General features: G+C 34.3%; 1 protein-coding gene across 1 annotated transcript; it reads left to right on the top strand.

Moving 5' to 3' along the window:
• The first annotated feature begins 46,921 nt into the window (after positions 1 to 46,921).
• Positions 46,922 to 50,896, top strand: LOC133332382 (dynactin subunit 1-like). The gene has a single exon (XM_061540782.1). It carries the CDS (start codon positions 46,922 to 46,924, stop codon positions 50,894 to 50,896), a length of 3,975 nt encoding a protein of 1,324 aa, XP_061396766.1.
• The last annotated feature ends 14,575 nt before the right edge of the window (positions 50,897 to 65,471 follow it).

Genomic DNA, 65,471 nt, shown 5'->3' with positions numbered 1-65,471 from the left:
ACGAACGTGTGATGTGATAACAATACCACAACAGTACAATATGTACGCACCAACAACACAAACAACTCAGCACTGAGCACAGCACAGTTCAACCATGCAGTGCTACTGCTGCAAGAGGCCAAAGCAAACAAGTTTAAGCTAAGCCAATAACAACAACAACAATGCTGTTAGTCACAGTAATATTTGTGTGTGAGATGGCCTGAGATTGTGAAGACTGAGAGGGAGAGAGAGAGAGTGTGTGTGTCAAACTGCATGTGCTACAGTGTGAATCTCACTGTTAGTCATATGTTAAGTAAACATAATGCATGAAATGGTGCATTAGGGTTGCCAACTCGTTCATGATTTAGATGAAAATAAACCTTAAGGTTATTATGGCCTCCAATATAAGGTGGGGTGAGCTACTACTCCTAGGATTTTTAAAAATGAAATAATGGTCCACAATCGTATACCCCATTCTAATATTCGGTATTTTGAGGTTTTTGGACATTTTTTGTCAACCAAATTGGCCGTAATTTCATATTTTGGGTCCATAGTGGACAGAAAATCTTCATACCAAAAATCATTAATATGGGTCCAAATTTCAGGGTAGATATCATATAACGATACCTCATAAAAGTCTGTATTTTTGGGGGAACTTCGGTACATTTTTTAACCGAATTGGCTGTAATATAATAATTTGGGGTTTACTATGGCTTGTAAATCTTTCTGCCAAAAAATGATCCACATTGGTCCACTTTTCAGGGTGACATCCACGTGGCGGAACCTCCCAAATGTCGGTATTTTGAGGTTCCTAGGCATGGTTTACAACCAAATTGACTGTAGTTTGACAGTTCGAGGTATCTATGGGTAGAAAATCTTACCAACAAAAATTATCAATATTGGTCCAAGATTCGGGGTAGCTTCCATATACTGTATTTCCGAAATATTCCATATACTGTATATCCGAAATATCAAATGTCGATTTGATATTTCGGGTTTTCTATGGTTAGAAAATCTTCCTACCAAAAAATGATCAATATTTGTCCATGTTACAGGATATGCCCCCATATAACGGTACCCACTAACATTCGGCATTTTGATGTTCTTGGGCTCGATTTTCAACCAAATTGTGTTAGATTTGATATTTTGGGTTCTCATTGGGCGAACAATCTTCCTACCAAAAATGATCAACATTGGCCCATGATTCGAGGTAGCCTCCATATAATGGTACCCTCCACTATTCGGAATTTTGATGATTGTGGGTAAATTTTTCAACCAAATTAATTGTAATTCGATATTTGGGGTTCTCAGTGGGTATAAAATAACCTTATCAAAAATAATCAATATTGGCCCATGTTTCGGTACTTCAATTTTTTCAGTATCTTGAGGTTTTTGGACAGTTTTTGCAATCAAATTGGCTGTAGTTTGATATTTCAGGTTCTCTTCGGTTAGGGAATTTTCCTACCAGAAACTATCAACATTGGTTAACGTTTCCGGGTAGTCCCCATATATCGATACTTCCCGAATTTCAGTATTTTGAGGTTCTTGAACACATTTTGCAACCTAATTGGCTGCAGTTGTGTAGTTTGAGTTCCCATTGGGTAGCAAAACTTTGTACCAAGAATTACAAATATTGGTCTATGTTTCGGGATAGCTTCCATACCGGGATATTTTGAGGAGTTCTGTACATTTTCCAACCAAATCGGCTGCAATTTGATATTTCGGGTTCTCCTCGGTTAGCAAATATTCCTATCAAAAATTATCAATATCCATCCATGTTTCGGGATAGTCCCCATATAACGGTACTCGATTTTTTTCGGTATTTTGAGGTTTTTGAGCTGGTTTTGCAACCGAATTGGCTGTAATTTGATATTTTGGGTTCTCATTGGATATCCAATCGTTCTACCAAAAATTATGAAAATTGTCCGAAGTTTCTGGATAGACCCCATATAAGGGTACCCCACTTTTTCGGTATTTTGAGGTTCTTGGGCACACTTTTCAGCCGAATTGGCTGTAATATTATATTTCGGGTTTTCTATAGGTAGCAAATCTTTCATCCAAAAATTATCAATATTGGTCCATGTTTCGGGGTAGCTTCCATATAACGGTACCTCCGAAATTTCGGTATTTTGAGGAGTTTCTGCACCTTTTCCAATCAAATCGGCTGTAATTTGATATTTTGGGTTCTCAATGGTGAGAAAATCTTCCCACCAAAAATTATTAATATCGGTCCAGTTTTCGCGGTAGCCGGCACATCCTGATTTTCAGTATCTTTGAGATTTTTGGCACATTTTTCAACAGAATTGACTGTAATTTGATATTTTGGGTTCTCATTGGATATCAAATCTTCCTACCAAAAATTATGAAAATTGTCCGAAGTCTCAGGGTAGACCCCATATAAGAGTAATCCAATTTTTCGGCATTTTTAGGATCTTAGGCAGGTTTTCTAACCAAATCGGCTGTAATTTGATATTTTGGGTTCTCAATGATTAGAAAATCTTCCTACCAAAAAATATTCAATATTAAGTTTCGGGGTAGTACCCATATATCGGTACTTCCGAATTTCAGTATTTTGAGGGTTTTGGGCACATTTTTCACCCGAATTGGCTGTAATTTGCTATTTTGGGAATTCATTAGATAGCTAATCTCCTTACCAAAAATTATCAATATTGACCCAAGGTTCAGAAAAGTCCCCGTATAACGGTACCCCAATTTTTTCGATATTTTGAGGTTTTTGGACCCGTTCTGCAACCAAATTGGCTGCAATTGGATAGTTTGGATTCTCATCAAGTAGCAAATCTTCAAACCAAAAATTATCAATATCGGTCCACTATTTGATATAGCCTCGATTTAAAGGTACACCCCATTTTTCGATATTTTGAGGTTTTTGGGGACATTTTTCAATCGAATTGGTTGTTATTTGATATTTCGAGTTCTCTTCAGATAGGGAATATCTCTACCAATAATTAAGAATATTGGTGCAAGCTTTGGGGTAGATCCCATATGACGCTACCTTCAATTGTTCGGAATCGTGGATTGTAGGCACGTTTTTCAACCAACTTGTCTGATATTCGGTTCGCATTGGGTGTTAAATATTCATGCCAAAAATTATTATTATCGGTCCTCGATTTGGTGTAGTTTTCATTAACCTTACCGGATAGTAAGGATAGTGAAGCCTGAGTCTTAAGGCTAAGAAAATTCAGTTAACAAACAATTCGAGCCGGAAGATTCAAAACAACGTTATGTATTTGCTGATTGAGTCCATAAAGGATATGAAAATGATTCAAACTTAAAAAACCACATTACAGCCACTTCGGACATTATTGGCGCCCAACGTTACAAAATATTAAATATACGTTTTCAATCGACTGTACTTGGTTATTTGGGTTCTTCGATGATAAAAGACCTCCTGGCAGCAACTATTCAATATAGATCCAAGTTTTAATATTGCTCCCATATAAAGGCTCCGCCCTATTTTAAGTTTTTTTTTAATTTCCTAGACAAAGTCTAGTCTAAGAACTTTTAGATACAAAAAAATACAGTCGATTGAAAAAATACATTTATAATTTATATATTTAATAATATTTTGTACCGTTGGGCGCCAAAATGTTATTAACATCCAGTAACGTTGGATTTCATTCAACTGTTAAATATTTTTTTTGCTCCTCTGTACCTCAAGCAGATGATTCGTTACTTTTTCTCTACCACATACACTCTCGAAATTTCACTCTCTCTCTCTCTCCCTCCCTTCCTCTCTTCAAACATGTACATCATCATGTGTTGGCTTTGCCATTAAAATGTCATTACTATGGTAACAACATTAACATTTTCTAAATTTATTCGAATTTTTTTTTATTGGCAATTTATGAATGAAAACGATAAAAATCGAAATTGATTATAAATCTACAGACATACACACATATGTAGATCTGTACAATGAATATTAAACTAATTAATATTAATGACACATGTTGAATACGAATAATTATTGAGATCAAATACAGATTTGGTATTTATTCATACAAATTCATCGAATGATCATCGATCAGATGTTTTTGAACGCATTTTAAGAGGCTATCATTTGTTAAACCAACACATTTTGGGTGGTGAATGAGGATTGCGCCTTCAAAAAAAGTTCAATTACATTTAATACTTAAAACGTTGGGCGCCAATATGACTATAAAATATTTGAACTATTTTTAGGAGGATCTCATTTACATGAGAACACTAGTTGAATGTTGAGTGCGTCTTATATCCTTAAAAGTCAAATTAATAATATTTTAAGTTTGAAACGTTGGGCGCCAATATGATTAAAAATTAAATGCTGGGTTAATTTAAAGATAACGATCTCCATATTGTACTAGGAGAAGAATAATCTCCATGTTCCATTTTTAAAGAAGGTACCATTGTAAAGAGGGCACAGATAATTAAATTTAAATTAATATTTAAAACGTTGGGCGCCAATTTAGAACCAAATAGAAAAATTGGTTTTACTATAGAATAGAAAGACCTTCATAATCTGCCAGAGGAAGATTTCTGTACCAGTTTTCGAAGATTTTTTTCTATACAAAAATTAAATTTATTATTTGAAATGTTGGGTTGGAACGATATGGTTTCAAATGGAAATAGTAGGTCAATTGCAGAACTTAACATGGACAGTTGTTTGGATGTTGTATACCGATCTATACATTTTAAAGTCCTATTAATTAAATTTAATATTTAAAACGTTGGGCGCCAATATGGTTCCAAATGAATAAATGGGTTCAATTTCAGAGCAGAATGTCCTTGATATCGTACTAGGAGAAGAATGTCCCATTTTTTTAAGAAGTCTTTTCAGAAATAAAGAATTAGATTTAATATTTGAAACGTTGGGCGCCAATTTAGATCCAAATGGAAAAACGGGCTTCATTACGGAATGAAATCTTTTATATGGTGCTAGAAAAAGAATAATCTCTCGTAACATTTTTTAACAAGGCTTTTTTTAGAAAAAATAAGGACATTGAATATTTGAAACGTTGGGCGCCAATATGGTTTCAAAATGAAACACTGCGTTAATTACGGAACTTCTCATCGTGCTATGGATTTATGGATGTTGTATGCGGTTTGTACCTTTAAAAGTCCAATTATATACATTTACTATTGAAAACGTTGGGCGCCAATGTGATTCCAAAGGAAAACATTTGAGTCATTTAAGGAAAATGAACTCCATATCGTGCAAGAGTAAGAATAATCACTCTGACACATTTTTTTAAAAAATGTTTTTTCTCAGATAATAGAATTACAACTAATAGTTAAAACGTTGGGCGCCAATATGGTCTCAAGATGAAATACTGATTTCATTACAGAACATTAAATCGCGATTTGGATATCTTGATGCGGTTTATACCTTCCAAAGGTCAAATTAATTTAATACTTGAAACGTTGGGACCAATGTTGCTCCAAAGAGAAATACTTGAGTAATTACAGGATTACGAACTCCTAGAAGAAGAAAGACCACTTTTTGGCACTTTTTATGACAGAAAACTTTATGAGATAAAATAATTACATTTGGGCGCCAATATGATTCCAAATAGAAATATTGGCTTCATTACAGAATAATGATCTTAATATCAATCTCGGAGAAAAAGGATCACTCGTCACCTTAAAAAACCTAATAAAAGAATTAAATTTAATATTCGAAACGTTGGGCGCCAATTTGGTTTCAGATGGAAATAGTGGCTTAATTACCGAACTTCAAATGGTGCTATGGATTTATGAATGTTGTATGAGGTTTATTTCTTTTGACATTCAACAAATTGCATTTACTATTTCAAACGTTGGGCGCCAATATCGTTTCAAATGGAAAAAATTGGCTTCCTTACAGAATTATTGCCTTTATATGGTGCTAGAAATAGAATAATCCCTCGTCACATTTTTTAAGAAGACTTTTTCAGAAAATGGAATTACATTTAATAATTGAAACGTTGGGCGCCAATATGGTTTCAAAATGAAACACTGCGTTAATTATGGAACTTCTCATCGTGCTATGGATTTATGGAAGTTGTGCGGTTTATTTCTTTAAAAATCCAATTAAATACATTTAATATTGAAAACGTTGGGCGCCAGTGTAGTTCCAACAGGAAATACTTCATTCATTACTGGATAAAGAGTTCCACATCATGCTAGATGAAGAAGGATCTCTCTGCCACTTTTTATGAAAATAAGTTTATGAAATAAATTAAGTACATTTGGGCGCCAATAGGGTTACAAATGGAAATATTGGGTTCATTACAGAATAATGATCTTAATATCTTCCTAGGAGAAGAAAGATTTCAAGTCACCTTAATAAAATTCTAATAAAATAATTACATTTAGTATTTGAAACGTTGGGCGCCAATAGGATTTCAGATGTAAATAGTGGGTTAATTAATGAACTTCACATCGTGCTATGGATCTATGAAAGTTGTATAAGATTTATTTCTTTTAACGTCTAAGCAATTGCATTTACTATTTAAAGGGTTCTCAGATAAAATAATTACATTAAATATTTAAAAACGTTGGGCGCCAATATGTTTCTTAATGGAAATATTGGCTTCTTTATAGAATGCAGACCATCATATCTTGCTAGGAGAATAGGAGAATATCTGTGACATTTTTTAAAGTAGACTTCTTAAGAAAAAAAAAAGAATGTTATTAATTAATAGAAACGTTGGGCGCCAATACGGTTCTAAATGAGAATATTGGGTTCATTATAGAATACAGAATAAGAGACTATCTGTGGCATTTTTTAAGATAGACTTTTAAAAAAAATTTATTTGATAATTGAAACGTTGGGCGCCAATATGCTTCTAGATCGGAATATTGGGTTCGTTAAAGAATACAGACCATCACATCTTGCTAGGAGAATAAGAGACTATCTGTCACATGTTTTTAAAGAAGACTTTTTAATATAAAATAATGGAATGGTAAGAATTTAAACGTTGGGCGCCAATATGCTTCGAAATCGGAATATTGAGTTCGTTATAGAAAAACAGCCTTCATATAGTGCTAGAAGAATAAGAGACTACTGTCACCTGTTTATAACGGAGTTTTTTTTTCAAATAAAATTATGACATTTAATAACAGAAACGGTGGGCGCCAATCGGAATATTGGGTTCGATATAGAACCAGCCTGTATATATTGTTAGGAGAATATGAGACTATTTGTCAAATTGTTTAAAAAGGCTTTTTTTCATGAAAAATGGCATTAAATATTTAAAACGTTGGGCGCCATTTACAGAATAATAAACTCCTTGTCGTGTTAGGAGAAGTAGAATCTCTCAATAATTTTTGCACACGTTTCGTATGAAGTTTACAGTAAATTTTCACGAAGGAAAAAAATCAGCTGATCCTTATGTATGATCTAATAAGTGAACCTTAAAACTTACACATTAAAAACCCTTCCAGCCAAAAAACTGTCTACCCTACCCAAAAATAATCATTTTGATATTCAATATCCATAAAAATTGGTGTCTGTACTTGAACTTGTGGCGAACGAGTGAATGTCCCGACGAAACAAAAAAAAAAAAAAAAATGGGTCACGTGTTTTATCTCAATAACAAAACTGGCTGGCTGGGTGCCTGACTGCCTGCCTCACCGCTTGCCTGTAGTCACAGTCCCATTGTTATTTTTTTATCTGGCAAGCGACAGGTAGTTCTTTTTTTTGGTTCTGGTCATACGATACCCTTAAGTCAGGTTTTCCTTCGATGTTTTTTGTTGTTGTGATATGGATTAAAAAAATAAAACCCAGAATGAAACAAAAGTGAACAGCTACTAAATCAATTGAGCTGAACATTTTTGTGTGTGTGGGAACACTTGCCTGTTCGAAATAACATATTTTTCGGGAGAGAGCGTATTTTTGACATAATGAAAAGAAATTCTCAATGCAAACATGACACTTCTTTTCTTTTTGAAAACTCGTTTCGTTATGTTTGTCGAAGAAAAAGGAACAACAACACCTAAATGAATTGCATTGATTATTTTGTTGTTGGTGTTGTTGTTCTTTCTCCGCTCAATGGTATTTATTTAGTTAATGGCTGTATGTCATAATGAGGGGTTTTGTTTTTCTGGTGATAACCTTAATGGGTTTTGGGTTTTCTTCGTTCTTTTAATTTATTTGGTGAGAAAATTTGGGAGAGTTGGGAGAGAGATAGATGAAAGGTTATAGTTCTGATGAGATTTTATTTGAGAAAAGCAAATTTATATTATGTTTACATGGATCGAGATTAAAAAAGCATGTAATTTATGTCAATAAATTGAATATAGGTTCCAAAAAAAAAAAAAAAAAAAAATAATAAAATAACCTTTATATTGGAAAACTTTAGAAATCAATCACAGAATATATGGTCTGTTCCTGTACTCAAAAAGTCGTAGCAAGACCTTAGTGTATATTTTAGTATGAGATAACAAAAAGTTCGATGTAGGTGTCTGGCAAAAAATATTTTTGGTATATAATCGCGTGTGACTTTCAAGGGCATTGCTTTCTTTTGATAATATTTCAGTAAAAGAAAAAAATAAAAATTCGAAATTAGACAGGGGAGATAGGCAGCTAGTTCAATAAGTTCACAAGTATACTCATAAAAATAATATGACATTTAATGGGACAATTTAAATAAATTTTCCGCTTGACAGAAGTAGTTTCTAATTTGTGAGATGCAGCTTTGAAATCGGATATTTCGGAAGCAAAAAATAAAAACTGAGAGACATCTACGTGCCACCTTGGGATTGAAAAGTGGAGAAATATTCTCTAATAAAAAAATCAGCTTTGGAACATAATCTACAAATTCTGCAAGAATGAGTCCACACACATTTCAACCTACAGGTGATTTTCAGAGTATGCCTTTTAAACCGACTAAAGATTTGCAAAAATAAAAACTAAATCCCACCAGTTTAGACAGGTTTTAACTAGATATCAAATTGTTGGTCTCCTCTTATATTTCTTTATACACATTTCATTTCACAGTTTTTGCATACACTTGGAGATTATTTATAATTCCAGGAAACTGATCAATATATTCATACTTTTAAAAGTTGTTTTTTTTCAAATTTGCTGCTGTCATTTTTTTATAGACAACATTTTTTTTTTTGATAAACAAACGAGATACATAAACTGTTGCCCTGTGGGTATTTTTGGGATAAGTGTGGTATATTTCGGGTACCATAACAGTGTTGCATTTAAAATTATTCCGATGTTACACAGGGTGTACTAATATCTTGATAATTAGAACAACATTCAGGAATTGGAAAATAAATATGATGATGATCGTAAATGCCTGAGTAGTTTTCAGTATGGTTTTCGGCATGGCTGCAGTACAATGTTACACTTATTATCCCTTACTGATGTTATTCGCGATGTTTTTGATGGTTCTGATGTTGGTCTACTTGTTGGTCTTGATTTGTCTAAGTCCTCTGATTCTATTGACCACGCGCAGCTTATACGCAAGCTTAGAGACAAATTTGGGGTTTCCGTTTCGGCCTGTAGACTAATTTCGTCGTATCTGGAGTGTAGATCCCAGTTTGTTGTGCACAAGGCTGTCCAATCTGATGTTGGTCTAATCCGGTGTGGAGGGCCGCAGGGTTCTGTGCTGGGCCCATTACTTTTAAATATGTTCATTAATGGCATCATGGATTCTGTTACTGCTAGTAATTGTAGTCTCTTCTTGTATGCGGATGACATACATGTTTTCTTTAGGAGTGTTGATCTCGCCAGATTGGAAAAGCTGGCTAACACAACGTTGCAATCTCTCTCTATGTGGATCTCCTCCAATGGTCTTGATACAAATTGGAATAAGACTGAAGCTGTTTTGTTTAATCGCTGCTATGACGGTTCTATGCCAAATATTTGCGTTAGTTCCTTTACTATTAATATTGTTGATGAAATGAAGTGCTTGGGTGTAATCATTGAGGCCAAACTTAGTTTTTCGACTCACATTGATTTTCTGTTGTCCCGGGTGCGATTCCAACTTAGGAGGCTTTATAGTGTCTGAAAATGGGAATCTTCACGGGGAAACTGGGCTGGTCGGTTTGTTGCTGTGAACCTCGAAAATATTTCAATTGTGGAAATATTTTCCTCACAATTATCATCAAGTGAAAATGGGAAGGAATGAAAGGAAAAATGCAATGTATTAGTTGGTGGAAAAGAACAATAATGGTTCTTTATTTAGTTTTTCGTATTGGAACGACCGCTTACCAAGAACAACAGTAATGGTTGATGCTCAGTTAACAAGTAATTTATTGAAAGGAAAATCGATCATTAACATGCAGTGAGAGCACATAAAGATCACTTTTTAGTACAAAGAGAATATCTGTCAACGAAAAGAAAAACTTAATTTGAAAGCTACCAGGGGTGGGAAATCTGGCGTGAACAGTGTCCAAGCATATTTGCCTCTTGGCGTTAGGGTGAAGGTGGCTATGTCGTTGTTGATGTCCCATGTAAACTATTGTTTGGAGGTAACTTCGGGCTCTAATTCTGGTCATTTGCATCGGCTTCAAAAGATTGTTAACTCCATTGTTCGTTATGTATATGGTTTGGGTCGTAGTCATCATGTTTCCCAATTTGTTGTTAAATTTCTTGGTCTATCCTTTGATAAGTATGTTGAATATCGTATCCTTTTGTGTTATTATAGAATTATGAGAAATGTTGATTTAGCACTGTGTAGTAGGTTTGTGATGTGTAGATCCTCTCGGAACGCTCAGTTGTTGTATCCGAGGTTTTCGTCTGTAATTTGTGAAAGATCATTTGTAGTTAGAGTCATAAGATTGTGGAATCAGCTCCCTTTGAGCCTTCCTTTACCTTTTCCACTTTTGCGTATAGGAGGTAATTGTTTGTGAATTTGTCTCGAATTTGATTAAGTTGGCTTTGAAGGAATCACTGATTACAGATTGCATAGTGTTTCTTTGCCTTTTTTAATTCTTGGCTGGGGAGCCATCTTTATTTAAGTTCTATAGCATTTATATTATAGATTTAAACATACGCGCTGATACAAATGAAATTTAATGTGTGTGGTCTAGTATTGCTCTTGGGCTCGAGAGGGATATAAAGTTTATTTTTATTTAGGATTCCTTATGCTTTCTTTCCCCTCCACTTTTCTTAGCGGAAGTCTGGAATCTGTTATTTTAGTCGTTTGCATTAAATTTCATGTTGTAGAGTTTTTTTACTGTTATGTATTTCTAATTTATTTAGTTTATTCTTTGTTTGGATATTTTTTTTATTATATAAGTTAATATAAGTTATTGGCCATGCTGGCCTTTTTATATTACATTGGATGAAATAAATGAAATGAATAGAACAAATGACTAAAATTTGAGCATTCCACTAAGATTATTTTTATTATTTGATATAAAGTAAATACTGTATATAAATAAATATGACATAAAAATGTTATGTTATTATTGCATCGTCATATCATAAAACCCTTATTTCTTTAATATTCATCAACATGTTTTAATAATACCTTTCATACCTTCGAAACTTTCACCTTAAGTTTCAGTTAAAATATCCAGTCTCTTTACTTCCCACCCATGACGAAGAAAACCCGATCATCTTCTTACAAGAATTATGATAACTATTTCGTTTAACTTCGTTTTTCTTCTTCTCCTTGTTGTTCGGATGACATTCTTGTTTTTGTTTTCCAAAAAAGAAAAACCATCAGCATGCAACCAACAAGTTTCCAATCGGCGTTGCTACAACATTTAGAGCGCATTTACTGGTTTGACAAGTGGCATACGTGACAGCTACACACCAACAAATGGCGTTATGATGCACTCGATCAACATCGATGACTACAAATTGTGGATAACTAATAGTTGTTGCTGGTGTGGCTTGCAACGGTGTATGATTGGATTGTGGGACAGTGGCGTGGAGTAGAGCTTGGCACAATAAATAGGTAGTCCATTTAGCGCAGTTGATGTTTCGATTAACGGTCAAAGTGCGTAATTTCTACTTGCATTCGATGTGGAATGTTGCCAACCATGTTAAATATTATTGAAAAATTTGACAGAAGGTGGAGACAAAAATAAAGGTTTTTATTGTGATACATCTCCTTATTATTGCATCATGGAGTAGAGATAGTGGACATTTGCTGCGAAAAGGGAGAGAAGAAATGAGAACATGATGCAATAATAAGGTGATGTATCAAAACAAAAACATGTGTTTTTTATTCGCCCACTTGTCAAATTTTATCCTGTAAAAGTTTTCATGGTTGGCAACATTGCACTCGAACTCGAGTAGAATTTATGCACTTTGACAGTCAATCGAATAGTCAGCTGCGCTAATTGAAGTACCCATGGCACAATAAAAAGCGCAGCTGACTATTCGATTAACTGTCAAAGAGCATAATGTACGTTTACATTGTACAGGATTTGGTTAACCCAGTGGGTTTAAATTGTCAATTCCTTTGAATATATGCCTAATAAATCCTCATAAAATAGGTTAACCCGGTAAAAAGTTCTAATGTAAAATGGCATATACATTAGAACTTTTTACCGGGTTAACCTACGTTATGAGGATTTATTTGACATATATGCAAAGGAATTGACAATTGGAACCCACTGGGTTAACGAAATCCGGTTAAATATAAACGTGCTATAATGCCGTAATAGATTCTACTCGAGTTCGACGTGCAATGTTTGCCAGGTAATTACGATGAAAATAAAACGGGTTTTATTTCCTAATCTAGTAAGTTTTTATGAGGAGGAATTTTCATATCTCACATAAACTATCAGATTAATCATTAGAAAAAAATCTGATTCAAAAAACGATAACTATCCGCAATAGACGTCATCACCATCGCTTGTATGATAAGAACAGAAAGTAAGATTTTTTTGTCTTATCTTCTATCTCAGTATATTCCGTCACATTTGATTTGATTACGTTACGTCGTCCTAGTCGTCATACTTAACGTTAGGTTGGCAGACACATACTCATCATTTATGGCCATTTTTTGTAGATATCTCACTGGAAAATGCGATTTCATGGGGTGTGATAAATTATTTTTATATGCCAAAAAGAAAAAAAAAATAACAAAGATTAACAAAATTCAGTCATCATACAAATGGAAATAATTTTTTTTTTCATTGCAGACGTTCGATTGAAAATCATTGCTTAATTGGATAATAACAAGTGAAAAAGCGTAAAATTCGGCCGGGCCGAACTTTGGATACCCTCCACCATAGATATACTGACAAGTACTTGAAATGAAAATATAGGGAAAAAAACAAAAAGTGGACTTATACCGACATTTCTACAAACCGATTATATAAACCAATCACACAAATTTCAGAAATTTTTAGTGGAAAATTATAACATCAGCTTTATGGCTAATTAGGGTGTATACACTTTGACACGGCTAAAATGTGCCTCATCGAAGTATTGGTTCTAGACCCCATTTTTCTTTGGACCAAATTTGTTTCAGAATATTTTGATTTCATACAAACTTTGCCCATCTTATTATTTCTTCCAAATTTATTTCAAGTTCGAAGATGCGGTGCATCGGTCCACTTCTTCTGGTATCTCCCACACAGGAGTTAGGCCTAAATGCGGGTTATAGTTCATATATAGTTCATTATCGAACCTTACGTTCTAGTTTTTTTATCTCGATATCCTCCGCAGGAGAAATGATTACAACAGAGTCTTAGAACCAAACCCATAACGCGGAACAAATCAGATAACTATTTTAATGTAAATGGACCTATATTTATAATTTTTAGTGGAGAGATTTGCTACCCAATAAGAACTTAAAGTACAAAATGACAGCCAATTCGATGAAAGAATGCGATTAAAACCCCCAAAATACTGAAAATTGGTGGGTACCGTTATATGGGGGCTACCAGAAAAAGTCGACCGATATTTATAATTTTCAATAAATTCGGTTGAAAAACGCGCTTAAGAACCCCAAAATACCGAAAATTGTGGAGTACCCTTATATGGGGGCTATCCGAAAAAATGGACCTATATTCATAATTTTTTGGTGGAGAGATTAAGGACCTATTAAGAACTAAAAATACTAAATCACAGCCAATTGGGTGGAAAAATATGATCAAAAGCCCCAAAATACTGCAAATTAGAGGGTACCGTTATATGGGGGCTAGCAGAAAAAGTGGTCTATATATGTATTATTTTTTGTGGTTTCGGCTGAAAAACGCGCTCAAGAACGCCAAAATACCGAAAATAGGGGGGGGGGGGTACTGTTATATGGGAGCTATGCCTAAACGTGAACCGATATATCCCATCTTCGAACTGACCTGCCTGCAGACAAAAGACAACTTTATGCAAAATTTCAGCATCCTATCTCAATTCCTTCAGAAGATAGCGTGATTACAACAGACGGACGGACATGGCTAGATCGTCTTAGAATTTTACCCTGATCAAGAATATATATACTTTATAGGGTCGGAAATGAATATTTCGATGAGTTGCAAACGGAATGACAAAATTAATATACCCTCCATACTATGGAGGGTATAAAAATAATGGGAGAAATAATAATGAAATTATTGTAGGTCTCTAATTTTTTTTTTAAATATTGAAGGAAGCTCGTTGGGTTTCAATGAGGCTTGCCCCACGTTGGGCGCCAGTGAAGAAAATCGAAATAACAAGATTTACAGTAATGTTGGCTACTCCTTGTTTAGGAACTACTTCCAGCTTATGATCTAGTCCATCAACTTGGGCAAGCGTGAGTAATGATCTTAAGCCTTCAGTGTTCGCTAAACTAGAGCCGGGTGGTCCAGGACTCGGAGTGAAGCTGATTTTATTGAAATTAAATTGAGCTTAGATACTACTTATGAGAAGCAAGATCATCTAGTCTAGTATTGGTTGTATGATAAGGTATTAATATCAGTGATGTAGTTTTTGGTACTATTTACAAAATATTTACTATTTACATATTTACAATTTTTAAAACAGAGTTGCATTTTAGTATTTAAATGATCAATAAAACGTATGTGTTTATACTATAGTAATTAAAATATGAATAAAAATTGAGTTGATCCGCTTCAATATTTTTTTAAAAAATCCACGCCTACGGTAGGTCTCTTCGACCATCTGTCAAATTGTATCTAGTAATATTTCAAATGGTTGGCAACATTGCACGTCAAATTCAAGTGGGAACTATGCTCTTTGACCTATTTATTGTGATCGCATCGGATGTAAACCTTGTTTTATTACATATCAAATTTTAAGGGGCTGGTATTTTAGGTTTAAATAAATATCTCAATATTGATTTTCAAATTGATTTACTTATATACATTTTTTTTCTAATTATCACCTCACATATTATTTCGGATATTTAATGCCATGCCAGAATGTTGCTAATTCGTTAAATAAATTCGATTGTTGTTGTTGTTGCCGGAAAATTTGCAGTAGTATAAAATATAAAATAAAAAACAACAACAATAAAATAAAAAATACCGTGACCATGTGAATACTGCTGTTATCATCAAACGGCATCACATTTAATATTATTTGGAATTTCGTGATTTCTTGTTGACATTACGTCGTTTTTTTTTTGTTGCTGTCTTCGTCATCGTCGCTGTCGTCTTCCACTTCTTCTCTAATTTGGCAAAATAAATCGTGCAAACCATATGATCGTTATATTTGCCCCCGTTATCGTATAAGGTGGACCATGCGTCTATATTAGTGGGAGTGGTATTCGCGTGGTATGCTGTGTGGTCAAGGTTGTATTTCAATTTTCTTTTTGGCGATTCACAAAAACATCAAACAAATAAAATACAATTCTGTTTCAAATTATCAACTTATTTTAAAGAATAAACTAAATTTTAAGAATATTGCCCGAGTAATTAGCGTAGATGTTCAAAATGAAAAAAAGGGGAATTTTAAAGTAATAATCGTGGACATTTCCGCCGGGAATAATCGAATAAAAACGTGAGTATTTTTCTCTGGAATTTCAGAATAATTAAAGGCAACACTTCCTCTATTTTCCTCAGGAATTTTTGGAGTAATAAGAGTTGACTTTTAACCAATTCTTTTCGGAGGGAGTTTTAAAGTCAAAAGCGTGAGAGTTTTTCTTGGGATTACTCGAAAATTTCAAAGTAATAAACAGCGATATATTTCCGGGTCGAATAAATTCGGAAATTTTCATAGAGAATTTTAGAATAAACAGCGTATTTTTCTGGGGATTTATAGAATAATAAACGAGAATACTTCCCCGGGGAATTTCGGTGGAAAAATTTGAATATTTTCCTTGGGAATATTAATAAAATAAGCGTGAAAATGTTCCCCAAGAATTCCAAAAACCATGATTATTTTCCCGTGAAATGTTGGAATAATAAGTGAAAATTTTAAAGCAATTTGCGAGGATTTTTTAAAAAATATGGTCACAATTTTAGATTAAGACGTTCTGGGCTTTATTTGACGTTTATAAATCCATTGTTGTGTTCACAAATCTAAAGTCATTATTTTGTTTACATTTCAATATGGCCGTTATTACATTATCACAAATATTTTAGAGTTGCATTTGGGAAGTACTAAACCAATAAATGTGGAGACTTTTAGAGTAATCCGCGTGGGAATTTTTTTCAGGAATTTCAGAATAATTAAAGGCAACACTTTCTGAAGCATTTCAAAGTAATAAGCGGGGATATTTTCCGGGGAATAGGAATATTAAACGAATAAATTTGGACATTTTCCTAGAGATTGGAGTAATCAGCGTGGGTTGTTTTTCCAGCAATTTATAGAATAAAAATGTGGACATTTTCCTGTAGAATTACAAAATAATAAGCGTGAATATTTTTCCTGAGGAATATTTAAAGAATATGCGTGAATATTTTTCCCAAGAAATTCAGAGTAAAACGCGTGGATATTTTCTCATGAAATATTGGGGTAAATTTGTCCATGAGAATTTTAGAGTAATAAGCGGGGATTTTTGAAAAATATTTTCTCGGGAAATATTAGAGTAATGCTCACAATATTAGATTAAGACGTTTTGAGTTTGGCTTTTGAAATTGACTATTGTTTTCACAATTCTAAAGCCTTTATTATGATTTGTTTACATTTTAAATGGCCGTGATTAAATTATCACACTTATTTTAGAGTTGCATTTGGGGAATATTAAACGAAGAAGGCAAAAATAATAAATGTGGGGAATTTTTGAGTAATCATCGCGAGTGTTTTTCTGGGGATCTATAGAATATTAAATGTGGATATTTTCCCGGAGAATTTCGGAGTAAAAAATGTGGAAAATTTTCCTTGAGAATTACTGAGTATTAAGCGGGAATATTTTTCCAGAGGAACATTAAAAAAATAAACGTGAATATTTTCCCCCGAGAATTACAGAGTAAAAAGTGTGACAATTTTTCTGTGAAATATTGTAGTAATAGGTGTAAATTTTTCATGAGAATTTTTCAGGAATTTATAGAATAATAAACTAGAATATTTTCTCGGGAATTTCAAAGTAAAATGCGTGGAAAATTTCCCGTGAAATACTAGAGTAATAATTATACATTTTAATATAACAGTAATGGTCACAATATTAGATTAAGACGTTTTGGGCTTGACTTTATAAATCGATTAGTGTGTTCAGGATTTTAGAGTTGCATTTGGGGGAATTGTGGAGTGATATGTGTCGTTATTTTAGAGTAATAAATGTTGGATATTTTCCTAGGGAAATTTTGAGTAATAAACGGGAATATTTTTCAGGGAGTAATAAGTGTGATAATTTTCCGGGGAAATTAAGTGAATATTATTCTGGAGAATTTGTCAGTAAAAATAGTGAATATGAGAGTGATAAGCGTAAATATTTCCCGGGGAAATTTAGTGATGAAGAAACTCGAAACAACAAGATTTACAATAATGTTGGCTACTCCTTGTTTAGGAATTACTTCCAGCTTATGATCTGAGTCCATCAACTTGGGCAAGCGTGGGTAATGATCTTAAGCCTTCTGTGTTCGCTTAAAAGAATTAGATTCGGGGGGTCCGGACTCGGAGTGTGGCGATTTTATTCAAGATTTCTTTATTGATTCAAAATCACTAATACATTAATTCAATATCTTATATTTAACATTGTTTCTTAAAAAATACTTAGCATATTACTATTTTTCTAAGTTTAACAAAATTATACATACATATGTTGCAACATGTTTGCAAGCATAACATTAATACTAGGTGGATTAAAACTCTAAAAACAAAAAATTCTCCCAAAAAATGAATCATTTAAAAAAAGGAGTTCATAGACATTTTTTGTGTTATTACTTAAAACTATCTTACATACTAAAAACTTACAGACTATTTATTTACAAATACCACTTGGGCGCTTCATCGTTTACTGGGCAAGTTGATAAACGGTGTTATTTATATCAAACGATCTGAACCTTCGGTGATAGAAGTGCAGCCTTTCGTTTCTATACAGGAAACCCTCTCTGTCCAGCGTTATCAGGCTACAAGGAGCTTGATAGTTGGATTCGATAAGTTCATTTATATTGACATTTTGTGCTATACTATCAGCAACGAGGCTATTTTCTATATATGATGCTCTATCGAGAAATTTAAGCGCATTCCTAACCAAAAACCTGTCTATTCTGTCAAAGGGCGTATTTTGATAGAGCTCACAAGAATGAGCTTGTCTCCAAATGCCATCCTCGTCCAGACGGGGTCCCATACCAAGGCAAGATCTTAGGATACCTCTTTCCCATTGTCGAATTCTTTCCATCTGATGTGAAGAGATGCTGTACCATACAGGAAACGCATATGCGATTATGGGCCTAATGATTTGCTTGCGATTTTATTGAAAATTGATTGAGCTTAGGTACTACTTATGAGAAGCAAGGTTCTTATCTAGTATTGGTTGTATAAAAAAAGTAGTAAGGTCAGTGATGTAGGTTTTGGTACTATTTACAAAATATTTACATGGTTAACCGTTAATTTCAAATAGTTAAATAAGAGTTGAATTCAAATCATGAATAATAATAAAACTAGAGTTGATCCGCTTCAGTGGAGTGAGAATTTTAGAGTAATAATCTTATATATTTTTAGGGGAATAATAAAAAAAACGAGTAGATATTTTCCCGGAGAATATGAGAGTAATAAGCGTGAATAGTTCCTTGGAAATGTAGTGACTATTTTGTAGGCGGATTTTTGAGTATTTTTCTGGGGAATGTTAAACTAAGGGGAGTTTTAGAATAATGCGTTGATATCTTATCAAAGAATATTGGAGTATATTTTCCCCAGAAATGTGGAGACTATTTTCTAGGGTAATTTGTTTTTTTTTCTATAAAATTTTAAAGAAATAATTGTGGACATTTTCCCGGGAAATCTTAGAGTAATATGCATATATACATTAAACAACATTTTTCCTGGGAATATTGTGGTAACAAGAGATGTTTTTATTTCTAAAAAGCGTTCTGTTTTAAATAATAGATATGTCACGTGAATTATTTGAAACACATTCCATTTTTATATTCATTAACGAATACCCGGAAAACGGACTTTGATACCAATTGCTTTATTTCCCCTTTCTCCGTATTCGTTTCCTAAAAAACACTCTGTTTTCTCTTGTTGTTGTTATTTATTTCTTTGAATCTCTTTTTTTGCAAAACCGCATAATTTCCAGCAAACAGCAGCAGCAGGTATCTATCTAGCTATCACGGTATCTGTTTTAGCACAAGAAACTACGTAAATATTTGTTTTCTTTTTAAGTATAAATAGAGATTATTGTATGACTGAAAGGTATTTTCTGTCCCCAGAGACCCCTCCCATGTTTTCACACAAAAAAAAAAAGATATATACGTATGTATGTAGGTGGAAGAAAAAAAAAACATACATACATAACATATGACGCTGACAATTCATAGAAATATTTACGTAAAAAAATTTGAAGCAAGACGTAACAATTGTTTTCTTTTTTGCAAAATGAAGATGAGAACTTGTGATATAAATTATTTGGAAATACTCAACATGATGAAATTCATTTCTAGTTAAGAAATCTGTGGCAAATGCAACTCTAAAATGTGAATGGTAATGTAATAACGGCCATGCTGTAATGTAAACAAATAAAGAAGAAAAATGTGAATATTTTCTGGGAAATAGTGGAGTAAAAGGCGTGAATATTTTAACGGGGAATTTTAGAAAAATCAGAGACAATATTTTCCTGAAGAAAATGCGATATTTTTCTGAACACTATTAAAATAAAAGCGTTGATAATTTATGCGGGGAAATAGAGCACTAAATGTGAGATGTAAACACATGAAGAAGAAATATTGTGATATAAATTATTTTAAAAATGCCAGAGTTTTTGAAATTCAGTTGTGGTTAAGAAGGCAATGTAAAATGCAACTCTAAAATATGGGTTATGGTGTAATAACGGCCATGTTATAATTTAAACAAAACACTGTAAAGAATTCATAAAGTCAATTTTTTTTGTGAAAATGCAACTCTAAAATATGAGTGATAATGTAATAACGGTCATGCTGCAATGTAAACAAATTAAGAAGAAGCACGTGGATATTATCCTGGGGAATAGTAGTGGAATAAAAGGCGTGAATATTTTCCCGGAGAATTTTAGAGGAATAAATAAGAATATTCTCCTTTCAATAATGTGATATTTTATATGTGATACGTTGATAATTTAGACGGTGAAATTAGAGTAATGTAAACAAATAAAGAAGAAATTTTGTGATATAAAATATTTTCAAAATGTCAGAGGTTGTGAAATTCATTTGTGGTTAAGAAGGCAATGTAAAATGCAACTCTAAAATATGGGTTAGGGTGTAATAACGGTCATGTTATAATGTAAACACAACACAATAAATAAGTACCCCATAAATATTAGAGTAGGTTAGGTTAGGTTGAAAAGAGGGGTGGATGATACCACCACATGTCCAACATGTGAAGGACATACACTTAAGCTATATGAGGCCTGTTGTGCGCTCTAGATGTGCGGAGAAAGTTCAAATCAAGAATTAGTGAAAGTGTATATTAATAAAGAAAAACATTTGGGTTTGATTCCCTATGAATCTAGGAATTCCGTGTTTTTCCGCGAACTCCTGCAGTCTTTTCCATTCACACTTCCTTAGATCGCTTAGTCCGTGAAGAGTGTCATTTCCCATGAATTGTCTCCGAAGGCATGTAAATGCCGGGCAATGGCATAGGAAATGTTCCAGTGTTTCACTGTCTTCCGCACACGATCTGCACTCGTTACTTCCCTCGCATACAATCTTGAGTAGATGTGCCTTCAGGCCGAGGTGTCAGTCGGCTTATTTCTTCTTGGTTTAGCGTTAGGATTTGCTTAGTTTTGTCTTCACTTGTGTCGATCCATAAGATTTTGGTGATTTTTCCTGTCCCCTCATTATCCCAAAGGGTTTTGTGGGTCTCATGTGCCCATTCCCTTATTTCATGGCGTGTTTCGCTAAAGGGTTTGGCGGTATACACCTCTATTGTGGGTAGTGCAATGCCACTCCTGGCTAGTTGATTTGCTATCTCGTTGCCTATTATTGTTTGGTAACCCGGTACCCGTATAATTCGAACAGATCCTTGATGCGAGAAATCATTAATGGTATGTATACATTCCAGTACAGTTATGGAAGATATTGCCTTTATAACTTGCTTGCTGTCCGTAATAATATTTATTGTATTTTGTCCTTGGTTTGAAAGAAATTTCCGTAACCCGTTTCTTCGATAAAAAAAGTCCCAGTCCATCTTTTCCTCCTAGTCGAGAGCCATCCGTGTAGCAACAGTTACCAGACGGCATCTAAACTAGTGTTCCGCTATTCCATTGTTCTTTATCTGGTATTATAGCTTCGCACCGTGTCACTACTCTCGTTTCAGGTGTGCGGTCTGAATCAAAGTTATTGGCGGTCTTAAAGCTGCGACCGTCGTTTCATATTTTATTTGGATGTCTAGTGATTGTATATATAATATTGTCTCCAAAGCCCTAGTAGGTGTTGTACGCATTGCTCCACATATTCCTAGGCACAACACGTTCTTTCTGCAACGTTTTTACGTTACATTTTTTGTCCATTGCTGTCCACCATACAACAGACGCGTATGTTAGAATTGGTCTAATAACGCTTTTATATAGATCCAGTGTATCATCTTTGGATTGATACCCTTATTTAGAGCCTACGACTCTTCTGCAGAAACACCAGCATCTTTGGGCCTTGTCAGCCCTTTGCTGTATGTGGTCTTTACATTTAAGTTTCTTGTCTAGAATTATTTCCCTGAAAGTTAACGGAAAAAATTTCCCTGTCAAAAAGGATAATTATTTGAAAGTCTCTGGTAAAATGCTTCACGTTTATTACTCCAATGTTGCCCGGAAAGAAGAATGTTCACGTTTATTACCCGAATATTAGGGTTTAAGCGCACTATAGTTCTATTCCGTATTTGTAGAGGTTCAATGCCCATTTTTTTCTTTTCTCTCAAAAATTTGCATTTCCATTACTTGTCCTTCAATTTTCTTCCCCCATGCATTCCCCCTCCCGGCAATAACATTGTCATTTTTGTTTCGTCGTTTTTCTTTCTACAATTCTGAGCTTGTCATGGGGTTTCATGATGAAATTCCAACCAATAAATAGCAAGTAGTGCGAAATTGATACCTCCGCCACGAAAACACAGAAAAATAAAATCACAATTAAATGAACTTAAATGATTGCATGCTAATATCCTCCCTTCCGAACCGGCCAACAAGTTCAAGGCATTGCTGATAGGCAGCCATACAAACCGCAAAATTTCGAAAAAAAAAATCACCACACAATGGAGACAATATTTTGATGGATGACAGTGTCAAAAACGACGACGACATAAGTAGGCTGGCATATATTTAAATTGTTTAGCAAATCAATTAAATCAAATCATCGTTGATTCCGAAAGAAGGAAATAAAAAATTAAAAAGAATTTCAATTGGGCAGGCACTTACGGCGAAATTATGCAAAAAAATAAATAAAAAATTTGGCTGAGAAATGTCGAAAAATAATTTTAAAGAAATAAATTCCAAATGAAAACAATTTAAAATGTAAGAAAAAAACATTGTGAGACTAAGGCGTTTGAAGCGTGGCTTCATAAATTATTTCTTATATTTTGTTTACATTATGAGATGGCCGTTGTTACACTATAACTCATATTTTAGAGTTGCGTTTTACACATTGCCTTTTTAAGGAAAACTATTTAAAATGTATGCAAATAAACATTGTGAGACTAAGGCGTTTGAAGTTTGACCTCATAAATTGTTTATTGTGTTTTGTATACATACATTATAACCTTGTCGTTATTACACTATAACTTATATTTTAGAGTTGTATTTTATAATGCCTCTGAGCTGGAACTGCATTTAAAAATCTCTGACATTTTGGAAATAATTTATAACACAAAATTTCTTCTCTATTTGTATACTTTTCACATTTATTATGCAAAATTCTGCAGAATAAGTTTCCCCGGGAAATATTCACACTTATTACTCCCTGAAAAATATCCCCGTTTATTACTTTAATTTTCCCCCAAGAAAATATCCACATTTATTACACTAAAATAACCATGCTTATTTCTCCACAATTCTCTAGGAAAATATCCACGCTTCTATTTTAATAGTCCCCTAAACATTTTGCCAGTTTATTTCTCTAATTTTCCCCAAGAAAATATCATCCTTTATTACTTTAAAATTCCCCTACTAAATAGTCACTACATTTGCTGGAAAATTTTAAGTGGTTATTTATACTCTTTCGAGTCGAGCTTGATGATCTAAGTTTTGCAATGAAAAGGAAAGCCAGAAGAAGAACCTACGTACCCACCATTATGCGACGCGTTTCGCCGTTGGTTAGGCGGCTCATCAGGCATATTGGGCTATGTGGCTTTACAAATGTCGTACGTTGATAACTTGTATTTATTCCGCCCTGATGCGAAACTTGCATATGCGAATTAAATTCAATTCGAACCTAGGTCCTCAGAGCAACACAAATGTTGCCAAGACCGCTTAACGTTCTGAGCCATCAACACTTCCAAAAACGGTTGCGCAAAAACATGTGTATACCAGGAAGCAATTGTAGGTATGTGGATTAATTATCCATCTCTACAACAAAAATCTGCTTTGAAAAGGACTGTTCCTAGAATGAAGACAAATGTCTAACTTTGACAAAATTTGAATTTAATTCGCATACGCATCAGGGCGGAATAAATACAAGTTATCAACGTACGACATTTGTAAAGCCACATAGCCCAATATGCCTGATGAGCCGCTTAACCAACGGCGAAACGCGTCGCATAATGGTGGGTACGTAGGTTCTTCTCCTGGCTTTCCTTTTCATTGCAAAACTTAGATCATCAAGCTCGACTCGAAAGAGTATAAATAACCACTTAAAATTACTTTCAAATGATCACTGCCCTTACAAGGCAAAATTCAAATAACAAAAAAAAAGGAAAATATTTTCGATTATTACTTCAATATTCACCTGGAAAATATCCATACACTTCTCTATAATATTCCTCTGGAAACATTTTGTAAAAAATCGCGCTTATTATCCCAATATTTCCCGAAAAAAATATCTACGAATATTATTCTAATATTTCCCGAATAAAATATTTAAAAAAAAAATCCCATTTTTTACTCTAAAATGCCTAGGAATATGTGGAGCAATGCGTACAACACCAACTAGGGCTTTGGAGGCAACATTATATATACATCCAATAGACATCCAAATAAAATATGAAGCGGCGGTTGCAGCTTTAAGACTTAAAGCAATGGACGAGTGGATAGACACCGGACACAACACACCGCATAAAAAACATTTTACAGGCAACAAATGAGTCGACATTCAATATCTTTGATTCGGACCGTATACCTGAAACGAGAGTAGTGACACGGTGCGAAACTATAATACCAGATAAAGAACAATGGAATAGCGGAACACTAGTTTAGATGCCGCCTGGCAACTGTTGCTACACAGATGGCTCTCGATTAGGAGAAAAAACTGGACTGGGTCTTTTTATCGAAGAACTGGGTACCGAAATTTCTCTTCGTCACAGCACGATCTTATAGTCGGAGGTTCAAGCTATAACAGAGTGTCTTAACTAGTTAATTTCAAACCAAGGACAAAATACAATAAATATTATTACGGACAGCAAGCAAGCTATGGAGCCAATATCTTCAAAACAGTTAAATCCAAAACTGTACTGGAATGTATTATTACCATTAATGATTTCTCACAACAGGGACCTGTACGAATTATATGGTTACCGGGTCACCAAGGAATCATAGGCAACGAGATAGCAAATCAACTAGCCAGGACTGCCACTGCACTACCCACAATAGAGGTGTATACCGCCAAACCCTTTAGCGAAACACGCCAAGAAATGAGGGAATGGGCACATGAGACCCGTAAAACCCTTTGGCATAATGAGGGGACAGAAAAAATCACCAAAATCTTATGGGGCGACCCAAGTGAAGAAAAAACTAAGCAAATCCTAACGCTAAATAAAAAAGAAATAAGCCGACTGACGGGTTTTCTGACGGGACACCTCGGCCTGAAGGCACATCTACTCAAGACTGTGAAACGCTGGAACATTTCCTGCGCCATTGCCCAGGATTTACATGCCTTCGGAGACAATTCTTGGGAAATGACACTCTTCACGGACTAAGCGATCTGACGGGGTGTGAATGGAGAAGATTGAAGGAGTTCGCAAAAAACACGGAATTCACGGAAATTTTCAAAGTTGTTGGTATGCCTGTTCGATTTCGCAGTTCTTCTGAAATAAATGATGATTTAGAATCAGGGTCAATAAGAGCTTGAGGTAGGTACGTAGTACCTTTATGGATTATATGAACCTTTGCCGTTCCTAACAACATTTTCTATTCTGGGTGGTATGAAATACCTGTCTGATTTGAAGAAGGTGCTGTAATACCTCTCCATGTAGATAGCTGTGGAAATGTTCGAAGTTGTGGGTATGCCTGTTCGATTTCGCAGTTCTTCAGAAATGAATGATGATTCGAGGCAGGGTCAATAAGAGCTCGAGATAGGTACGTGGTACCTTTATGCCGTTCCTTTTTTCTATTCTGGGTGGGTATGAAATACCTATCTATTTGAAGAAGGTAGTGTAATCCCTCTGGATGTAGAGAGATGATGGGGGGAAACTACATTACGAACTTGTGGTGTTGTGGCCGTCAAAAAAGTCGAAATGTACGAAAAATATTGAATCGCGGATTTTTTTAAATATAACTGAGGATTTTTAAACAATATTTATCTTGGGACTTATCTGTCTATCAACTTTTCTATTTACAATTTATGTTGGATTTTAGTCCGAATCATAGCAAATATTAGATAATATGTATGTTTATTATTTTCTTGTTTCATTATTTTTATTTTCATAATGAAATTTTGACCTTGAGATTACTGAATATGTTTTCAATTTTTCTTGTTTGCTATTTGGTCTTGGAACAGGAACAGTTCCCTAGCTGGCATGCGCTTAAATCAAATATCATTTGTTTTTGTTTTCTTTGCGGATTTTTTTGGCATAAATAAATATATTTTGTTATAAATTACTAATAATAGGTGGGTTTTTTATTATTATTAAACAAAAAATGAAATAATTAAGAAGGAAACAAACTAATAAATGCATTTCTGGTGTAAAAACGACTCCAACGGTATTACATTGCAACGGCAATTAGTGTAGCAATGCAATCAGCTGATTAGGGCAATTATGTTTGGCATTACTGGCAACGTAGCGTAACGTAACGTAGTGTGACTACTCAGAGCATTTTAAATTTCTCATATCTGAAAAAAACACACCTATTATTGCTATTACTTCTTAGCCAAAAAACGTAGACGCATCAAAAGAAAAAATAAATATATTTTTGGTTATCCATAATATATGTACAAACGCCTTCATTCCTATAGCTTTGTTTCCACCCACCACCGAGTATCGGTGGGTACATTAACTGTGTGTGCGGAGCGTACACACGTGATACCTGCTTTCGCATTAGAATTTTTTTTTTTTTGTTATTTTTGTTGTATTTTGTTTTCCTATTTTTATATTCTCCACCAAATGACGCATGAGAATACAAAACAATTGAAACCAAATGAGCGACCAAAAAAGAAAAAAAAAAATGGAAGAAGAAATGATTACTTCACAGCGTCGCTAAGAAGTGATAACAAGTTCGAACGTACGTCCATAAATACACATTTATGTATGTATGTATGTCCACGGCATAGACATGAGAGACAGGCCCTCCTTATTTGATTTGACAATACATATGGAATATTAATAAGTGATCAGACCATTCAATCAGACCATATTATATAATTTGAGAGGGAAATTGCTACAAATTATATAAATTCCGCACAAAAATAGATCAATTTAAGCTAATTCAGCTAAGCTGAATTGCAGAATTCCCATAGGAAACCTAATTCAACTGGCCAGAATTGAAGATTTCCTATAGAAATCATAATTCAGCTAAGCTGAATTGAAGATTTCCTATTGAAATCATAATTCAGCTAAGCTGAATTGAAGATTTCCTATAGAAATCATAATTCAGCTAAGCTGAATTGAAGATTTCCTATAGAAATCATAATTCAGCTAAGCTGAATTGAAGATTTCCAATAGAAATTATAATTCAGCTAAGCTGAATTGAAGATTTCCTATAGAAATCATAATTCAGCTAAGCTGAATTGAAGATTTCCTATAGAAATCATAATTAAGCTAAGCTGAATTGAAGATTTCCTACCGAAACCTTAATTCAGCTGGGCTGAATTGAAAATTTCCTATATAAATCATAATTAAGCTAAGCTGAATTGAAGATTTCCTACATAAAACTTAATTCAGCTATGCTGAATTGAAGATTTCCTATAGAAACCTTAATTCAGCTAAACTGAATTGAAGATTTCCTATTGAAATCTTAATTCAGCTGGGCTGAATTGAAGATTTCCTATAGAAATCATAATTCAGCTAAGCTGAATTGAAGATTTCCTAAAGAAATCATAATTCAGCTAAGCTGAATTGAAGATTTCCTATGGAAACCTTAATTCAGCTGGGCTGAATTGAAGATTTCCTATAGAAATCATAATTCAGCTAAACTGAATTGAAGATTTCCTATAGAAACCTTAATTCACCTTTGCTGAATTGAAGATTTCCTATGGAAACCTTAATTCAGCTAAGCTGAATTGAAGATTTCCTATAGAAATCATAATTCAGCTAAGCTGAATTGAAGATTTCCTATAGAAATCATAATTCAGCTAAGCTGAATTGAAGATTTCCTATAGAAATCATAATTCAGCTAAGCTGAATTGAAGATTTCCTATAGAATTCACAATTCAGCTAAGCTGAATTGAAGATTTCCTATAGAAATCATAATTCAGCTAAGCTGAATTGAAGATTTCCTATAGAATTCACAATTCAGCTAAGCTGAATTGAAGATTTCCCATGGAAACCTTAATTCAGCTGGGCTGAATTGAAGATTTCCTATAGAAACCTTAATTCAGCTGGGCTGAATTGAAGATTTCCTATGGAAACCTTAATTCAGCTGGGCTGAATTGAAGATTTCCAATGGAAACCTTAATTCAGCTGGGCTGAATTGAACATTTCCTATGGAAACCTTAATTCAGCTTGGCTGAATTGAAGATTTCCTATGGAAACCTTAATTCAGCTGGGCTGAATTGAAGATTTCCTATGGAAACCTTAATTCAGCTGGGCTGAATTGAAGATTTCCTATGGAAACCTTAATTCAGCTGGGCTGAATTGAAGATTTCCTATGGAAACCTTAATTCAGCTGGGCTGAATTGAAGATTTCCTATGCAGAATCATATTCAGCTACGACAAATTTTATTTTAATGGTACGTCAACTGACACACCCTCCGCAACGTATCGTTATCTGCCTCCCCTGTGAAGATTTTTGGAGCAAGCCTACATATCTATTTGTTTATCCGCATAATTTTTCGTGGTGGTCTTTTGACTTTTCATATCTAATAATAACATGATAACATACCAACACAGGCAGACAAACACACACACATACACACAAATATTAAATATTTATTCTTTGTTGTATAAGAGAACACACCTTCTTTTTTCCGGGACCATAAAAAAATGTAGCTTCATTTGATATGTCTTTAGCGAATGTACGCCATAATTTGTGTTTATATAAACAATAGAACTAATAGATCAATAAATTTTGCTGAATTGATTTCGTATGTATCGATAGTGATTGAAAATAGAAATTTTGTTTGTTCTTCAATATCAAATGACCTTGGCAGTGGTTGAAATCATCAGCTGAATTGGGTTTCCGGTGGGAAATCGGCAATTTAGCTTAGCTGAATTAGGTTTCCAGGTGAAAATCTGCAATTCAGCTTAGCTGAATTAGGTTTCCAGGTGAAAATCTGCAATTAAGCTTAGCTGAATTAGGTTTCCAGGTGAAAATCTGCAATTCAGCTTAGCTGAAATAGGTTTCCTCCTAGAAATCTTCAATTCAGCCCAGCTGAATTAACGTTTCTATAGGAAATCTTCAATTCAGCCCAGCTGAATTATAATTTCTATAGGAAATCTTCAATTCAGCATGGCTGAATTAAGGTTTCTGTAGGCAATCTTCAATTCAGCCCAGCTGAATTAAGGTTTCTATAGGAAATCTTCAATTCAGCCCAGCTGAATTCAGGTTTCTATAGGAAATCTTCAATTCAGCCCAGCTGAATTAAGGTTTCTATAGGAAATCTTCAATTCAGCCCAGCTGAATTAAGGTTTCTATAGGAAATCTTCAATTCAGCCCAGCTGAATTAAGGTTTCTATAGGAAATCTTCAATTCAGCCCAGCTGAATTAAGGTTTCTATAGGAAATCTTCAATTCAGCCCAGCTGAATTAAGGTTTCTATAGGAAATCTTCAATTCAGCCCAGCTGAATTAAGGTTTCTATAGGAAATCTTCAATTCAGCCCAGCTGAATTAAGGTTTCTATAGGAAATCTTCAATTCAGCCCAGCTGAATTAAGGTTTCTATAGGAAATCTTCAATTCAGCCCAGCTGAATTAAGGTTTCTATAGGAAATCTTCAATTCAGCCCAGCTGAATTAAGGTTTCTATAGGAAATCTTCAATTCAGCCCAGCTGAATTAAGGTTTCTATAGGAAATCTTCAATTCAGCCCAGCTGAATTAAGGTTTCTATAGGAAATCTTCAATTCAGCCCAGCTGAATTAAGGTTTCTATAGGAAATCTTCAATTCAGCCCAGCTGAATTAAGGTTTCTATAGGAAATCTTCAATTCAGCCCAGCTGAATTAAGGTTTCTATAGGAAATCTTCAATTCAGCCCAGCTGAATTAAGGTTTCTATAGGAAATCTTCAATTCAGCCCAGCTGAATTAAGGTTTCTATAGGAAATCTTCAATTCAGCCCAGCTGAATTAAGGTTTCTATAGGAAATCTTCAATTCAGCCCAGCTGAATTAAGGTTTCTATAAGAAATCTTCAATTCAGCCCAGCTGAATTAAGGTTTCTATAGGAAATCTTCAATTCAGCCCAGCTGAATTAAGGTTTCTATAGGAAATCTTCAATTCAGCCCAGCTGAATTAAGGTTTCTATAGGAAATCTTCAATTCAGCGTAGCTGAATTTGGGTTTTGATGAGAAATCTCCAATTGAACTTAGCTGAATTAGGTTTCTTGGAGGAAATCTTCATTTTAAAGCAGCTGAATTAGGTTTAACACCGCTAATCTTGAATTCAGCTTAGCTGAATTGAGTTTATATTCGTTTAAAACTCACACTATGAACATAAAGTGACTTTCACTGCAATATATCCTTTGATTTTATGATTTGTAAACAAATTTCTTTATTGGTTCACTTGATATGTTTGTTTTTCAGAATTTAATCGAATCCCGTTTTCTTTTATTTTATGTTTTCCTTAACCGGCCGGCTTCCTTGACGTCGTAGTAACATGTCGCCCGAATGCATGTTGATAACTAACTGAACTGATTCGTAGCCTGAAAGTAGAACATTTAAAGGACATTTGTCCTTAGCTTTAATACAACATCAGTGTGTGTGTCGATACGTGCCTGTGTGAGTATGTATGAGTGGGCCGACTATTTCAATAGGCGGCTAATAAACCAACATTGCATGGCTGGCTGACGGATGGACGGGGTCGGAGAGTATACAGGATCCCTGTATACATAATAAATTCCCACACACACACACACACACACACAACGAAACAGTCTAGAACATGTCCAAGAAGGTGGCATAGTAAACTTCGTGTGACCTTCAATTCCACAAATGAACTCGATAAAATATTAATACGATTTTTTAAAATAAAAAAAGTTTTCAAAGGTTCATAATTAAGTTGAGGTCCTTTAGCCACGCGGCAAATGACCTTTGTTTATCCTTTCCATTTCGAAAACATTTCCACTTATCCTTTTTTTCTTTGCTGGAGAAACTTGTTGTGTAGGTCATTGCTACAATCCTTAACACCCTCCACGCTGGCTGTTCGCCACCTTTAATGAGTTCGCACAACAATGAGGCAAATATTCCGTTCAGGTTTCTATGTGACGTCGTTTGGGGAAATTAATTTCGAATTTTTGTGAAATTCAGGGGAATTCTTTTTTTTATAAGTCACGGGAGAATTTCGTCAGAACAACACGAAGTAGGACAGGAGAAGGTAATTTGTTCCCTATGTAGAGGAAAATGTCAATTCAGCCAAGCTGAATGTCATTTGCTTTAGGGAAATCACCATTCAACCCAGCTGAGTCATATTTCTGATAGGAAAATCCCCATTCAGCCTTGCTGAATAGGATTTCCGATAGGAAAACTTCAATTCAGCCCAGCTGAATTCGATTTTCTACTGGCAAATAAGAATTTCCAACCATACTGCCATCTAGCAGTCAGTAGTCATAACTACCCCATTACTCAATGGTCCGTTAGAAATGCTATCCGCGACACACATCAACCCCAAATGACTAGCACAGCCATCTACACATCACCTCCGCTTCACTGCTACTATTTATCCAATACAACAACCGCTCAGAAATATTTCTATACACCAGATAAACAAAGTTTGACGCTAAATATAGATGGCATTTAGAGCTGAATTAAGTTTCCATAGAAAATCTTCAATTCAGCCCAGCTAAATAAAGGTTTCTATAGTAAATCTTCAGTTCCGACCAGCTGAATTCGATTTTCATTAACAAATCTTCAATTCAGCCCAGCTGAATTAAGGTTTCCATGTGAAAACTTCAATTCAGCCCAGCTGAATTAAGTTTTCTATAGCAAATCTTCAATTCAGCCCAGCTGAATTAAGGTTTCTATAGGAAATCTTCAATTCAGCTGAATTAAGTTTTCTATAGCAAATCTTCAATTCAGCCCAGCTGAATTAAGGTTTCTATAGGAAATCTTCAATTCAGCCCAGCTGAATTAAGGTTTCTATAGCAAATCTTCAATTCAGCCCAGCTGAATTAAGGTTTCTATAGGAAATCTTCAATTCAGCCCAGCTGAATTAAGGTTTCTATAGGAAATCTTCAATTCAGCCCAGCTGAATTAAGGTTTCTATAGCAAATCTTCAATTCAGCCCAGCTGAATTAAGGTTTCTATAGGAAATCTTCAATTCAGCCCAGCTGAATTAAGGTTTCTATAGGAAATCTTCAATTCAGCCCAGCTGAATTAAGGTTTCTATAGGAAATCTTCAATTCAGCCCAGCTGAATTAAGGTTTCTATAGGAAATCTTCAATTCAGCCCAGCTGAATTAAGGTTTCTATAGGAAATCTTCAATTCAACCCAGCTGAATTAAGGTTTCTATAGGAAATCTTCAATTCAACCCAGCTGTATACGACTTTCCATAACAAATCTTCAAGTCAGCCCAGCTGAATTAAGGTTTCTATAGGAAATCTTCAATTCAGCCCAACTGAATTAAGGTTTCTATAGGAAATCTTCAATTCAGCCCAGCTGAATTAAGGTTTCTATAGGAAATCTTCAATTCAGCCCAGCTGAATTAAGGTTTCTATAGGAAATCTTCAATTCAGCCCAGCTGAATTAAGGTTTCTATAGGAAATCTTCAATTCAGCCCAGCTGAATTAAGGTTTCTATAGGAAATCTTCAATTCAGCCCAGCTGAATTAAGGTTTCTATAGGAAATCTTCAATTCAGCCCAGCTGAATTAAGGTTTCTATAGGAAATCTTCAATTCAGCCCAGCTGAATTAAGGTTTCTATAGGAAATCTTCAATTCAGCCCAGCTGAATTAAGGTTTCTATAGGAAATCTTCAATTCAGCTTAGCTGAATTAAGGTTGCTATAGGAAATCTTTAATTCAGCCCAGCTGAATTAAGGTTTCTGTAGGAAATCTTCAATTCAGCCCAGCTGAATTAAGGTTTCTATAGGAAATCTTCAAATCAGCCCAGCTGAATTAAGGTTTCATTAGAAAATTTTCAATTAAGCTTGGCTGAATTTATGTTTCCGTAGGAAATCTTCAATTCAGCACAGCTGAATTGCATTTTTTATTCGAAAAAATTAATTCGAAGTGACTGAATTCTAATTTTTATTAATTTTCCTGCCTACCAATTATTTTCTTTTGAAAAAACCCCATGTTCTCACCATGAGAATAAAGAAATTCCGTAAGAAAAATAAATTAAAATGCTGAATGCCCAGCTGAATTAAGGTTTCTATAGGAAATCTTCAATTCAGCCCAGCTGAATTAAGGTTTCTATAGGAAATCTTCAATTCAGCCCAGCTGAATTAAGGTTTCTATAGGAAATCTTCAATTCAGCCCAGCTGAATTAAGGTTTCTATAGGAAATCTTCAATTCAGCCCAGCTGAATTAAGGTTTCTATAGGAAATCTTCAATTCAGCCGAGCTGAATTAAGGTTTCTATAGGAAATCTTTAATTCAGCCCAGCTGAATTAAGGTTTCCATAGGAAATCTTCAATTCAGCACAACTGAATTAAGGTTTCTATAGGAAATCTTTAATTCAGCCCAGCTGAATTAAGGTTTCTATAGGAAACCTTCAATTCAGCTTAGCTGAATTACATTTTCTATATAAAATGTTCAATTCAGCTCAGCTGAATTACATTTTCTACAGAAACTTTTCAATTCAGCTTAGCTGACTTACATTTTCTTTCAAAAATGTTCCAGTTAGCTTAGCTGAATTACATTTTCTATAGAAAATTTTCAATTCAGCTTAGCTGAATTACATTTTCTATAAAATCTTCAATTCAGCCCAGCTGAATTAAGGTTTCCTTAGGAAATCTTCAATTCAACCCGGCTGAATTAATGTTTCTATAGGAAATCTTCAATTCAGCCGCCCCTAAATTAAATTTACTGTAAGAAAATTCCAATTCAGCTTAGCTGAATTGCATTTTTTATATGGAAAAATTAATTTGATGTGGCTGAATTCTAATTTTTATTAATTTGCCTGCCTGAAAATTAATTTTTTTAAAGAAATCCCTTCGACAAATAATTTCTCACCATGAGAATAAAGAAATTCCTTAAGAAACGAAATAGGAAAAATATAAATTAAAATATTTGTCAGCTCACAAAAGGGATTACAAACAAAAAATCGAAGAAAGACAGCCACTTCCTTTTGTTGTTTTTTAATTTGTTTTGCTGAGTTCTGTTTTTTGTATTTTTTACAATTCACGATCACATTGCCTGCCACTCATTCATCCCCATTCACAGACGTAGCGAACCTAAAGACGACCGTCTGTCCATCCATCCTCCTTTTTGTCGAATTGTCTGCCACGGCCGCAAACAAATCACTTTAGGGGGTTGCCCTCTTGGGCATTGATGTGAGCAGACAGACGGACGGAATGCAGGATCACATCAGCCAACCATGACATAACAGTCAATGTCCTCTCTGTGATCCGGATCCTGATCTTGATCGTAATCATCATCAGCAGCATGATTTGGTAGGTTTGGCGCGAAAATAGTTTCGTAATTTTTTTTTTGCCCATGTGTGTTTGTGTGCGTGTGTGTGATTTTGCCCAAAAAATAAATAATAAAAAATTTTTAGGGTTTTTACCCTGAAATTTGTACGTAATTTCACATAAATGTGTGTGCGTGTGTGTGTCAACTGAATGGGTTGCCTGGAGGATGTTTTGTTCTATTCCCTCCGTATTTTTTATTTCAAATAAAAATATAGGGTTACATTTGCGAAATTTTTGGGACAAAAGGAAAGGCAAGATTGCCAAATCTGTGATAACATTCGGAGGCCAGTTGTATGGGCCAATGGCTTCGGGGCGTTTATGTCTGTCCGTTGCCTTTTTCTCTGGCTGTCCTGTAGTTTCATTAAATGATTTGATTGCTAGAAATTCCACACATCCACTGTGTTTGGTTCAAGGAAACTGAATAGATCCCCTTTAATTAGTTTAATTTAGAAACAGCGACATGTCGGCCGGGGATAGAGGATGAATTGCTATTTTCTAAGGGAAAATATCAATAAAAACTTTAATTCAGCCGGGCTGAATTGAAGATTTCCTATAGAAACCATAATTCAGCTGGGCTGGATTGAAGATTTCCTATAGAAACCTTAATTCAGCTGGGCTGAATTGAAGATTTCCTATAGAAACCTTAATTCAGCTGGGCTGAATTGAAGATTTCCTATAGAAACCTTAATTCAGCTGGGCTGAATTGAAGATTTCCTATAGAAACCTTAATTCAGCTGGGCTGAATTGAAGATTTCCTATAGAAACCTTAATTCAGCTGGGCTGAATTGAAGATTTCCTATAGAAACCTTAATTCAGCTGGGCTGAATTGAAGATTTCCTATAGAAACCTTAATTCAGCTGGGCTGAATTGAATATTTCCTATAGAAACCTTAATTCAGCTGGGCTGAATTGAAGATTTCCTATAGAAACCTTAATTCAGCTGGGCTGAATTGAAGATTTCCTATAGAAACCTTAATTCAGCTGGGCTGAATTGAAGATTTCCTATAGAAACCTTAATTCAGCTGGGCTGAATTGAAGATTTCCTATAGAAACCTTAATTCAGCTGGGCTGAATTGAAGATTTCCTATAGAAACCTTAATTCAGCTGGGCTGAATTGAAGATTTCCTATAGAAACCTTAATTCAGCTGGGCTGAATTGAAGATTTCCTATAGAAACCTTAATTCAGCTGGGCTGAATTGAAGATTTCCTATAGAAACCTTAATTCAGCTGGGCTGAATTGAAGATTTCCTATAGAAACCTTAATTCAGCTGGGCTGAATTGAAGATTTCCTATAGAAACCTTAATTCAGCTGGGCTGAATTAAAGATTTCCAATAGAAACCTTAATTCAGCTGGGCTGAATTGAAGATTTCCAAAAGAAACCTTAATTCAGCTGGGCTGAATTGAAGATTTCCAATAGAAACCATAATTCAGCTGGGCTGAATTGAAGATTTCCTATAGAAACCTTAATTCAGCTGGGCTGAATTGAAGATTTCCTATAGAAACCTTAATTCAGCTGGGCTGAATTGAAGATTTCCTATAGAAACCTTAATTCAGCTGGGCTGAATTGAAGATTTCCTATAGAAACCTTAATTCAGCTGGGCTGAATTGAAGATTTCCTATAGGAACCTTAATTCAGCTGGGCTGAATTGAAGATTTCCTATAGAAACCTTAACTCAGCTGGGCTGAATTGAAGATTTCCTATAGAAACCCTTATTCAGCTGGGCTGAATTGAAGATTTCCTATAGAAACCTTAATGCAGCTGGGCTGAATTGAAGATTTCCTATAGAAACCTTAATGCAGCTGGGCTGAATTGAAGATTTCCTATAGAAACCTTAATTCAGCTGGGCTGAATTGAAGATTTCCTACAGAAAACTTAATTCAGCTGGGCTGAATTGAAGATTTCCTACAGAAAACTTAATTCAGCTGGGCTGAATTGAAGATTTCCTATAGAAACCTTAATTCAGCTGGGCTGAATTGTGACTTGTCATCTAAAATAATAAGAAAATTATGACATCTCATACATCATAGCTAGTCATGTTCATCCCTGCAGCTTCATAAGGATGCTACACGCTTTGTGGAACATTAGAAGATTTTTTGTCTATCAGGCGGCTGACTACGAGGATTGTGCACAAATGGATGAGTTCCGTATTAATTTCCACATTATTAGGTATCACAGCCGATGCCGCCGCCGCCACGTCATTGCGTCAGCAAAAGGATAACGAACTTTTTTTTTGTACACAATCCATTCATGCCCTTTGTTTCGGGAATCTGTTTTTTTTTAAGTAAAGAGTAAAAAAGGGATCAACAAACACTGAAACACTCACACAGACACAGACACATACAGACGCAAAGAGTGATCGGCTGAGGGCGAAAAATCACCCCATTAATGCCTGCGCTTTGTGCTGCTGCGCGCTAGTTTCAACTAATTTCCCCCCTTTCCATTTGTGGTGCGCTTTTTTTAGCATCAGCAGAAAAAAAATCCCGCAATAGAAGGGTAGAAAGAGGTCGCCTGGTTGAAATCTGGCGCATTGTTTGGCGAGAAAAGAGTTCCTGCCACACAGCTGCCAGGCAGTTGGATTGGCAAACACAATCATGCAATACGGCAGGCTGGCGATAATGGCATGTAAAACGATCCCTACTTCAAAGAATGGGAGTTGATTCTCCAGTCGCCGTGTCTGTTGCAGGCGGCTGTCAGCTTTTGTCAAAAATCATTTTCAAGTGCAGATTTTTTTCATTTCAAAGATTCTCAGGACTAGGGTGATGAACATTGAAATTTGTTTAGAGATAAAACTACAAATTCAGCTAAGCTGAATTGAAGATTTCCTATGGAAACCATAATTCAGCTATGCGGAATTAAATATTTCCTAAAGAAATCATAATTCAGCTAGGCTGATTTGAAGATTTTCTATAGAAATCATAATTCAGCTGGGCTGAATTGAAGATTACCTATAGAAAACATAATTCAGCTGGGCTGAACTGAAGATTTTTAAGAGAAACCTTAATTCAACTGGGCTGAATTGAAGATTTCCTATAGAAACCTTAATTCAGCTGGGCTGAATTGAAGATTTCCCTTAGAAACCTTAATTCAGCTAAGCTGAATTGAAGATTTCATATATGAATCCTATTTCAACTAGGCTGAATTGAAGATTTCCTATAGAAATCTTAATTCAGCTGGGCTGAATTGAAGATTTCCTATGGAAACCTTAATTCAGCTGGGCTGAATTGAAGATTTCCTATAGAAACCTTTATTCAGCCAAGCTGAATTGAAGATTTCCTATAGAAACCTTAATTCAGCCAAGCTGAATTGAAGATTTCCTATAGAAACCTTATTCAGCTAAGCTGAATTGAAGATTTCCTTTAGAAACCTTAATTCACCTGGGCTGAATTGAAGATTTGTTATGGAAAGTCGCATTCAGCGGGGCTGGATTCAAGATTTCCTATGGAAACCTTAATTCAGCTGGGCTGAATTGAAGATTTTTTTCGAAAAAATATATTTCCGTTTTCAAAACCTAACGGTCGGTCTGTGATTTAACACCTTTCGTTATTCAATAATGTTGTTGTATTTGCCCACTACTTTGTTGCTGCAATAGTTGTTGTTGTTGTCGATCATAAACCTAATGGATAAAAGGCGGACGTTATCATAAAACTACAACAACAACAATAAAATCAAGCGGAAATAAATCTAAACACTGCCTCACAATACCATCAAAAAAAGGAGGAAACAACCCAAAAAAGTTGTGTAAATATCGAGAACAACAACAAAAAAATCATTAAAAAGGGGAAAGAAACAAAAACAAAAGCAACAACACGAACGTTAAATTGAAACCCGCGTAAAACGCATTAGTAAAGGATTTGTTGCGGCAGGACATAATAGATATTAACGCACACATGCTGATGATGGCAAACACAAACACACACTCATACACACAGGGAGCATTACGCAAACATCATTCAATTAACACATACACAGACGCTCGGATGATGCGATGTGCAATATTTTTGGGACGTACACACACATACGATACATCACGAACAGACATATGTGAATGATTTTGTTTTTTAGAAAAAAAGGGTAAATGTTCCCGAATGTTTGAATGATGTGTGAACACAGTGAGTAAAGATAAAAAACTATAGGAAACCTACAATTCAGCCCAGATGAATAAAGGTTTCCATAGGAAATCTTCAATTCAGCCCAGCTGAATTAAGGTTTCCATAGGAAATCTTCAATTCAGCCCAGCTGAATTAAGGTTTCCATGGGAAATCTTCAATTCAGCCCAGCTGAATTAAGGTTTCCATGGGAAATCTTCAATTCAGCCCAGCTGAATTAAGGTTTCCATGGGAAATCTTCAATTCAGCCCAGCTGAATTAAGGTTTCCATAGGAAATCTTCAATTCAGCCCAGCTGAATTAAGGTTTCTATAGGAAATCGTCAATTCAGCCCAGCTGAATTAAGGTTTCTATAGGAAATCTTCAATTCAGCTTAGCTGAATTAGGGTTTTCATGGGAAACTTTTATTTCAGCTTAGCTGGATTATGATTTCTACAAGAAATCTTCAATTCAGCTTAGCTGAATTATGATTTCTATTAGATATTTTCAATTCAGCCCGGCTGAATTAAGGTTTCCATAGGAAATCTTCAATTCAGCTTAGCTGATTTATGATTTCTATAGGAAATCTTCAATTCAACTTTGCTGAATAAAGATTTCTGTAGGTAATCTTCAATTCAGCTTAGCTGAATTAAGGTTTCCATAAGAAATCTTCAATTCAGCCCGGCTGAATTAAGGTTTCCATAGAAAATCTTCAATTCAGCCCGGCTGAATTAAGGTTTCCATAGGAAATCTTCAATTCAGCCCAGCTGAATTAAGGTTTCCATTGTTAATCTTCAATTCAGGCCGGCTGAATTAAGGTTTCCATAGGAATTCTTCAATTCAGCTTAGCTGAATTAGGGTTTCCATGGGAAATCTTCAATTCAGCTTAGCTGAATTAGGGTTTCCATGGGAAATCTTCAATTTAGCTTAGCTGAATTATGATTTCTCTAGGAAATCTTCAATTCAGCTTAGCTGAATTATGATTTCTTTGGGAAATCTTCAATTCAGCCCGGCTGAATTAAGGTTTCTCTAGGAAATAGAAATAGAAACTTCAATTCAGCTAAGCTGAATTGAAGTTTCTCTAGGAAATCTTCAATTTTCTCGTGTCCTCTCTCAACCCACTGTTCTCCCATGAGTGTATGAAAGTGTGTTTGTGTCTGCATGTGTGCGAAACACATGTGAACTAGCATTGCATACAAGGCCATTTGCTTTTGTCAGCGAAAAAAAATAAAGCCGGCAATGAAGGTAAAAAAAAACGAAAACAAACGAAGAGAACCCAAATCACGTTAAAGGGGAGAATGGGAGAGAACCTCTATGGGTGTGTGTGTGAGTCTTGCATTGACTGATTGAATAGGAAGGGATTTATGATGACGATGTGTTGTTGCACACAATAGACGACGAACAACCCGTTTGTGTGTCCTTCTTCGTCTTTCACTCTCTTGGCGTTAGTTTTTTAACTCAATCACACACACAAACACACATACAGGCTCACACACACCCATTAACTGCTTGGTAAACACAAGAATGGAACAGCAGCGAATTTTTTAAAATTTTAAATCGGCGAAAGGGATGATTTTTTTAGCGAACTCTGGCTGTTGATGCCGGCAAGGATATGTGTGTTGAGGACGAGTTGTGTGTGTGTGTTTTGGTGCTGTTGTTGTGTGCCTTCCATGGAACTTGTTAAAAAAGCCCGTCATTTAAAGAGATTCACCCCTTCGTCAACGGGGGAAAAATGTGCGTTGCGTATTTTTTTTAATCGAATCCGTGGAGAATAAAGGATGCGGCAACGATGATGATTTTGATTTGAAATCCTTGCCATGGGTGTGTGAGTGCGAGAGTGTGCAAGGCTTTTTTGATTTGATGCGTAACAACAAAAACACACACATACACAGACACACTCTTACACACATTTGAAGAGCATTGAAAATTGAAATCTTGTTTTGTTGTTTTTGTTGCTTTTTTTAAAAACATCAGTTTTTTTCGTAACCGACAGCATGTTTAATTCTGCCAGCTACCTTAGTTGTTGAATGAAACTCGTGCTTTAAACATTGACAAAAAATTTTAAAACGAAAAGGAAACTCTATCCTGCCGCACGGCAAGGAATTTTTTAAAATTTATTTTTTTTTTTAAATTTGAAATTTAAAAAAAAAATTAAAAACTTTTCTTAAAGGCACCTAAGAGTGACCCAAAGAGCGAACTGAAGCTGCAACGTGCAACTCGCAGGGAAAAATCGCGGAAATTCGTTGTTAACTCGCAACGAAAATTGTGGTGTGTGAGCGACTGAAGAGTGTTCGGAAAAACTATGGAAATGAAAAATTTTAAAATATAAAAAAATAAAAGTGCGTGTGTTTGTGTGTTGCTCGATATATTTTTGTATACAAGTTGGAGATTGTGCGCATTTGAAACTTTAAAATGTGCTCGATGACAATTCGTTAGTTTGTTGATGTTGTTGCTGTGTTTTTTCTACTCTACTTGAAAATGTAAGGCAAGAGGACAAGGCAAAGCCAGAAAAAAATATTAAAACTAAAGAAAAAACATAAAATTGGAAAATTGTTAAATAAAAATTTATGGAAAAATAATGATAAGAAAAAGTGCTTAAAATGGGAAAAATCCGAATTTTTTTCAAATGACCCTTTTTACATGGAAAAGATCACAACTTGTTAAATAGACTAGCCTCCAATACACAAAACTTTATGACGAGCAAAAAAAAAAATAATAACATGAATTGGATTTGTCAAAATTTCGAAACAAAAAACTCAAAATATAATTGGTTTTAATACTTCCAAAAAATATATAAGGTAAATATTTAATTGTTAACAACTTATTTTTATATAAGAAAAAATGGATTTACAAAAAAATCTTATGTGTTAAAATTATCTACCGGTAAATGTCATTGTCATGTCCCCAAATTATCCATTTAATAATTAAAATTTCAAAAATTTTATTGATTCTATTTTTTTTATTATGTTCTTCTAAATATTCATAAAATATATTTTTATTTTATTTATTTTTAATATTTTATTCTTAAAAATTAAAAAATAGAATAGAAACCCTTGTTTACTTTTAAAAATGGCGTCCAATTTTTTGTTTACATGTGGCTTTTTTCCACCCCTCTGCGACAAATGAAAACAAAAGAAGCTTGAAAATGTTTTCTAAAAATTTTCAAATATTGTCGAAATGAATTTCTAAAAATTATATAAAATGAAAAAAAAATATATATATTAAATAAAATTTTGCCCACATATTTTCTCGTAGTATACCCAGCATTCATTGTCCACAATGGTTTTACCCAACAAACCAAGTGGACACATGTACGTGGATATGGAAATACTTTCATGACTTTTGGAAATACTTTGCCTTTTTTCTGGGCAGTTAATGGGTGCAACGTGTCATAAGGACCTAGTCCACATACTGGTCATTTGGTAGATATCGACAATTCGTGTCCAAAAGGAATTTCAGAAAGTTCTATCATCCTGAACTTGGGTGGGCCAAAATTCAACATTGAGGTCTCGGCAACTGGTGCATTAGTATATTTCTTTATTTTGAAATTGTTTTAGAATTTCGAAAATTAAAAAAAAAATGTTTAAAAGATTTTTTTTTCATTAAAAATAATTTGAAACAAATTTTAGTCTAGGATGCTTTGCTTTCTTTCCAAAGTGTCACTCATGTTCGGTGCAGGCCTTCTGTGAAAGTTTGGATCGATCATAATAATATGGGACCTAATATCCTTGCTTTTAAATAAAATTGCATTAGGCCATCAAATTAAAAAAAAAATGGAGCAATGAATCTTCGTCATCGGTTTGAGCTTTACGTATTCCCGAATGAATTAAAAATTCTCAAAGTCACAATTGAATGCTAGGCCTTCTGGCACAAAATCCTTACCACACATAGGAAGAGTGGTAAGAATTTGATTCAGGAATTTCATATATTCTTCTCAGGTGAAGGAGCATTTGGCTTCTCCTGAAATGCATGGTTTTCCCAAAACCTACTTAGCAGACTTGAATCATAATGTTTTTTTTCCATAAGCGGAACTTAAAACAGATTTCCTGGCGCTTCGATCTTGTGCGCAGTTTTCCCAAGCTTTAATATGCCATCCTCCACTTGATCATTCCATCGAATTCGTGGCCTTCCCCTTCTGTGTGAGCAATCAGTAGGCTCGCTTTTATATATCTTTGGAACTGGGGCATCCATTCGCACAACATCACCCAGCTAATGTAGTCGCTGTAGCTAAATACGTCTGACTATGTCGACATCGATATTCACCGTCGACTTACATCGACCCATAGATCTTGCGGACAATTTTTCTCTCAAACACTAAATTATATCTCTAAGCTTTGTATTTTCTCTCACAAATCGTCTGCCATCCGACCAAAAAATATACAAATCTACTTTCGTCTGTGAATATAACTGTTTTCCAGAAGTCATCTGACTTATTAACATATTTCAAACGTAGCTTAATATTATTTTTTGAAATAAAATACTTCTTTCGGCGTATACAGGCCTTATATTGTTTGTGATGAAGAAAATTCCTGATAGTTTGGGAACTAAAAGAATTTTGAATTATCTTCAATTTGCACCGCACTTATTTTTGGCTTATTCTTCACCATTCGTTCGAACTTCCTCCCCAGGCTGTTTTTTCCGAAAATACAACTACCTTGTACGCTTCAAGAATTATGTGATCCATACGCGGAACAAAAGACAAAGACATATCAAACATCGCATCTAAATCTGGGATAGTATTTGTTTTTTTTTTTTTTAAGAATATTGTTTCTAATAGATTCGGGTAGTTCCGAAACGATCTAGTTCATTGCAACTATTCCGATAAAGGTACGATAAGAACTAGATCCAATTATTTAATTCCCATAATTCTTTTTCTGATCTCGTTCCTTTTAATGTATTCCTTTGTGTTTATTGATCTGACAAAACTTTGTTTCCTCGAATAATATTTTCAAACTTTTGAAGCAGTCTGTAGATTTCAGGAGGTATTATTATTTCTAAGCATTTTTTCCAGACAACTCAATTTACACATAGCTTACCACTGATATATAGCTTTTTCTGGACTTCCTACTTGTGGCGACTTTAAGTAATCTGTATTTGCATTAAATCTTATCTAACGTGATCCCAATAGCCTTCTTGCTGTCGTCCCAATCGTCCGATTTTCAATCAATTCTATACCGTTCTATTGTACGTTAAGGGGTTCCGATTTTTTCCTCGATACCTCCATAAGGTTGATTTTATTCAACGGGATTATTATTGCAAAATGTATGGATAAACAAGTTTTTTTTTCTTTCTTCCATGTTAAGGGTACAAGATAAAAATTTATTTTTTTTAAGGACTGCAAAAAAACATACCTTATTATTTTGCCGTCTGTTTTTTCGGTGAAGATTTCCGCTAAATAAAATATCTGAAAAGAAATATTGCAAAGGGATTAGAAAAATTAAATACTAGGCTCTAGTATGAATTGGTTTGAAGAAGTCATAATTCTAGTTTTTGAAGAATACAAAAATATGATTCATATATAAAGTAAACAAATTTGGTCCCAGAAACGAACTATGAATCCTAGAATCATTTGACCAGCTATCTGGACAAACTACTCCCGAAAAGATTCTAATAAGACGCATGAATGTGTGAAAAGGCATAAAAATGCATTAAAACCTCAATTTAATAGAATTTCATGGTAAATAGAATCGAATGATCGAGTGAATTCAAATGACATAAGAAAAGTAGGAAATTTTTATCAAATTTAATTCTAATATATGCTATGCCCGAGTACGAAACCAGATTGGTAGTCACTTAACTTGTCGTGAACATTTAGAAAATGTGCTGAGAATAACTTCCAAGTAAAAAAAACAGGACGATAATCGCATAGGGTCTGAGGAATTTTAAATTTGAAGTCATGTATACTTACAAATGTTCAGAAATAGAATTAAATCCAATTAAAAAAAAATTATAGAAATTCCATCACCAACAATACAGATTGATTTAATCATAGACATTGCTTAACAAACTTCCTGCGCATTAGTAGATTTAAAATCTGAATTCTGAATATTGATAGTTCTAATTATGGAAATTCGGAGTTCTTATTATGGGAATCACAACATAGTCCACGGTTTTTAATTTAAATTTTATCTTAAAAGTCCTAAATTTAATTTTTAAATTTAAATATTTCATTAATAGATATATATTTTTTTTATAAAATGCAGTTTTGAGGATGACACTATGAATCTATACCTTCTTAGTTTCATCCTCAAAAAAGATAAAATTAAATAATTTATAAAAATGCACGGAATATCGGTTGTTTTCTAGCAATGCCATTTAGATCGTGTTCTTTTATAAGGATTTTTCTCTAAGCTGGTACAGAAGTAAAAGGTTATAACGATGGTCAAGAGACCGGCGAAATTGGTCGCATTAAGCTATATTAAATATTGGGCAAAACTTTTATAGCCCTAATCGATATGTCGCTAAAATCGGTGCCGTAATAAACGATTTCGAATTAAATAAATAAAACTGTAGGAGTTCTCACTGCCTGGGGATCCCCAGGTATGGACAAACGAGGCGGATTTTTCTTCACAATCTAAGCAGTGGACATCATTTGATAGACTTAGTTTGAATTTATAATTCTTTTGTTCCTCAAATGTTGTTCCTTATGTGGTATATGTCTTTGCAAAATGTATGGATCAACAAGTTTTTCTTTAAACCAGATAACGATAGAGAGTTTTCTTAAAAATCATATATTTAATTTTCACAATTTAAATAATTCACAATAAATATTTTTAATAAAATTTAGTTTTGAGAATGAAACCAGGAGGGTATAGAATGAGATACAACTTTGTGGTGTTTATTTGGAAACTGTATGGGCAAACGAGGCGTTTTTGTTTCTTCGCTATCTAACATTTGATAGGATCAATATGAATTTGCAAAATGTACGGATCAACAAGTTTTTTTCTCTTAAGTATTAAGTTCACGGGTAATTTAAGGATTTAAAAAGTCTAATTTGTATTGAAAATGGATTCGAGGGGAAAAACAAAATTCTAAATGAAGAAAATTCCCTCAATGCTGGACCTCAAAATTTGCATTATATGAAGATAGGTAATTTTCATTGGCATATAATCAGGGGACTTGGCAATCTAAATGACAGGTTTTATTAACAGAGATTTGATGGATGTATAGACATATAGAGGGTTTCGATTTAACGGGATTAGACTTATCAGGATTCTACTGTACTTTCTGAATTTATTTTTCATTTATTTTAATTTCATTAAAATTGACTTATACCGTTTGACATTTGATTCATTTGTAATGATGATTTGTTGGGTATTTCTCTATTCCTTCCCTATTCTCTACTCTCTTTTACCAATATACTCTTTGCCAAACAAATCCCTCAACTCATCATAGACGTAAATTCAAAAGCACATGGAAATAATTGGTACAAAAAAGGCGGAAACAAGTCAAACCCTATACTATTACCAAATACAATTTCTGCGAGTAACCGTATTTACTCGTACACAACGAATACTCTAGATTTTTTCTCCCCCACAAGAAGTAGGAGAACGAATAAAGCAAAGCACGAAAAAGGAAAACGTGCTAATGCCGCACAATTTAAGAGTGACGCCATTTTAATGAGAGTTGTCACATTGGACTTCTCGTTTGTAATGCATGCTCTTAACCGTTATTTGTTATTACACACTCTCTCGCTCTCTCTTTCTCTCTCTAGTTGTATGTGTTGCCTTAACGGACTGTGAAAATGACACACAGCTGGTCGTTTCTGCTGCTTCTTCTTTTTCTTGTCGTGCTGTATTTTTCCCGTTTTACTCATTTTTGGGTGGTTGACTAAAGGTCCGAGTGAAGAAAAGTAGATTTTTCCTTTGACATTTTATTAAACAAAATAGAAAAAATTGAAAGTGTGTACAACAAATTGTGGAAAAATAGTTGTTAACCTAAGAAATAATATTAAATTAATAAAAAATTATTAAAAAGTAATAAAAAAGTGCTTGGAAAAATGTTTGTGGGCCACCTGCGAGCACCCGACACAACATGAATAATCGAAACACCAACTTTAAGGTTGGCCAAACTGTGGAAATTGTTGGAAAACATTTAGAGGGCCGCATCGCCTATATTGGTGTTACAAATTTCGCTCCTGGCCGTTGGATAGGTGTTGTACTGAACGAGGCGCGTGGTAAAAATAATGGACAAGTCCGGGGTATCTCGTATTTTAAGTGTGACCGAAATTATGGGATTTTTGTGCGACCCACACAATTGATAATGAAAAAAGCAACGTCGACGGTCTTGGCCGAGGAGGAAATGCCAAGAACACAAGATAGTCCGATTCGTGAAGCTGTTAAAGCGAGGGAGGTGGTGGAGAAGCCGGAGCAGCAAGAAAATGTGGTGTCATTGGTGGGTGGTGAGGCTGGTAAACAAGTAGAAAAATCTCAAACAGCTGCCATGGAGGTAAGGAAAATCGTAACACCACAACCTGCACCGCCAACCCCTGAGATAAAACACGAAACGAATAAAGATGGCCCAGTGAAACCCAAAGAAACTTCGTCAGCATCATCGTCCACTTTAATGGTCAAGAAGGTACCCAAAATGCCGACCTCCATAAATCTGCTAAAGACCACAAAAATCAATCAACCCAAAGAGGTAACCCCCTTGCAGCCCAGCACCAGCCAGGTCTCGCTACACAATATCTCTGGGCCTTTGCGTAACCTTAGGCCGCCACCGGCACTGGCGCCCAAACGTAGCAAAACCTCGATGAGCCCCTCGGAATCATTTTGTTGTGCCAAACGTTCCTCTTTCGTCGAAACCGGATTTTTAGAGATTTTACGGCCCCAATTTACCCCAGGCCAACCGATTAGATCTCCAACATTCAGCAGCATGGCTTTGAACTCCACCTCAGCGACAAATCTAAACGATCTAAAGCAGCAGCAGAAACAAATGGAGGTCAAACTGAAGGAATTCGAAGAAGAAATTGAGCAGTTAAAATCTCAAAAATCTGAGGATAAACGTAAATTACAAAGTATGGAACGACTGAGATTACAAAATGAACAGCTGTTGGAATTCAAGGTAAGGATAATGGATCAGCAGACGAATTTGCAGAGAGAGCTGACGCGGCTAAGGCAGGAGTTGCGAGAGTGTCAGGAGATGAAGAGTAAATATCAAAGAGATTTGGATGAGGCAGCGGAGAACATCGAACTGCTGACCCTGGACAAAGAAATGGCGGAGGAGCGGGCGGAAACTCTACAACTTGAGCTGGAATTGGCCCAGGAACAAAATGAGGAACTGAGCCTCGATGTGGAGATCCTTAAGGCGGAAAATGAGCGATTCCTGTGCGGAGAGAATGGTGAGAACAATGCGGCGGTCATCAACAAAGAAGAGAATCTCTCCTCTCATGGAGAGATACGAAAACTGGAGCAATACAATCAAAGGTTAAGAGAAACTGTCATCAAGCTAAGAGATGTCCTAACCGAGGAGAAGCAGCTCTCCATGAAGGCCTCCAAAGAATTGGAAACGAAAAATTCCGAAATTCTCGAACTCAAAAAAACCAAAGAACTGCTGACCCAACGTTGTGATGTTATGGAGAGCCACATAATTGATCTAAGGGAGCAGGTGGATGCCGCGTTGGGCGCCGAAACCATGGTGGCCACCTTGGCCGATGCCAAATTGGAGTTGGAAGATCGTGTGCGGCTACTCGAAGAGGAGGTAAGTGAGCTGGAAGCCTTGGAGGAGATCCATGAGCAGTTAATCGAAAGTAATCAAGAATTGGAGCGAGATCTGAGGGAGGAAATTGACTTACTAAATGGTAATATTCGCACCCTGCAGCAGGAAAAGGATGCGGCCTTGGAAACGGTATACGAACGGGATTGCACGATTATGAAATTCAGGGCTCTCGTAAAGACCCTTAATGAGAGGGAGCAGATAAAAGAACAAATGGCTTTAACCACGGCGGCTTCCACCACGGCAACGGCCTCCACCTCGGAGGAGCTGAATAGCATTAGTAGTTCGAATCAAGAGTTCATGCCTGGAGTGGATTTCCAGCAGATTTTTGCTTCCACCAAGGCTTATGGCAGGGCCTTGGAGCTGCAGCTGGCCTCAGTGGAATTGAAAATGGTCCAGCTGCAAAATGAATATCTCAAGGCCTTCCTGCCAGAGGAACTGATGTTGAGAGGAGGTGCCTATGATGTCATACTCATCCTCATTGTGCTGCAGAGGTGCATGGAGAAAATCGATATCATTTGCTCGGGTATCCATGAAAAATTCCCCGCATCGTGTGAGTTCGGACGTGATGCCATCTTTGAGGGTTATTCCGTACATCGTTTTGCCTTCCGCACCAGGTGTTTGTATTTGCTAAGGTCGCTGAAAATGATACTGCAGCAGCTGGACTTTGCCCTGAACCATTGTGACTATGAGATCTGTACGCATGCCGCCATCTATCGGGGGGAAATGGAAGCCCAGGAAAAGCAGTTGGATGAGTTGCTGAAGCTGCTGAAAAAGGGATTGCTGGATGAAAATACCCCCGTGGAGGCCTTGGAGGGTGCTTCGAGTTTTTTCAATTCCCTGCTAAATAATTTATTTGCTTCACAAAATCTGGCGGAACTTCTAGATGAACAAAAACTCTACGGCAGCCTCATCGAAGTCTATGATGTGGCCTTGGATTGTGTGAATACCCATGCGGGGTTGCTGTATACCATAATCCAGTTGGGTGATGAGCAAACGGACTCATTCTGCAGCATGCAATTCCTGATGGAACATGTACGAGCCTTTAAGCAGCAACTGAAGCAGCTGCAGCGTAAATTACCCAATAAAACCATAACCTATAGTACTCTGCAATGGCCCCAGCTGCAGAGGCTGCATGAGCGTAACGATTACCTGGGCAGATTAATTGGGCTCCTGAGTTCTACGGCTCGTGAGGCCACCAAAGACATTGCCAATACCTCAAAATCGGAAATTGGTGAGCGCGGCAACAATGACATAGCCATTGATCATGAAAGACTGTGGCGGATCATCAGCTTCAATTGCAATAAGATGGCGCCCGAGGGGTATCAAAAGTCGCCAGTGGAATTTTTCCAAAATTCCATTGCCATCTTGCAGGAGCAACTCGATGAATTTCAACAATTTATCAAGGATTCCGAAAAGGCTCTTTCGAAAAATCTCAACACAACCTATGTACGATCCGAAGAGGTTACAATACTCCAACAGGCTAACGAAGTCAAAAAACATTACGAGGAGATAAAACTCCTCCATCATCACATCTCCGAGAGGGATAAGGAAATCAAATCCCTCAAATATATGGCCAAGATGAAGCAGAATGACTATTCGGAACTACAAATCCGCAAAGATATGGCCGAAAAACAATTGCACAAACAACAACAAGACTATACGGAGCTAATGCAACAAATCACCGAGAAAATGGAAGAGTTGCTCGAAGAGCTACAAAGCAAACAAATCAAATTACTCAATTCGCTCGATAACAACTCCGCCAAATTGGAAAAACTCGAGAGAATGCAGGTTACGCTCAAACAATCCATGGCAAATAGTTCTCAAACGCACACCAGTTGCTCCCATGATTCTTTGCGGGAGATTGAAAATCTCTCATTGTCGCTAAAGCAACAACGTGATCACAGCATTGCCATACAATCAAAACACCTGAAAATGGAACTAAGAAAACTTGAACCTCTCCATGTACCACCCAGCCGGGAAATGCCGCAGAAAAATCAAAATATTCAAGAGGAAATAAAACAGCTGCAGCATGAGTTGAATAAATTGAAAAAGTCATGGATATTGGGGTATATTCAGCTCAATAATCAGGCTTCCAGGTCCACAACATCAACATCAGCGCCATCTTCACCCACTTCGACACCCACATCGTCATCGTCTGCTGCATTACAACGAGAATCAAGGCATCTTTTTGAACATATCCTGGATACCTATTATCGTTCGCATCCTCATCGCCAGATACCAACGGATTTTGGACAATTTCCATGCCCAGAATTAAAGGAGTTATTTGAGTAGGTATTTTAGGGGGGAAATGAGAGAGAAAGAGAGTAAAGAGAAGTAGTTGAGTAAATAATACGTTTCGTAGTGTTTCAAAAATTTAACAGTATTTTAAATGAGACAAAAAAATCATAGATGAGAAAAATATTACAATTTCAAGGATTTTAAGATTGAAACTAAAAAAATCCCCAAATCCTCAAAATAATGGACCCTACATAAAATACATTTATATATTTAAAAATATTAAAAAAACAAAACTAATAATAATTACAAAAATTTAGTGTAATTCGTGGAAATATAACAACAACAAAACTATGTAAAACTTGAAAATCGGTAAATGATCGTGAAAGTCTTCGGTGCATTATCACATTCAATTGCTGCAATAAAATGGCGTCCCAAGACTATCCGAATAGAAGACTTCCAATGCCATCTCGTGTAGAATTGCAACCTCTGATATCAACTACTAAAAAGTAGATGGCGCCCGAAGTCATCATTCATATTTAAATCGGAAATCGGCGAGTAGAAGACCTTTAATGCCATTTCGTGTAAAATTGCTACCTCTTCTGTCAACTACTAAAGGGTAGATGGCGCCCGAAGTCATGTTTCATATTTCACAATTAAAATCGGACATCGGAGAAAAAAGAATTAATAATCTCATAGCCATTGATCACGGAAAACTGTGGTATTAATGGCTAAATTGCTGCAATAAAATGGCGTCCAAAGGCTACCGGAGAAGAATATCTCCAATGACAGCTACTGTGGAATAGCTATATCTGATGTCAACTATCAAAGAGTAGAAATTCAAAAATCAAGAAAGTCAATAATGTCGTTGATCATGAAAGGCTTTGGTGCATTATCCCATTCAAATGGCACCCAAAGCCTGTCAGAGTACACCAAGCTCCCATGCCATCTCGTGTAGAATTTCTACTTCAACTGTCAACTACTGAAGAGTAGATGGCGCCGAAGTAATATTTAATATTGCCTTCTGATGACATATATATTTAAGTAGATGACCTCAGATGTCATTAACTTTAAAATAGTCATTCTTTGATGCCATCTATTGTCGGGTAAAAGAACTCCGAGGCCATCTAGTTTATAATAGATATCTCCAATGCCATAAATATATGCAAAGTGGATTTCGTTTGTTGTTATCTATTATACAACTTTATGTCTATATCTACTATAATCTAATCAAAATCAAGTATTAAAGAGTAGATAACTTCAGCTGCCATCTGTTATCAAGTAATCATGCTTTGATGCCATCTAATGCAGAGTAGAAGACCTCTGATGTTAATTAACAAAGGCTAGATAATTCCAATGTCCTTTACAAAAAAAAAAACCTAGTAAAACTTCTCAACTTTAAAATCAGAGAAATATTTTAATAAATGGAAGATTCTTGCAAGAAGATTCTCTGTTCAACGACCTATAAGAATTTTCAACTTTCGTTGATGCCATCTATTGCCGAGTAGAAGAACTTCTTTGCCTTATTGTGTCGTTTGATGTCATGATGTAATCCCAAAAATTAATTATATGAAGTAAACATGCTTTGATGCCATCTATTGCGTAGTAGAAGACCTCTGATGTCAACCACTAAAGGCAAATAATGCCCCGGCTCCGGTACACAAAACGTAATAAAACTTTACAAAAGTAAAAAAAGAAGAAAAATCGCAAACAGATTTCCCTATATAGAAGATTCTTGTAAGGAGATTCTCTGTTCCGAAATCTGCAATAATTTTCAATTTTCTTTGATGCCATCTTTAACGCAATAGAAGGCCTCCATTGCCATATAATGCAGAATAGATACCTCTGATGTCAAGTGCTACAGCCGAGATAAAGCCACTGTCCCCGTACATAAAACCGAGTAAAACTTTTCAAATTTATAAAGTAAACATCGAAAATAAAGATTCCGATAAATAGGATATTTTTGCAAGGAGATTCTCTATTCCACAATCAGTAAGAATTATCAATTTCCTTGTATGCCATCTATTGCCGATTAGAATAATTCGGATGCCATCTACTATGTAATAGCTAACTCTGATGCCACCAACTACATACTAGATAATGCCACTGTTCCCGTACACAAAACCTAGTAAAACTTTTTTCAATTTTTAAAGAAAAAAAATCGTAAACAGTTCTCGGTAAATAGATGATTCTTGCAAGGAGATTCTCTGTTCCAAGAATTTTCTATTTTTCGAAATCTTTTTTATCGATATTTTCCCTTTATAAATTTTGAAAAATTGTACACGTTTTTCTATTCTTTTCCTTTGCAAATTTAAAAACACTTACTAGGTTTTGGTTACGGGAACAGGGACATTTTCTAGGATGTAGTATTTGACATCAAACGTAGCTATTCTACACTAGATGGCATCGTAGGTCTTCTACTACGCAATAGATGGCATTAAAAGCATCACTATTCTAACGTTCGCATTTCAGATAATCTACTCTATCATAGATGACATGTGAGGCCATCTATGATGTTGTAGTTGAAGTCTGAGGTCATCGGATGTCATCCACCGCGGACTCTTCCCGTACACAGAACCTAGTAAAACTTTTCAAATGTATAAAGGAAACAAAAAATTAAAACAATTTGGATAAATAGAAAATACTTGCAGATTATGGAACAGAGTAAGAAAGTCCACTGTTCCATGATCTAAAATAATTTTCTATTTATCGTAATCTGTTTTTCGATTATTTTTCCTGTATACATTTGAAATGTTTTACTCGGTTTTATGTACGAGGACCTGGACATTATCTTTATTGTATTAGATGTATATATTCTACACTAGATGGCATCAGAGGCATTTATTCTCTACTAGATGTCATCGGAGGTCTTCTACTGCACAATAGATGGCATCAAATGCATCACTACTTTATAGTTAATGGCATCTAAAACGGCATTTACATTATACCTTTTTACCGGGTTAACCTACTCTATGAAGATTAATTTGACATGTTTACAATGGAATTGACAATTGAAACCCACTGGGTTAACGAAATTCGGTATAATGTAAACGTACTATAAGTCCATTTATTATATGATTAATATTTTTGAGGTTATTTATTTTATAGTAGATGACTTCGATCGGCATCAACTCTTTAGTAGTTGAACTATGAGGTCATCTACTTTATAATAGAGGGCATCTAATTCAATTTTTGTTTATATCAGGAATCATTTTGGGTATGGAAGGTGTCATCAGAGACCATCTACATTATAGTAGTACTCATCAGAGATCGTCTTTACTTCAGGAGATGATATCAGAGATCATTTACTCTCTCTGAAGTCATATTTTTGTATGGTAGAAGTCTTCGGAATACATCTACTTCGACTGTAGATGATATGAGAGATCATTTAGTCTATCGCAGATTTAATCAGACGCCATCTACACTATAATAGTTATCATTAGAGATCATCCTTTCTTTAGTAAAGGATATCAGAAGACATTTACTATGTGGTAACTAAATTCTGAAGCCATCTACTGTAAGGTAGTTAAATGATTACTGATTTTAACTAACTTACAGTAGATGGCCTCAGAATTTAGCTGCCATATGGTAAATGTCTTCTCATATTCTTTACTGAAGAGAAGATGATCTCAAATGATAACTATTATAGTGTAGATGGCGTCTGATTAAATATATGTACTACATGATCTCTGATATCATCTACAGTCGAAGTAGATGCATTCCGAAAACATCTACTATACTCTATAATATTGAGTATTCTTTCATATTTGTTGTTGTTATATTTACACTAAATACGCCACTCTACTACTTAATTTTACTACCAAAAACACAATGAAAAAAAACAAATACAAAAACCTATGCCTTGTTCTATGTTTATTTGAAAATGTCCTCTTTTTGTGATTTAATTCAAAATAATTTAAAAGAAGTCTTAAAATATATTTTTTTATTTTTATAATAGCTATAATTAAGTTTTTTTATACCCTTCACCACACTGTGGTACAGGGTATTATGTCTTTGTGCATATGTTTGTAACAGGCAAAAGGAAACGAGGTAGACACATGGTTCCTTTTGAGAATATGCATAGAATCACTTTCTGAGTCGATTTACGCATGTCCGTCCGTCCGTCTGTCTCCATGTATTTTTGTGAACAATGTACAGGTCGCATTTATGATCCGATTTGGATGAAATTTGGCACAGCTCATTTGTTTGGCCCAAGGACGAACCCTATTGAAATTGGGAAAAATCGGTTCAGATTTACATATAGCTCCCATATATATTTTCGTCCGATTTCATGTGAATGGAGCACCAAAGTCCCTATATATCTTTCGATTTGCACGAAATTTGGCACAGCGTAATGAATTAGGCCTAGAATGATGTGTGCTGAGATTCATAAAAATCGGTCCAGATTTAGATATAGCTCCCATATATAGATTCGTCCGATTTTATGTAAATGGTGCACCAAAGTCCCTACATATCTTTCGATTTGCACGAAATTTGGCACAGAGTACTGAATTAGGTCCACAATGATGTGTGCCAAGTTTCTAGAAAATCGGTTCAAATTTAGATATAGCTCCCATATATAGATTCGTCCGATTTAAGGTAAATGGTCCACCAAAACCCCTATATATCATTCGATTTGCACGAAATTTGGCAGAGCGTTCTGTATTAAGTGCAGAATGATGTGTGCTGAGTTTGGTGAAAATCGGTTCAGATTTAGATATAGCTCCCATATATAGTTTCGTCCGATTTATGTATATGGTGCACCAAAGTCCCTATATATCTTTCGATTTGCACGAAATTTGGCACAGCGTAATGAATTAGGTCTAGAATGATGTGTTTTAAATTTCGTGAAAATCGGTTCAGATTTAGATATAGCTCCCATATATATATATATATTTTCGTCCAATTTAAGGTAAACGGTGTACCAAAGTCCCTTAATGTCTTTCGGTTTGCACGAAATTTGGTACAGCGTAATGAATTAGGTCTAGAATGATGTGTATTAAATTTCCTGCAATCGTTGAAATCGGTTCAGATTTAGATATAGCTTCTATATCTGATCATTCATATTGCTGGTCCTTTAAAAATGCGATGTATATTAGGATTCATCTGTTGAATATATCCAAAGTGGTGAAGAGTATCATATAGTCGGCCCCGTCCGACTTTACTTCTTTCCTTACTGTTTTTTTTTTTTTTTTTTTGGAAAAGGAATTTTATGGAAAAAATCGTCCCTAAAATTCCGCAATAAATAAAAAACATGTTTAATTTTCTTACCAAGAACAAACAGCTTCCATAAATTCTTGCTATAAATAATTTATTTATTTATTTTCCTAATTTTCTTATAAACAACAACAAATACGCCTATTACTACAAAAAAAAAAACTTCCATTTGCTTTAAGTAAAATAAATAATTTTACAAACTGAAATTTGAGTTCACTCTCAGATCTTCCTATACAAACACATAAAAGAAAACAAAAAAATAGAAAACTTTAGTTAAAATAAATTTTAAATAAAAAACAATTTAGCAGAAATAAATAAAGAAAACAATAAAAGAAAAACAAACAAGTATTAATGAATTAAATAACTCAAAAAAAAAATAAAATGCAGTAATTATTATTGTAATTGTATTAATTATTAAAAATAAAAAAACTATTATTATGATTATTATTGGTAACAAATAAAATTTGTTTACAATCTTTGTTGCAGTCTTAAACCAAAAAAAAAAAAATACAGAAAAATATAAATAAATAAAAATAAAATAAAAACAATTTAAAAATCTCAAATATAAACGCCATTTTAAAAAGTCGTTTTATTTTGAATCTAAAACTAAGGTACAGCCTCAAAAAATAATTTGGAAATTAAAAACCACCCTTCAAATCTTCAATAAATGAAGTTCATATGGATGAGATTATCCTGATATTATTATAGTTGTATTGGTTCATAGTGGTGTTGGTTCGTAGTGGTGGTAGTCGTAGTGCACGGTGGTGGGAGTTGCGATCTTTTGTTATGGTTTCCATCCAAAACTGACCATTACAAATGCATTGTGCACAGCCAGAGTCCAGTCAAAGAGCGTAAGGGAGCGAGAGAAAGTCACCCTTGGTCACACTGAGGATTTTATTTATTTTTCTTTTATTTAATGAATTGTGGTGTTAGGGGTTATTTTGTTGTTATTGTGATATTGTTGTTTTTTTGTTGTGGTCAGTTTCTTTTTTGACATTTCAGATGCATATGCCCTTGTTTTGAAACAACCAATTAAAATAAAGAACATATTTTTTGGTTTTGAGTCCTGACTGAGAAATTTAAGAGAGAGGGGAGGAGGAGGGACAAATATTTTGTAACGATTCTGGGAGAGGTCTTCTTTCTGTAGACGACCTCTGTTTATAGAGGACTTCTGAAGATTCTTCCATATATAGAAGGCTCTTGGAGGGTCTTTAATATAAAAAGGTTATTTTTTATACCCACCGCATTCAATTTGTTTGCAGAGGTTTGCGGAATTACTGTCGCGCTTCGGGGTATAACATTTTTTTTATTAAATTTATATATTTTTAAAAAAGTATGACAGCTTGTGGCGGACATACCGGATATAATGGACCTAAATAGCCGATAACTGCAATAAATCTATAATTAGTCTAAATATTAAAGTTTTCGAAGTTCAGGTCACATATGACACATTCTTTTTATATATTAGCTACAGTAGATATTGGATATAAGAAACTGAAAAAAAGCGTCGATTTCTTTCTTATATGCTTTTTTTCTTATATGGAATTATCGGATATAAGAAAGTATAAGCTCGGTGTTTTTTATAGTCTTTCTTACATGCGATCTTTTCTTATATGAGATGTGCTTATATCCGATATCTACTGTAAATGTTTTTATGAAAAAGTTGACCACTTAGGAGGTAGTGGAAGAAGTTGTCCTATAGACCCCATCTATGAACATGTTATAAGGTAAATAAAAGTATTTGCATTGAATCGGATATTCCATTCGCTTGATATTGGATTTGGAAATTTTCAAAAATTTGGATTTTTGTGAGAGAGGTCTCCGAAGGAGTGGAACAATGGGTACATATCTTCGACCTAATCCAGAGTCGGTAAAAATACTACAATGTGCAGATCCGCTTTATATTGGATTTATAAATATTGAACATTTTTGCACATTGTAGGGGAGATACCAAACTGAGTGTACCGATGGGTCCCATCTTCGGACTTGATATATGCTTCGTAAAAATGTTACGATGTGCAAAGTTTGAATGCAATTGGATTCCTTGCGCTTCACATGAGATTTACAAGATTTCAAAATGTTGATCCATTTGTGGGAGAGGTACTAGAATTAATGGACCGATAAGTCCATCCTTCCAACATTATACTAAGTCTATATAATGTTGGAAGGATGGATTTTGCAAGGATTAGGTTTTGCAAAATTTAGCTCAAATCGGATAGTCTATTTGAGTTATATTACAACATTTATATTCAGCAAAGTTTTCATCATTTAGAGGGGGAGGTACCATAAGGAGTGGCCCGAAATCCTCCATGTTCGAACTTGATTTGAGTTTGGAATAAATACTACGATGTGCAAACTTTAAATGAAATCGGCTACTCCCTTCGAGTGTTACCGTGCGCACTAGCCACCCAGACAGACGGAAGGAATTTTGTAAATGGACTCCAAATTGTCTGAAACGGATTTGGTCCAAGGAAACATGGGGTCTAAAACCAATATTTCAATGAGGACCATATTTGCCGTAACAGAGTGTAAAACCCTCATTAGCCATAAGGCTGAGACTATAAAAAGATCGTTCTAGAAAAATCCAAGCATTCAGAAACCCGAAAAAAATATTTCTATAAGAAATCCAAACTTGGAAATATTTTATTTAATACTTCCAATCTGAAAAAAATAATTCTTTCACAAATGGTGATTCATAAAAAAAAATATTTCTGTAATAGAACCAGACTTGGTGACTCTTAAAGATATTTCTTTGGCAAATCTACGCTTGTAGATCGCTGAAAAAAAATTCTTTCCCACATGGTGTTTCATAAACATATATTTCTTCAGTGGAACCAGACTTGGTGACTCATAAAAATATTTCTTTAGCGAATCCGCGCTTGGTGATCCCTGAAAAAAATATGTCTTTAGTGAATCCACGCTTGACGATTCCTTAAAACAATATTTAATCAAATAATTCCATGTTTGCTGATCTCTAAATAATATTTCTTTAATAAATCCACGCTTAAAAGACCAACAAAAAATATTTCTATAATAATATCTCACATGGTGGTTCATAAAAAATATTTTTTAATTAATTCACACTTCATAGTTCCTAAAAAATATTGTCAAAGTTCAAAAAATATTTTTTTAATAAACTTACACTTCCTTGACCCTGGAAATAATATCGCTATAATAAATCCATCGTTAATGATACTCAAAAAATATTTATTTAATAGAATTACACTTGGTGGTTCATAACAGGATATTTCTCTAGTAAATCCACACTTGGTGATTCACAAAAAAAAAATTCTTTAAACTATGCCATGTTTTTTGATCTCTGGACAAAAAAATCATTTAAAAGTCCACTCTTGAAAGCCCTTGGACAAATATTTTTATTAAAAATCCGCACTTGCTGATTCATAAAAAATAGTTCTTTAAAAGAACCACACTTGGTGTTTCAAAAAATATATTTCCTAAATAGATCCCAGCTTTATTGTACCCCAAAAAAAAATATTTATTTCAAAAATTCCGCATTTGTTGGAGCTTAAAAAATATTACTTGAATAAATGCTGGTTTAAAAAAACATACAGAAAATATATATATAATAAATCAAAACATCGTGGTTCATAAAAAGTATATCTTAAGGGAATACCCCCTAGTTGATCTCTGACGAAATATATTATTATTATTATTTTGCCGATCTGTATAAAAATATTTCTGTAATGAAACCCTAGGAAGATCTTGGAAAAAAAATATTCTTATGAAAACCCATACCAGGTGTTTCATAAGAAAATGGTTCATTAATAAATAGATGTATATTAGACCCAGGAAAATATATTTATTTAAAATATCCAACCTGCATGATGATCGAAAAATATGTCTTTAAAAAAAGGTTTAACATAAAAATATTTCGTTAATATAACCATACAGGGTGGTTCATAAATACAATTTCGTTATAAAAATCCACACTTGATTATCTTTCCAATACTAAATAAATAATTCCCCGGCGATCTCTGAGAAAACATTTCTTTAATAAATCAACGCGTTTTAATCCTACACCCGGGGATTCATAAACTATATTTCTTTAATAGAACATCACTTGGTGCTGCATAAAAAAATTTTCTTTGATATGTCCACGCTCGAAGGACCACTGAAAACCTATCCCTATTAATAAATCCACATATTTAAGAAATTATTTATTTAATAAATGAACGCTTGGCAATCCTCCAAAAACTATTCCTGTAACATATCCACACAGGATAATTCATACAAAAATATTTATTTAATACAACACTTGGTGCTTCATAAAAACAAATATTTCTTCTATAAATCCACGCTCGAAGGACCACTAAAAAATATGTCTCTAAAAAGCAAATCACAGTGATGCATTTAAAATATTTATTTAATAAAAATCGGTTTCTGTAATCACACCACATTGAAAATATGTCTTTAATACAACAACACTAGGTGTTTCATAGAAAAATATTTCTATGATAAATACACGCTCGAAGGACCATTGAAAAAATATATTTTTCAAATATCAAAGCCCAGTGGTTCTTTAACAATACTTCTTTAATAAAACTACCGATTGTGATATCTGAAAAAACTTCTTACTCTATAAATTACAAATTTAAAATTTTTTTAAACATTTTCCATCTCTAACCTCACTTTTTCGCAAATCTATTACCTCAACTTAAATCGAATCTAGCTACTTCGGAAATCATTGAAAAAATACTATTTTAATAAATAAAAATTTAGTGATCCTCCAAAAAATATTTCTGTAATAAATTCACATAGGGTGCTTCATAAAAATATTTCTTTAATACAACAACACTTGGTGTTTCATAAAAAGATATTTCTTTGATAAATCCATGCTCGAAGGACCACTGAAAAATATATATTTAAAAAAATCAAAGCTCTGTGGTACCTTAAAAATAATATTTTTATAAGTGATGTCTGAATAACTTTCCTCTATAAATTCTACATTTTAAAAAATATTTTTTTTTTTTTTTTAACATTTTCCATCTCTAACCCTACTTTTTTGTTCGCAATTCTATTACCTCAACTTAAATCGAATCTAGCTACTTCGGAAATCATTGAAAAAATACTATTTTAATAAATAAAAATTTTGTGATCCTCCAAAAAATATTTGTGTAAAACACTCACACAGGGTGCTTCAAAAAAATTGTCTTTAATACAACAACACTTGGTGATTCATAGAAAAATATTTCTATGATAAATACAGGCTCGAAGGACCACTGAAAAATATATATTTAAAAATCAAAGCTCTGTGGTATCTTAAAAGTACTTTTGTAATAAAATCACCAATAGGGATCCCTGTAAAATGTTTTCCTCCAAAAAATTCCAGATTTTTAAATAATATTTTTTTGAAACATTTTCAATTTCTAACCTCACTTTTTTTGTTCGGAAATCTATTACCTAAAATAACCTGTAATCTATCTACTCTTTTTTAAAAATTCAATTCTTTTTTTTTTAATAAATTAATTAAATTACTTTAGCAAAGCTTTCAATTAAATCCCCGAAACTTTTACCAGTAAATGCTGAACTTTATCGAAATTTATTTCTTTTTGTTGTTGTATTTTTTTCTATTGCCTTTAAATGTCAAAGTCACCAGTAGTTATCAAGTCACTTCTTTTCAACAAGTTACCGAAAATGTTCGATGAAATTTTAATGCCGATTTTCGAAATCAAGAAATAGATAGAAAAACAATACTCTGCTCGTATTGACAGGATTACTTACGTAAATTGTCACGTAATCGATGGGGTTGACGTAATCAGGCAAAGGAAAAAATCGTACTCAGAGTTGATAAAATATAATTGTTGTTATTGCTGTTGTTCTTGTGGACCATAAGTTAATGACATTTGAACTTTACAATGGTCAAATGGCCTGACAAGCCTATCCTTCTCTTTTGCTTCTTGGAGGTTTGGTTGTAATATTTGCGGATGGGGGAAAAATTCTCACATTTCGTTTTTCCCCTTCCACGTTGCCTTTACAATGGTCAAATGGCCTGACAAGTCTATTCTTCTCTTTTTTCTTGGAGGTTTGGTTGAAATATTTACGGATGGGGGAAAAATTCTCACATTTCGTTTTTCCCCTTCCACGTTGCCTTTACAATGGTCAAATGGCCTGACAAGTCTATCCTTCTCGTTTTTCTTGCAGGTTTGGTTGTAATATTTGAGGATGGGGGAAAAATTCTCACATTCCCTTTTCCCCCTTCCACGTTGCCTTTACAATGGTCAAATGGCCTGACAAGTCTATTCTTCTCATTTTTCTTGGAGTTTTGGTTGAAATATTTACGGATGGGGGAAAATTCTCACATTCCCTTTTTCGTTTCCCCTTCCACGTTGCTAGAAGTAGTAAAGCAGGGAAAAAATTTATAGAAAATGCATTTTCCATGTAACTGCTATTCAAACTGCTTAATTGAAAATTAAATATTCAAAAAAAAAATGAAAACGAGTAACGAGAAAAAAATACAAGCAGAACCGAAACCGAACCAGCAACGGTGTGAACGGTGTTAAAATGTGTTATTTTTGGAATATGCAGATGCCTATGTCACTCGGTGTGTATGAATGTCAGTTGTCAACTGTAGCCTCAACCCCCCTCTCAACCCAAAAATGTAAAATATTTTAAACGCGGAAGATGGAGTGTTTTGCCGTTGATAGGCCATTTTATAACCTCCCCCCATCTCTTTTTCCCCTTCCCCCGAATTCACAAGCATTCCGTGAGTTATCATTCCCCTTAGTTTCTCTATATGTGGCAATATTTATTAGCAGTGTTGTTGTTGAATTGGTTTCTACCTTTAATTTAGCATATCCTTTTCAATTTGCATATAAGTCCTGAGGATTGTGGGTATAGGTATGTATGTGTGTGTGCGCGTCAATGTGTGTGTTTCTTTGAGTGTTGAAATGTCATCATAGGTTAAAAGTCATTTGGCCATAATAGAGCTATGAAAAAAATAATTATGAGGGTAGGCAAAGAAATAATGGGGAAAATCAGTGCAAAATAAAAATTCCAGGAAAATCCCGCAAACATTGCAAAAATCCCCCAAATTTCCCCACATTATAGAAAACAAAGACTTTATTATGGAAAAGGTAGATTTTCTGATAAATTTTTTAAAAAATAATCAACAAATATCCTAAAAATTATTATAATAAGCAATCCCGGGAATTTCGGAAAATCCCCTCGATTTCCCCATTTTTTTAATTAAGTCAATAAATGAGTTTAAATAAATAAAATATTGCACTTTCCAACATTTCTTATTATAATTTTGCAAAAAAAAAAAAAAAATTATTATTTCCATATTTTTTAAAAAAATCCCCAAAATTTCCCCACATTCTAGACAACAAAGAGATTATTAAGAATATCATAGATTTTTCTAAAAATGTCGAAAAATAATATATAGAAAATATCGTAATATGCAATCCTGGGAATCTCAGAAAATTCCCTCAATTTCCCCATAGTCTAAATGTGTTTAAAATAAATAATCCCGGGAATTTTTGAAAATCCCCTCAATTTCCCCATTTTTTGAAGTAAACACATCAATAAAATTGATTTTACTTCAAAATTGATTCCTACATTCTCCCAATATATTATATTTTTACATAGGAAGGGAAAATAAATTTCCCCGTAATTTAAAAAAAAAATCCCCAACATTTCCCCACATTACAGAAAAATCATTAAAAACAAATATTTTCTAAAAAAATCTATAAAGATCATCAAAAATAATCAAAAATTATTAAAATAAGTCATCCCGGGATTTCCAAAAATCCCCTCAATTTCCCCATTTTTGTAATTTATGCAATAAAAATTCATTTTTATACCAAAATTTTGCTCATCTTAACATTTTTCCATTTTTTCCACTTCAAAAACAAATTTTTATTATTTCCCTTAATATTTAAAAAATCCCCAAAATTTCCCCACATTCTAGAAAACAAAGAGATGCTTACGGAAAACACAGATTTTTCTTATAAATTCGATAAGAAGTATCAACAAATAATCTAAAAATTATGATAATAAGTAATCCTGGGAACTTTTACAAATCCCCTCAATTTCCCCACATTTTAAGTAAACCCATCAATAAAATAGATTTTACTTACAAAAAGTTTCCTGTTTTCCCAAAATATATTATTTTGTATATGAGGACGAAAAATAGATTTCCCCATAATTTTTTAAAAATCCCCAAAACTTCCCCACTCTATAGAACATCTTAAAAAAAATAGATTTTTCATAAATGAGCACTGAAAATAACCTAAAAGTCATTATAAAAGACTATCCCGATAATTTTTGAAAATCCCCTCATTTTCCCCATTATTCTGAAACCATCAATAAAATAGATTTTACTTCAAAAATGTTTCCAATATTCTCCAAATATATTATTTTGTTCATATACACAGAAAATAATTTTCCCCGTAATTAAAAAAAAATCCCCAACATTTCCCCACATTATACAACATCATTAAAAAATATTAAATCATGGATTTTTCTAAAAAATCTATAAAGATCATCAAAAATAAAAAAAAAATGATTAAAATAAGCAATCCCGTGAATTTTTAAAAATCCCCTCGATTTCCCCATTTTCATAATTTAATCAATAAAAATTAATTTTTATACCTAAAAGTTGCTATTCTATTCTTAACATTTTTCCATTTTAATTCTTAAAAAAACATATTTATTAATTTCTCAAGTATTTAAAAAAAATCCCCAAAATTTCCCCACATTATAGAAAATAAAGAGATTATTACAGAACACATAGATTTTCTTTAATAAATTCGATAAGAAGTATCAACAAATAACCTAAAATTATTAAAATAAGTAATCCTGGGAATTTTTGGAAAATCCTTTAAAATATCTTCAATTTACCTGATTTTTTTGCAAAATCCCACTTTTTTCAAAAATCCCAAATTTTGTCAAAATTCTTTAAAATATTTTTTGATTTCTTAGATATCTCAAGTTTCACGATTTTTTTTCAAAATTCGCACTTTTCCCCATTTTTCCAAAAAAAATCCCTACTTTTCCCATTTTTTCGAAAAATTCCAAAATTTGCCAATTTCTGTTTTTAAATATGTATATATTTCAATTTTTATCAATTCAATTTTAGCTATTTCAATTTTTATAAAAATATATTTAAGTTTTGTAAATCTCCACTTTCCCCGATTTATTGGGATACCCCACTTTTCCCCATTTTTTCAGAAAATCCGTAAATTTAGCAAATTTGATTTAATTTTCAAAAATCCCCAAGTTTACCCCATTTTTTTAAATCCCCACTTTTTCTCATTTTTTCGAAAATCTCCACTTTTCCCCTAAAATCCTAATTTTGGTCAAATTTCTTTAAAATATTTATTGATTTCATAGCTGTTTCAATTTTTATTAAAATATCTTTAATTTTAGAAAATTCTCAATTTTCCCCGATTTT

This window comes from Musca vetustissima, unplaced genomic scaffold (assembly GCF_032173495.1).
Source record: "Musca vetustissima isolate MV318-11 ecotype Yass unplaced genomic scaffold, APGP_CSIRO_Mvet_v1 utg76451, whole genome shotgun sequence".
Taxonomy (NCBI): domain Eukaryota; kingdom Metazoa; phylum Arthropoda; class Insecta; order Diptera; family Muscidae; genus Musca; species Musca vetustissima.
Note: the sequence above shows the minus strand (reverse complement) of the source record. Positions and strands in the feature narration are given on the sequence as shown.

What these genes read in the sequence shown, in the direction of transcription:
- LOC133332382 (XM_061540782.1), top strand. Translation starts at nt 46,922, where the DNA reads ATGAATAATCGAAACACCAACTTTAAGGTTGGCCAAACTGTGGAAATT.